The sequence below is a fragment of the Notamacropus eugenii genome, chromosome 1, assembly GCF_028372415.1.
Source record: "Notamacropus eugenii isolate mMacEug1 chromosome 1, mMacEug1.pri_v2, whole genome shotgun sequence".
Taxonomy (NCBI): domain Eukaryota; kingdom Metazoa; phylum Chordata; class Mammalia; order Diprotodontia; family Macropodidae; genus Notamacropus; species Notamacropus eugenii.
Window position 1 is genome coordinate 388,908,058 of NC_092872.1, and position 72,089 is coordinate 388,980,146.

Consider the following 72,089-nt stretch of genomic DNA (forward strand, 5'->3'; position numbering starts at 1 on the left):
ACTATTAAGGTATTTCTGTAGGTAGATAGATTCACAAATATACATGTATAGTCATTTGCTCTTTTTAAGTCCTGAGGTTCCTAGTTCTCCCACATTTTTTTTTACTTCATAATAATAGTAGAAAGCCCTAGGTTAAAGTCTATCTCTGACACATACTGATTGTGTCAGTCCGGACAAGTCATACGAACTCTCAGTGCTTTATTAAGCAACTCTCTAAGATGATAAGTTATAGAGAGGGTGCCAGTCTACATTGACGGAGGGAGTTTATTCACCTAGAATTTCCCTCTATTAATGAAATCACATGTCCAGTCTCTGACCCTGTATTAATAGCTAGCATTTACATAGTCCTTTAAGATTTGCAAATTTCTTTACATATATTATCTCATATGATCCTTACAATAATCACATGAGTTAGATAGCATAATTATATCCATTTTACAGGTGAGGAACCTAAGGCTGAGAAACTTTTACAGGATCACATAAGTAGAATCTGAGGCAGGATTTGAATTAAGGTCCCCACTGTATCCATTATACCATTTAGTTGCTGACTTTCTGTTGTTCTGAATTTTTTCCCACTATTACAGTGCAATCTGATTTTTTTTTTATATGACTTTATGTGGCTTCCTTATCATTTTTTGAATGGTTCCTTTAAGCAGAGATTATGTTTCATTGAGGTGTCTGAAACCACAAGTATGATAGGGAACCAAGAGCATTTCTGGTATGGAAATAATTCTAGAATCACAGAACCTCAGAGCTAGAAGAGGTCCCTGAAGTCATTTTGTCCAACCCTCACAAGCAAAAAGGCCCAGAAAAGTGAAATGGCTTGCACAAAGTCACTTGCAGCAGAGGATAAAATCAAATCCAGATTTCCTGACTTGTAGTCCTATGTTCTTTCCACCCCACTATGATGTTTTTCCATGATCATATTCATAATTATAGTCATTGAGATCATCCTCCTAATGTCACTATTTCAGAACTCATATAAGTAATTCTGTCACTTATAATCTTTTTTTGCTCCTGGCATCTGGATCAGAATACTGAGACTTTGATGGGTCATTTTAATTTTTTTCTTCTCTTCTCCCCCTTTCAAAAAATATGAATATTTGAAAGCAAAACTTCAAGAAAGAGAGAAGACTTGAAATTATCACTACCTTTAATGTCTAGGTGACTTTGGGAAGATGAAGTTCTTACAGGAACATATGTGCTCTGAATGGATGGTTTCCAACGTCCTATTAAATTCTCAGATGCCTCAAAGGCTCTAAAATCCAAACTGCCACAGCCAGGTAACTGGTCTGGATTGGCCCAAGATACATAACTGGCTTGAGTACAAAGGCCCAATCTGACTCCTCCAATTAGTGCGCTTTGTACATCCAGATTAAACAGAATCATGGGATCATAATTAGCAGTAATTAAAGAAATGTTTTCTTCTATTTTGTCATTTTTTAGAGGGCGCAATGTACTGGTGGCTTTGGAGGAACTGATTCGAGAGGCTGAAAAACCACTCAAGAAGTTTTTCACTTAACTCTCAGCTGTCCTCATTGCCAGGATGAAAGCTTTTACAGGTATTCACATTGAAAACATTTTCTTTTCTCTGCTCAAAAATCAAGGGGTTGGTTCCTGAGGGGGATTGTCAGGGAATAAAGCCAACTAGAGCAGAATAGAGTGACTCTTCTCAGAAACAAGATGGAGACCAACTTGGACTTTGGTAGATGGAGATCTTGCCCAAGATGAGAAGACACTGTGTAAGTAAGCACTGTGAAGAGGCTTACAGCCCTTTGTAGGACTCAAGGAAACTACTGATCATTCATTGGGCACTTTACTTGAGAGTTTCATTGAAGGGAATGTCAGGGAGACTAAATCTCTCCTGGAAAGTCTGGAATACATGCATTATGGGGTACTGTTTCCTTTCTCTAACTCCTCCCTCTAACTGACCAAGCCTGTCTCTTGCTTAATTCCCACACACTTCTCTCTCACACATTATCTCACCTGGTTATTCTTTTGTTAAAAGATCTACCTCGATCTCTTCTCCGTTCTAAATGATTAGCATATCTTTGCAGAAAACTGGAGAGGTAAAACACCTTAAGATATTTCTTGACTGATAGTTTTAAGAAACTAAGGTCCACACAAATTAAGAGATTTGGGGGAAATCATACAGGCAGTAGGTGGTATACCACTTTTTTTAAGTTAAAATTTTTTTTAAATCAATATCATTTTTGACCCTCCCCCTCCCCTACTCATCAAGTCATCCCTTATAACAAAGAATTAGCAAAAGAGAGAAAAAGCCATTTAGCAAAAACCTACCCATTCACAATGTCTAACAGTCTATACAATATCCCACACCCATACACCAAACTCACTTCTCTGGAGTCAAGCATAACTAGCAAAATCTGTTTCAGATTTTGTTCTTTCCATTTACACTGATGCAGCTAGATGGTGCAGCAAATAGATCACTAGACCTAGAGTCAGGAAGAGCAGAGTTCAAATCTGGCTCCAGACGTTTACTAGTGACCCTGGGTAAGTCACTTTCCCCTGTTTACCTCAAATTTCCTCATCTATCAAATGAGCAGGAGAAAGAAATGGCAAACCACTACAGTATGTTTGCCAAGAAACCCCCAAATAGGATCACAAAGAATCAAACACGACAGAAAGCACTCAACAATAAAATCATTGTGTATATTGTTCATATAAGTCTTCCTGAGTAGCATGTTCTTTCAAAAGAAGCTGGGAAATTGGACTCCCTCCTTCCAAAACAATGGGGCAAAAAGATCTCAAGAACTTTCCTGGTTGCGATTTCCAATGTCCCTCTCCTATCTCCCCCCCTTTCTCCCCCAACCCCTCCTGCAAATTCCATTAAATCTGAAAGTGCTCAAAACATGTCTGTCTGTATAGTTCTGGGAGACTCCTGCAAGAATGGCTTGTCTTAGAAGATTTCTACTCCCTGTAGATCTGGCCCAGATAGTCCTTCCTACATTACTTACTGCTCAGATTCTAGGAAAAGCTCTAGATTCAGTCAGGAAACCTGAATTCTAGATCTGGTTCTGCCACTAACTTGTGTGTGGCTGCAGCCAAATAATTCATCCTCTGTGGTGTCAGTTTCTTTTTCTGTAGCCTTAAAGATCACATTGTCCATTCTTCCATCTTCTATCTTATGCCCTCTGGACTCTGCCCTCTGCTCGATTACCTGACAAAACCATCCAAACTGATGTGATAATAGAAACTAATATGTTATTTTGTCACCTTCCTATTCCCATACATTTGCAGATTAACAGGAGTCTTCTGGAAACAGTGCCCACCAGGAAGTTCTGGGGAGAGCCACACTGTTTAGGGTGTCTCAAATCATGCTGTTTATAGAGAAGTGGCATTTATTGTGAATTTTTGGAGAAAATTATATCAAGAAAATTATTTTTATGGGAATAACTTTGTGAGATATCCTTGTATCAGAATAATTTAACCCACCTCAATAATGATCCACAAAGTCCACAGCAAACAACACTTTCTTACAGCATGTAAGTAATTCACCCTTTCCTCTACTCATTGGATCAACCCAGTTAGTTACTCAGCCAAGGCAGATCTGAACTGGTAGCATTTCTGAGATACTCTGGGCCCCGTGGAAATGGCTCTTTTCCCTGGAGTTCTGCCTCAGGATGAGATCAGAATGTGAAATAACAAAACCAACCAGCACCCCAAACTTGGTATGTGAGCCCTGAAAGGGACAGGATGTTCTTTGTTAAGGATCTTTGTCTTCTGGGCTTCAAGCAAAATCTCTTTCCTCTGCCCCTTGGGGCTCCGGAATCTCTCTGGCTAAGTTTAGGGTGGTAGGAGCAGAAGAGGAGGAACAAGGGAACAGGACATTTAATATATTCTTCCCATACCCAGTGCTAGTTAATGGAATTGCTGTTTAGGGTTGCTGACTACCCTAATGATATTCTAGTCTCTTTTATGATGGATAGAAATGTCCTTCAGAAGTGGTCACAGGGGGCATGTCTGTGTAAATCGGAAGATAAATAAAGAAATCCCAAGGGATCTGTTTCTTCCCTTCGACTAATTTGAAGGAAGGCAGATGGTACACAATAAGCTGATCTGAATTTACAATAAAGTCCAAGTTGTTTCACTAAGTGATTCCCATTAAATTTGTATCCCAAATATCAGATGGTCCAGCATGTGAGCAGAAAGGGACTGCTCTGGACCATGGGCGCACAAGAGGGAGTGGAGCACTCTAACCTTTTGGCATAATCTCCTAGAGAGGAAGAAAATTTAAAGAGGTGCATGAATCCCATAAGAGTTCAGATTATAGAGTAAGAGGAAATAGTATGGGGAGCAAGGAAGTTATAAAAATTTATACCCTCTGGGAACAGAATAGAATATGGACTTGACCTGTGGTTTCATTATAATGTGGAACTCCCAGGTGAGGAAACACACTCTACCAGTGCAAGTTGGCACTCCTTTGCTATTTATAGTCTTAGAGAATTACCTAAACAATGACAAGTGAGTTCCTTGGTCAGGGACACCTGGCTAATATGTGTCAGAGTCAGGTCATCCAAGTCTCCAGTCCAGCTTTCCAAAATGCTGAACCAGAAGTCAGAAGATTGGGGAAGTTGGAGACTCAAGGCAAATTCTTCCATTCTTTCACTCTTCCTTTCTTTTTTTTCTCCCTTCCTCCCTCCCTCCCTTCCTCTCTCCTTCCCTCCTTCTTTCCTTTTTTCCTTCCTTCCTTCTTTCCTTCCTTCCCTCCCTCTCTTTTAACAATTTCTTGAAAGTCTACCATGTTCAAGGCATGGCAGTGATATACAGTTGAATGGATCCTGCCCCACAGAACTGAGTCTAGTACAATACACATTCTTACAGTCCATATATATATATATATATGTATGTATGTATGTATATATGTATGTATACATATATATGTATATATATCTTATTTAAATCATTCAAAATCAAACAAAAAACTCTATCAAGAAATGAAAGAAAAAAACACTCAACACCAAACTCAGGTATAGGAAATTTGAGACTCTATAGGACTGAGACTAATTCCTCAACAAATATACCACTGCTGACTTTAGAATGGAAGAAGCTCTAAAGGCATTACATTTGAAAGCAAAGAGAGAGAAATACACTAGAAAATGGGTAAGAATAGACAACTGTTTATCTGAAGATTGCAGTGGAAATAGCCCTGGAGAAGAAGACCAATTCTAGACCAAGCTCTATGACTACCTACCTAGTATCCTATAAAACTTCATTTGACAGGTTGGGGAAACTGAGGCCCAGAGGAGAGGATAAAGGACTATCCTATAGTCATTCACTGAGCCATTAGCAGAGCTTGATCTAACCTTGAATCAGAAGAGAGTTGAGTTTTCTGACTCCTATGTTCAATGTTCTTTTCTCAGAGTCTAAAACCTTCACTACATGCTGGATATGTGTTGACTTGGGATTTTTTTGGCTCCATCAACTTAGGAAGATGAACAGATTCAGGGAATAAAACCATAAAGGATCAGAGTAGAGAATCTAAGACTGCTTCCAGCATTTACATTTTATTTTCTAAGTTTTCTTCCAGTTCTAATGTTCCATAATCAACTCTAAGACTTCTTCAAAGGCAATCTCGTGAACCCATTGGGACCATAAATCCAGCCTAAGCTCAGCTGTAGAGATGAAAAAATCTAGGGAGGCAAATTCAGGCCTGGACTAATTGCTTCTAGAGGAAGCTTCTTGCCACTGTCCTTGATTTTCATTTTAATTTTTCCCAAAGATGTAGTAGTAATGATAGAAGTGTATGTATATATATGTGTGTGTGTGTGTGTGTGTGTGTGTGTGTGTGTATTCGTATGTAAGGGTATGTGTTTGTATGTGTGTGTGTTGGGAGGCAGGAGGACTGCCTTTCCCACTCCACAGTGAGATTTTCCCAGGCCTCCTAGAGACAAGCACTAGTCAAGGGTAATGTGGAAGGCCCATTTCTCATGCTGTAGGCTAACATTCTGGGAGTGGGACCATATGTGCATAAGAGATGCCCTATGTCTTCAGGATGACTTTTGGGACATGTCAGAACCCTAACAGTTTCATTCCTAAGTCAGTGCCAGGACTTCTTAGGGCCCCCTAAGTACCAAGCAGATCTAAGAAAAGAATGCCCTCCTTAATTCGTAAGTCATCCTGCTGAGTCTAGTATTCAAGTTCCCACTGCTAAGGCTGTGTGGGTTCTGAACATCTGAGAGTCTGCCTTATACAACTATTCAGGAAGGAAAAAATAGCAGGCTCATAACAAGAAAATAACTGTAGGAGCAAGAGGGCTATATTGAGTAGCAATGCTGAGTATTTGGAGTTGCTGAGAGAAATCTTGCTTAAACTGAGAACAAATAACTGAGTTGGACAAATTACCCACATCCTCTCTCTAAGTCTCAGTTTCCCCATTTGTAAAATAAACATGCTCAGCTAGACAATTTCTGTGTATCTTCTAGCACTACTCTTCCAGGAGTTTAACATTCTATGATTCCAACCTTCTGTGATTCTAAAAATTTTGGAATGGAAGCCAGTGTCGATCTTCTCTTGGGGAGCCATTCCCCTCCTCCCCAATTTCCACTGCTGGGAAAAAGGAATCTCATAACGCCTGCATTTAAAACCAGGCCATGTCCTTCAGAGCAGGCTTGTGAATCCAACTCAATCCTTTCTCACTTGGTATGGGAGGGGGGTGATTTTGCATATTAATTTGCAATTACTGACACAGCAGACCGCAAAGTCTTCTCCTTTGTCAACACTTGGTCATACAAATGAGGTAATATTGAGTGGGCAATGAATATTTCATTTCCACAGTGCCTTGAAATGCCAGTCACCTTAGGCGGGACAAAATTAAAATCAGAAGTGACTCAAGCTACCATCATCTGGTCAAATTTACCAGACTTGCTACATTTGGGCTCTAATTTGTGAGTAGGTTATTATTTTCAAATATGCTTGTTAAAATGGCAAAATTCTCTTGCAGTTTATAGTAGATACATGCTTCAGTTTTACATCTAGCTATCTTGCAAGGGTCGGGAATGACTAGGTTTTTTATTTAAGAAATTCTTACCATTTGGACCACAGGGATAATCTTAGCCAAAAATGGCATAGGATCCTAGGTTCAGAGAGCGAAGGGACCTTAAATGTCATTTAGTACAACTTTTTCTTGTTTGAAGATTTTTTTTCTTTTGTTTTTACTTCCCTTTTGTTTTCAAATATAGAGAGCTGCCCCTTTTCATAAAGTATAAAAAAAAAATAGAAAAGTTCAACAAAACAGGCCAAGACTGAAAGACTGAAAGTATATGCAACATTTCACATTCATCGTCCCATACCTCTGTGATGAAGGGAGGGACATTCTTATATTCCTTATTTGAATCTTTCATTTTACAGGTGAAGGTCCTGTAGGTAGCAAGCAATAGAGCCAGGATTTCTTTTCTTTGAAGAGATGTAGAAAAATATAATGACTGATTTGAGGTGAGGAAAGAACCTTGGTTTGACCCTGATCACAACTTCTGCCAAGTCTGTGGTACTGAAAGCTAACTTTGTTCAATTACCTAGGATTTAAAGCAAGTCCCCTAAGGGGCTGACCAAGGTGTCTGAAGGCTATCCTCTACCACCACAATCATCCATGTTTCTTGAGGCTAGTTTACATCTTACCCCAGATCCCCAAATCAATAAGTTTATGAGGGGGTGCAGAGCAGGAGGAGAGAGTGTTTGGTCTGGAGATGAGACAATAGCTCAGATGAGCCCTGTGGTTCTACTCTTGTGATTATAGCAGCTCTGGGTCTTACTCAGTGTAATCACATCTTCATAATGCTCACCTATAGACCCAGTGTCATTGAAATCCTTCGGAAAATGATGGAAGATATGCTAGTCAGAAAATGAGAGTCACCATGTTGTTTCAGTATGGTGCACTGGCTCAGGAGGACCTGAGTTCAAATCTGGTTTCAGACATTTAACCCTTATTAGCTGTGTGACCCTGGGCAAGTCATTCAACCCACTTACCCAATTGTCTCACCACTGAGTAGTCAGTGGACTTCAAATGTACCTTGGCATTCTTTAGTATTGTGCCAAACTAGATCTCTGTTGATTGGTCTCCCATGGCTGAATATCCTCCTTCCTCATAGATTCTCTTGTTTCTTCCAGGTATAGCTTAGATACCACCTCCTACAGAAAGCCTATCCTGACACCCCCAACCTTTTATTAGCACTGTCCCTTTCTGAAATAACTTTGTATTATTTTGTATTTACTTGGCATTGTACAGGTGAAGCCTTCCCAATGGAATCTAAGTTCCTCAAGAGCAGAGATAGTTTCATTTTGGGTATTTGTGTTCCAAATGTCTAGCACAATATTAATTGCTTATAGTAAACATTTAATAAATGCTTATTAAACAGAACTAATTTGAAAATCGGTAAGCTCCTTTGAGAGTTATTATGGAACATGCATTAGCCAAATCACCGAGTTGAAGCTAAACTTACTTTTTCAGGCTTATTATACATTGTTACTATCTTCATGGACTCTTATGGTCCAGTCATTTTGACCTTCCTGCCATTCCTCACATCCACCATTCCATCTCCCACCTCTCTGCCTTTGTCCTTGCTATTATCCCAATGCCTGGAATGCACTTTCTCCCCATCTCTGCCTCTTAGCTACCCCAATCCTTCCAAGCTCAGCTCAAATGTCAACTCCTACATGAGGCCTTTCCTGATCCTCCCAAGTAATAGGGTCTCCTCCCTCCAAATTATCTTTTATTTATTTTTGTATATATTCTCTATATACCTGCTCATGTTGCTTCCCCTGATAGCATATAAGCTCCTTGAGGGCAGGGACTGTTTCCTTTATGTCTTGGGATCCTCCATACCTACTATATAGTATCAGGCACATAGAAGGTTGGTTAATCAGAAAGTACCATGTAGTAGAAAGAACCCTCGATTTGGAATTGGAAACAGGGATAATTGACACATTGTAAACTGCCTTGCCTCACTTTGGAAAAATCATTTTTTCTCTCTTAAGCTTTGTTTTCTCCTCGTAAAATGAGGGGGTTGGGCTAAATGACATCTAGGGCCCCTTCCAATTCTAAATTCCATCTTTCCTCTGAAATGACTGAGTCTATGTTAGTTGGAAGAAAACGAATATCTACCTCTTCCTACCCAGACTCACTAGGAAAATCCAGCTCAGCTATGCAGGTTATCAGATGCAGCTGATGAATGTATTGTCTGCATGGTCCTTTCCAGACCTTACAAAATTAATCAAGCAGGTTTGTGCATTCCTGAAAATCTGGTATAGCAGAGCATGTTCAGCATACTAAAATATGCTTTTTGAGAGTTTTTTCAGTCTCTGGAATGTGAAAGTTGGCAGGTGTCTATTTTTTCCATAGCTTCCTTTACATTGGAAACTTGAAGCATATGCAGTTTGGTGGAATATGCAGTTCTCTATTTGAATAACTCCAGGGGGCGGGGTGACTTTTTTAAGTGCCTAAAAAACCCCATTGGAAAAAACTCAAGCTGTTCCTTAGAAGATAGTTCTGAGGAAAAGCCCAGCCATGGAGAGAAATGTGAGGGTACACATGCAAATGCCAAGTGAGCATATTTTGGAAAAAGTTCACCAAGTTCATCAAGCCTGCTCATCTCCTTTACATGGTATATGTCCAGCTTTCAGGATGGAAAGTCATGTGGTCAGAACTGACTTTGCCTCAGAGCCCTGCAAGGGGGAGGGAGGGCCAGAGGGGGTTCAAGTCTAACGCCCTCTGGAGACCTTGCATTGCAATCAAAGTGATAAAGCCCCTGATTTGACATCTCTTGCCATTGGCATGGGCGTTGAGGAGATGCCTTGTCAGGCTCAATGCAAAGGTGAGCCTTAAAAACATCCTGTCTTTCCTAAGACCACTTAACCTCTTAAGAATTGCCAGCAGTGGGCTAGCAGGCCCCACAATCTGAAGGCAAGTTTTACTGAGAATTCAGTCACTTTCCCAGAGAGACAGAAAGAAAGCCGGGCTTCTTATAGAGCATTTGGTCAAGGGACTCCCAGCCTGGAGAAACTAGTTTGTGCCTTGGTTCAGAAAAAAGGACTTATGGGTAGCAGTTGTTGTTTTAACTCTTTCATCTTTCAGTGTGTATCTTAGGGGAGAATTTCAGTCTCCACTGGAGGATGTTTGGGGTAAAGGATTGCAGGTTAAGAGAGAAAAGCTTCTGCCTCGGTCTAGAATAAACAGGAATTGTGTGCTGAATATAGATGGCTAAAATGCATTAACCTTCCTCTGGGTCATTTGAACCCTCCTTAGTTATCATACTGCCCAAAAGGAAACACAAATATTGAGATTCTAATGTGAGCTGAGTGTCCCCAGTAAAGACAGTATTAGCCCTCAGCAAAATCCTTAAGTAGGCACAGTTTATCTTTCACTCTCCCATCTCACTTTGGGGAACTCTCCTTTTCTCCTACCAGATGCCTTTACACAGTCTTCTAGATGTCAGCAGCCCCCCTTATTGCACCTTTTTCATATTCTACACCACACTTAGGACTTTTCCCTTCCTTTCCCCTTTATCCCTACAAGTATTGATCTATAATCAGAAGACAGTGGCTCAGATCTAACCTCTGATACTTGCTACCTGTGTGATCTTAGGAAAATAACTGAATCTTCTTGGACGTCAGTTTCTTCATCTATAAAATGAAGATATTGGCTCAGATTGCTTGTGAGGTCCCTTCCAGCTCTAAATCACTGCCTATGTCAAATTGAGCCATCCCTACTTCTTATTAGATCCCAAAGCATATCTACATGCTAAAAGGAACCTTCTTGCTAAACCTGACTCAGGCACTGGACAGAGAGTCAGTAAAACCAGCACTCATCAAAGGATTCTTTTAGACAGACAGTCTACAGTCATTCTAAGACCACGAGTAGTTTCTCTTATTCTTCCAATGCCTTATTAAATGGAATGAGATTACTCAGATAAATCCACATCTCCAAGCAATTCATTTTACCCACTACTTCTCCAAGAGCCGCTGAAAAGTGGTAGGGCTCTCAGAAATCCCTTGGAGGCATGGGAACAAATTGGTAGAAGTTTAGCAGACAGATGACAACTGTCAACATCAGAGTCATTGAAGGGTGATAAAGAACATCTAGTCACACAGAGGTTCCCAAACATATTTGTCCTACTTCCCCCTTTAAAAAAAATACTCAGTCTCCACCCCACCCCCACCCCCTGCCGAAATCTAATTTCTTTAACCCTTTAGTAGCTTTTTAAATTGAGTCATTTCAAACTACTAATGCCCACCTGGACTGTTCCAGGTCTCTTCCCTCCCCCCCCCCCCCAAAGGGTGGTATCTTCCGTTTTGGGAATCTATGAGTGAATGTCCCTCTTTCATGGGCATCTGATGGTCAAGCCCAACACTGAGAACCACCAAATGCTTGGCAGACAGTCCAGGGAATCTTGAACTCATGGTGTGGCATATTGATCCACTTTTATCCTCTTAATTGAGATGCAGTGATGCAATTACATCCTAATCTCAATATTTTTTTGGTGCTTCTACTGTGAGTGCACCATGCTGATTATAGGATTCAGGGATAAAGCCATTGACTATTAGCTCTTTCAAATGGTTCCTTAGGTCTTGCTTCTTGGCAAAAACAAATTTGAGGGCTATTCTTAAAAAAGATCAGGAGTTGCAAAGTTACAGTATGTGTATAATTCCCTCAGCATGCCACATATTTTATTTACATAGTGAAAACTCACAGTCTGCACAGAGTTTCTTTCTCAGATGAAGCTTTCAAACTTTAGACACCACAAAATCTTAAAATTAAAAACTCTCTCAACTTATCTCTGTCATTAACAGTTGAGGGAATGTTCTCAGAGTTTTAGATAGCCATGAATTTTTGTGTTATCTACTGCCTTCGTTTTCTGTGTTATGCATGTCTTTGTAAGAGGTATTTGTGGTCAATGTTCTGAATAGATTAGAAATTGGTTCCAATCAGAGCAAGAACTCAGGAATGATAAGATTGATCTGCATACACTAAGAGCATGGTACTCGTCTTTCCATTGATGCCCACAACCTTCCTGGGATCCTGTGGTATAAACTTGATAGGGGTAGATGGTCTCATGAGGGGGTTTTAGTGGATTGTAAACTCAATGGGTGTAACATGGTCATCAAAAAAGGGACTGTGAACTTAGGCTTCAAGGAGAGTGTTTGGAACAAGGAACACTTTGCATAGGTGACACCTTGAGTATTGTGCCTAGTTCTGGGTTCTGTGATTTAGAAAGGATATTGACAAGGTAGAGTGAATCTAAAGGAGGGCTAAGGGAACTCAAAACAATGCTAGATGAGGATCAGTGGGGAAAATGGAGATATTTAGCATGGAGAAGAGAAAAATGTATGAGGGACACAATAAAGGCAGAGATAACTTTAGAGGTGTAAGATAGAAGAGGGGCTAGGTTTGTTTTATATGGTCCCTGAGGGCAGAGTGAAAGGCACTTGTGGAAGTAAGTTCACTGCCTCTCCCTCTTCCTCCATTTCTATTTCCTTCCTTCCTCCATCTCTCTGTCTCTGTCTCTCTCTGTCTCTCTCTGTCTCTGTCTCTCTCTCTCTGTCTCTCTCTCTGTGTCTTTGTCTTTCTATATCTCTCTCTGTCTCTGTCTCTCCCTTCATTTCTATCTTTCTTCTCTTCCTTTTTTTCTCTTCATTCTTCTCCTCTTCCTTCTCTTCCTCTTTTCCTCCTCTTCCTCTTCATTTAGCCCAAAACCTGGCACATCAGTATTTAATCAATGCTTGTTTAATTGAACCGAAGTTAAAGAGAGGAAGATTTAGGATTGATGTGAGAAAAGGTTCCTAACAATGCTGTCTCAAATCAAAATGAATGGGAGGGAGGGAGCTACCTATCATAATTGGTCTTCCAGTGGAGGAAAGATAACCACATTTCAGAGAAGGTGTAGACAAGATTTTTAATCAATTCCGTGGTTGGATTAGAAGAACTCTGAGGTCCTTTCCAATTGCAATATTCTATGAAACTTTAAGTTACCTAGTTGGTATTAAGAGGACTGCCTGTGTCACCAAATCCATCTTTTTCTGTGCAATGCTAACAGGACGCACTAATTGGACCCATAATTTTGGTCTCTAATTTACTAGGCTAACTCAGACCAAATTATTAAATAGTCAGTTTAGCTCCAACTATATATTTAGTACCTAAAGGGCCTCAGATCAAAATACAGACATAAAACTATTTACTGATTGTATAAATAGCCAAGTGTGTAAGTGTATTAGAAGGATTATAGCAGCGGTGTGCTAGTATATGTTTAACAGCTGGAGCTCCAAAAGAAAAAAAAGATGGCATGGCATGCATGACTCACTTTTGAGTTTAATCTGCATCATTAACATTTTGTCACTTTCTTGAGTCTAGTCGATCTAAAAAACAATAAATCAAGCCCTGATTTGTAACTTTTTCCCAATTTTCAAGGTATAACTGATCACACTGAAAATTTAACAATTGGCTCTCAGGAACCAGTTTCAGCTACCTCTAGTATATCCCCAGATCATACTAGGAGCAACCAGAGTTGAGTGGCATCAACCTGGGAAGATTTTACTGAGTTTTATTGTTTCTCTTCTTTCTCCTCTGTAAAATGAGGTGGTGGAAATAGATGATTTCTATGTTCCCCTCCAACTCTAAAAATCCAATGAAGTAATTCTCTCAGGCTATGGTTCAATGCCTTCTGAGTTTTAGTGGAAAAATTAATGTTCTATGTTAACCTTCATTGTACAGCTCATTTGCATGGCCAGGAATAAGCTGTTTGTATGGTTCTTTACCCCTTGAGTACTGTCTGGAGCTCAGCCTGGCTTGGCAGGGACCACTTGTTAGAAATAAGGCCATTGGTGGGCAGTATAAATGAGCTGACTGTCACTGTCGTCATATCATAGGACAGGTGTTTGTATTGCAAAAGCCAGTGGTGCTTGTCAACCAAGTTGGCAGGAACTGAATCATCAATTCCTTCCTCAGTTTGGTTGCACAATGGGGTTGGAAGACTTTGAAAGAGAAGTCAGGCTTTGTATGGGGGCATATATAGGTACCTCCTTGTACATCTGTTACAGGCAATCCCTGCTTTTAGAAGAAATATTTCTGTGGAGACTTCATTTTAAAGGAGACCTCTATACTGTGAGATGAACTTCCAACAAACTCATATTGTCTGGCCTTTAGGGCAACAGTGGTGGAAACAAAAGATTGAGTGTAGGGAAAACGATGAGATACATAAAGATGTTTATTGGGTAGCATTAAGTGAGGAGAGTGGCAAGACTCTTGTCTATCCAAAGAATCATAGAACCTTAGGGTGAAAAAGCAACCTCATAGGTCATTTACCCCTACCTGAAATATGAATCCTACCTGCACTAACTATGACAAGTGGTCCCTAAAAGCCTCCAGTGATGGAGACCTCATTATATTAGGAGATAGCCCATTCCATTGTTGGACAGACCTAACTCATAAGAAGTTCCTTCATAAAATCCACCTGAAATCTATTTCCTTGTAGCTTCCACCCATTGGTCCTACTTCTACTTTCTGAAACTAAAAAAGAGTAACAAGAACATCATCTTTGAGCTTGAAGATACCTCACACATTATCTAGTCCAGTTTCCACATTTTACAGATGAGGAAACAGACCCAGAAAGGCCAAGTGAGCTTCCCAATGCCATGAAGGCATTAAGTGGCACAGTTCGTGATTATAAAGGGTCAGTGTGACTTCATGAGCCATACCAGTATAACCTCATTGCCTTTTTCTATACAGATTTCTAAGCAAATACATCAGGGAATGTCATAAATGTGGCATACCTATATTTCAGTAAAATATTGGCTAAAATGTCTTACACAATTACTGTGGGAAAATGGAAAAATGTGGGACCAGATGATAACACAATTAGATATATTCAGAAAAGTTTGGGCTCAAAGAGCATTGTTAATGGTTCAAAGTCAACTTTGTAGGTACTCCAGTGGAGTGTACCAGACTGTGCTGTTTAATATTACATAAATGACTTAGATATAGGCATAGATAGTGTGCATATCAAATTTGCAGATGAGATAAAGCTGATAAAATAGCTAAAACTGGGATGAAAGAGTCAAAACCCAAAAAGATCTTGATAAGCTAGAGCATCAGATCAAATCTATTGTTATTATTGCTGAGTCCTTTCATTTGTGTCTGACTTTTTGTGACCCCATTTGGGTTTGTTTGGTTGGGGGTTTTTTTGGCAAAGATCCTGGAGTGATTTGCTATTTACTTCTCCAGCTCATTTTATAGATGAGGAAACTGAGGCAAACAGGGTGAAGTGACTTGTCCAGGATCATACAGCAAGTAAGTGTCTGAGGTCAGATTTTAACTCAGGAAGATAATGAGTCTTTCTGAATCCAAGTCTAGCCCTCTATCCACTACCCCATCTAGCTGCCTTATCAAAATAAAATATAATAAAATGAAATTCTGTGGGGATAAATGTAAAGTTTTACATTGGATTTTAAAAAGTCATTTTCTTAAATATGAGACAGATAAAGCAATTACAAGAATTACAAGCAAAGAGTAGAAGGTGAAAAGGGGGAAATTCAAGCTTGATGTCAGTAAAAATTCCCAAATGATTAAAACTGTTCAAAAGTAGAATGAGTTTCCTTTAAGAGTGATGGCTCCTTCTCTTTGGAGATCTTCAAGCAGAAGCTGGGCCATGAGTTGTTGGGTACCTTTCAATGGGGATTCCTTTCAGGGATGGGTTGAACTAGATGGCTACTGAGGTATTTCCCAATTCTAAATTATGTGACTCTGGAAAAATTCTTCTCATCACTCTGAAAAATGTTATGGAAGTACTACATTTTGTAGTCGAAAAGTTGACCTTTTTAAGGTGGAAAAAAATATTCCCCTGAATTGGGGTTGACATCTACTGAACATATCGAATATGCTGGCACTCTCCCTTTTTTTCTTTTTCAGAGAAACAGGGGTTGAAGTATGTGCTAGACCAGCATTTTCTCCAGGTCTCCTCTCTGCCTGCTAAACAAGTATTGTTGAAATACCTTTTAAGCTGCCCATCTATCTCCTGTCACACTCAGAGGCCCCTTTTATCCTCTCCATACATTATTGTCTGATGAATGAATTAATTTGGCTTCCAAGCCTGTAGCAAATTAGAAAGGGAAACAGAAAAGGTGGGTGGAGGTAAAAACAACAACAGCAAGTTCAAAGCAGTGTGCTGTGACACTGTTTGTGGACTTATAAGTAAGGGAGGAGACAGAAGAATTCCCAAAACCCAACAGTCTAGGGCCATTTTATAGAGAAACCAAATTACTCGTCATCCCTCAGTGGGCCCACTGGGTACCATCATATTATGGTACTGAGGTGTTCATAAGGATGGCTCTGAGTTACAGGGGGAAAAGGTCAAATTGCTTTCAGGATCCTTTGCTTATGTTGAGTTCTACGTTGGCAGCTTGACGGAGTGAACAAACAAGGCTTGTAGAGTAAACCCTCAGCTACCTGGAAAGCCTGGAGGTCCAGATTGCCTAACTGCCTGAGTCCTGCCCAGCCAAGGTACTCATAATAAAATTTTACTCTATAGCATCCGTGGTAGCCTTAGGTATGGAAGGATTGCAGAGGGACCTATTAAGTTAAATGTCAATGAGTAAATGATGGGAAGTGCCAGGATTTCAACATATAGGCTTGACATTTAAATTGCATTTACTCCTGCCTGCAAGTTTCAGGTAATTCAGGAGAATGTGACTAGGGGAGCTGAAAGAATATTTTCAAATAATACCCTATTTTAGCTGGTGCTTTGAGTAGTAACTAAGATGACATCAGCCCTAGATCTTGTTTCTTCTTCCTTTTCATCACAAGTGGCTTCTAAATCTGGCAGGAACTGAAATCCTATCATCTCCTTCCCCTTCCCCTCTCTCCCTCCAAGGAGGGACCCCCCCCCCTCATTTGAATGTGAAAACTCTCAGGGTCACTGATGGCAAAGCAAGACAGCCAGGGCACCTGTTTGTGGGATGCTCCTTCTGGGAACAAAATAGAATCCAAATCCAGACCAGGAAGCCATTGGGAAGCTTGTGCCTGGCTCCTAGCAGCAATGACTGTGTGTTTCAAGGAGAAGAAATATTTTAGCCACAATAGTGGCTGCCAGGGTTGGCATTCTATTTACAGACGACTGATCCCATTGTATATAATGGCCAAATCCTTTCTGGCCTCGTGCCTGGTGATGTGGGGAAAATACGGCAGCATCTGCTACCTAAGATACATTTTCATCTGCTAGTGTTGCACAAAATTCCTGGGGGAAATGAGTCAACAGTCTGTCAATACTATGGATTTACTGTCTTGATGTGGGTTCTGGTGTGAGGGTTTTTCCTAATGTCTCAGGAAGTTCTTTAAATTTTTTTTTCATTTGAGACCCAGAAGCCTTCTCACCTAATCCAATGCTCCCAGACCTTGAATCTGATGAATATGTAGACAATGAATTTTAAAGCTGAAAGGAAATTTAGAAATTATTAATACCATGATTTTATTTATTAATTTCTATTGATATCTTTTGTTTTTACATTACCTTCCTTTTTGAACGTGTCTATACCTCCTCCACTTTTCTTCCCAGCAAGCAACAAACAAAAAACCAGAAAAAGCAATTCACCAACACTAACCAACATAGCAACCCAGTTTGATAGTCATATATGGTGTTCCATGTCCATTGTCTCCCAATCTCTGCAAAGAAGGGGTGGAGGCACATTTTCCCATGTTTTCTGTGTCAAGTGCCTTACCTTTCAACTCAGTGCTCTCTCCATGGTTCATGAAATAGCACAAAACCCTAGCTTCAGAACTGGAAGAGATTTTCACATTTCTCTAGTCCAGCACTCTCATTGTACAGAACAAAAACCCAACATAGTGAAGTGATACATTTAATGTCACACAAGTATTAAGTGACAGAACTGGGCTTTGAACCAAGGTTTTCCACTGCTTTCCCCATTGCATCACACCTTCTAACAAAGACAAATCAGGAGGAGCCTAAAGGAAAATGGGCAGAGTACTGAAAAGGAATCTAGAATAGTTTCTGATTCCCTTGTGTGATAGAAGGGCCTTAAGAACTGAAACTACTAGTTTGACATCTGATGAAACTGCAAAGCCACTTGACTAGAAGTCAACTAACCAATCAGACAGATTTAGGGAGCATCCACCATTGGAAAGTCCTATGTGGGCCCTGTAGGGAACAGTTTTGGGGTTCCATCATTTGCTGTTCTCCTTGGAAACTGTTGGCATGAGATCTGAATGTAACTGTATTCATAAATCTTCTTAGTTGCAGTGGAAGCTGGGGTACAAGGAAGAAGGTAGGGAATAGCCAGGCAAGCCAGCTATTGGTAGCAATGGAAATGAGATGAAGTCTGTCTTCCAAATCTTTCCATCATTTCTCCCCATTTCATCCCTTTCAGCTTTCCCACAGTAGTGGCCCACCTAGGCCTGGCCTTCAAGAACCACATATCACTACCTGGATGTTTTATTTTTCCTTCCTAGCTATAGCTGACCTACCCCCTCCACCCTTCCCCTTTGTACCCTCATTCACAGCTCCATTTTCTCCAATCAAACCTTACCTATAGTATTTTTTCAAGGTGAATAACCACTAAGTGACTGGTCAGCTCATGTGAATGACATCTTAACTCCATTTAGTTTTTTCTGGTAGTCATTTAACATTATCCCTCCCAAAGAATATATTTGCATTATAAAAAGGAGCCTTCAATGCATTCCAGGTATCTTGGCAGGCAAATATTAGATATTTTTGAGGTCAAGGGGTTCGAGGAGGGGGTGAGATCACAGGATAATAGATTTAGAGTTGAAAGCCACCTCAGAGGACAGCAAGTCCAAAGCTCTCATTTTTCAGATGAAGAAACTGAGGCCCAGAGAGGGTAAGTCCAAGATCACACAGGTAGTAAGTAGCAAAGCCAGAAATGGAACTCTGATCCTCATCGCTTAATTTATATCACTTCAGTAGGGTTGCTATCCTAGTCCTTTTTAGAAGCAGAAAGCGTTGATGTTGTTCAGTTCAGGCAGGGACAGTGCAAGCTCTGGATCAAAGAGTTTTCATACCTTGACAATTATGGGAAACTATCAACAAGACCAATCCCTTGGATGTGGAAAAAACCCAAACAAACAAACAAACCAAGAAACTACCTTTGTTGAGCTTTAGCAGAGAGGAGTAAAATTTTTCAAGTTGAGTCCTTTGTGTGACCTGGGGCAAGGTAAAAGACTTGCCCATCCTTTTCTGAATCCTTTGTGACACCCATAGAACCACACCCTCCCCCTTTATGTCACCCAGCTCTATGTGAATAAGAGATTAGTGAGCCATTGCTGCTTTGCAGATGTAATGCATCATTCTGAGGATGAGACTGGCTCTCCAATTTACATCCTGCACATGAAATGAATATACACTACTTATTGTTAAGTTTTACCAACCTGGCTTTCTATCACTTCTTGAGTGAGAATGAAAATGACTGATGTCAAATGACTTTCAGGAGACCCTAGCCAGTCTGGAATGAGTATTTTTTAGACTCCCATAACTGGACCAGGCTACCCTGGGAAACAGAAATGGGAGAAAGAAAGCATGGTATTCACCTTCCAGGTTGTATACTATAGCTGAGAAAATAAAACTACAGGGGAGGGGGAGGAGAATAAAGAGGTAAATAAAGCTAGCTTGGGAGCATTTGGAGACTGAAGGTTTCTGTTGCTTGTCCTTTATCAGGATATGATCGAGGCCTGAGGACAGCATCCAGGAGCAATGAGAGGGTCAGTATTTATATTTCATCTCTAGGCAATCTTCTATCACACCTATCTCTGTCTCCCCACCTCATACCCCTCCACATACACACACAAACTTTAGGATCCAATTAAATTTCTCCAAAAAAAAATGTAAAGTTCTCAGTTTGATACTTAAAACTCTTCCTAATCTGCCTCCTTTCTGCATTTTTAGTCTTAGACTTGAGGCTCATCCACATACTATACATTCCATCCACATTGGCCTACCTTCCTCCCATCTTCCTGCCTTTGCACTGGTCGCCTCCATTCTTTATCAGTTAGTTAATCAGTCATTGAACATTTATTAAGTGCTTACTACGTGCCACTAGTACACTGTGCTATGTGCTGCTGATATGAAGAAAACCAAAATACAGCCCCTGCCCTCAAGGGGCTCACAATCTAGTAGAGAAGTCAACAAGCAAAAAATATGTACAAACAAATCCTGTTTCTTAGTTTCCCTGGCTTCCTTCAGGTCCCACCTTCCACAGGAGGTATTTCTCAGTCCTATCTTCTAAGCTGCCACTGACTTTCCCCTGTTATATTACCTTTCACCTATGCTGTATATATCTTGTAGGTACAGAGTTATTTACATACATTTTTTCCCTCATTAGGATACATGTCCCTTCAGTGCAGGGACCTTTATTTTCTTGCTTTCTTTTATATGCTCAATTCTTAGCATAGAACCTGACATATAGTAAGTGCTAATGAAAACTTATTGACTGACTGTACTGCAAACTTGTGTTTCGGGCTACTTACCAAACATAGGAGGAAGGGACATTTTTAGTCTCATTAAGGTGATTCCTTTCTATCACTGAAGAAAAGTGGGTGGCAGATCTCATATACTCTGCAGTGCTCCCATACCAATGGAGGACTTCCTTCTTGGTCTTTCAGTACCTTAAGGGTTCTACTGTGCTACTTGAGTATCTTTCCTGACACCTGATGTCTACTATGTATCTATATGACTTTGGACAAATCTATGTAGTAGTGGGAGTTTCATCAATGGAAGCTGCCTACACCAATGAAATCATAGATCTGGACCAAAATACACACACATACACACACACACACACACACACACATATCCTACTCATGTAAACATATCCTTTCAGGTGGCTTTTGGGTTTAGAAGCCTGTTTCTTATTTATAATATCAAAACATCAGAAACCTAAAAAAAGAGTAAAAAATGAAGAGATAAGGTTAGTGGGAAGATCAAATGAAATAAAGTACCTGTTAACCATAGATTTGCTGTGATAGATAGATGTCCATCTCTTTAAACACCAATATTCTCAATATCTGAATCATGGAACACCAAGATCTCAGAGGAATCAAAACTGCAGGTGAATCAAAATTGTTGGTGGATACAAACAAAGTACAGGAGGTTATTTCACAGTGAAACACGTGACCAGAAAAAAAATGAATGTAGAAAGAAGGAAAGATTAGAACCCTTAAGATAGTGAAAGAAGAAAGCCCTCCATTGTGATGAGAACACTACAGACCAAAGAGGTAAATAAGATCTGCTGCTCATAGGCAGCAGAAAGTAGAGGAGTCCAGTGAGCCACTCATGATATTAGTTTCCCTTAGATCCTTTGACAACGGATTTGACAGTTCCTGAAAATTCAGATCAGTGAAAATTCTGAGTCTGTTTCTATTGAAATGAGAGGCTCCAATCCATTGCCAGAGGCACTTGTCTGCCTAGCTGGGAGGTTTATTGGAACTAGGAGATTCCTTTCTCTTGGGCATTTAAAACATCTGAATTTTTCTTTCCTATCAGTTAAACAAACAGAGGTAAATGGAAAGTAAATGTCAAACCAGGGGGAAAACAACAGAAATAAATGTAGGTAGTTGACCTAATTTCAGAGGATTTTTTTTCTCCCTTTTTATTTATTTTCTTGAGTTTTCTGGTGGCTGTTCTCACTTTTCCTCTTAAAGGTTTTTGCTTATAAGATGAACTTTCAGCTGCTTTGTCTCTCCCCAGCACTGAACCCTAATGAGATGGAGCTGGGCATGGAGAGCAGAGAGAAAAATCTCTGAACTAAAAGCTTGTGTTAACAAACAGCACTCTGACAGTGACATCTGAGCTTTCTCGGGTCACCAGCCCAGGTTCCACTTTTGATAGCACAAAAGCCAATTCAGTTCAACTCAGAGAAAATGTCCAGGCACTGGAGGCACAAAGATTAAAACAAAATAGCCCTTGGCCTCAAAGACCAAATGGATTTATAGATTCATAGTCTAATGGGTGGAAGGAATCTTAGAAATTTGATAGACCAACCCCCTCATTTTACACGTGAAGAAACAGAACCCCAACAAGGTTAAGTGCCTTACCCAAAGCCACACAGATAAGTAATAGAGTCAGGAGTAAAAGCTAAGTCCTCTGATTCCAGATCTCAGCTTCTTTTTCTATATCATTCAGTTTGTGGTTCTTAATCTTTCCCAATTTCTTACTACCTTCTTGGATGCCTGTCTTGTCCAGTTCACTCGATTACTGAGTCAAGAAGTTTTAGGATAAAAAGTCTCTCTCTCTTTCTCCTTGTGTCTCTCCCTGCCTCTCTTTCCTCTGACATAAATATTTAATGCAGATTACATAATATAGTATAATTACTACATGTAAACAAAATGCATAGGATATATTATATACTATAACTAATCTATAATAAGTATATATTATAGTATCTCTGCCACATAATATTTATATACTGTAACAAACATAGTATGTATACAATATATAAATATATGCATTATATAGAATGTGTACTATATATACAAGCTATATTATATATCTATATCTGTAGCTAGCTAGCTATACATTTAAGATTATATTGCAAGTGATTCAGCTGATTGGTGGGAGATAGTGTAGCATAGCAGAAAGAACATTAGATTGGGAATCCAGAGATCTGGGTTCCATGACTTAGTTGATTTACCTTTGTAAAAATGATCAGTCTTCAGTATTCAAATAGACCTGTGATCTCATCAATTCTGGCATTTCTCAGATGACACAAATCACCACCCACTCCACTTGCCCATCTTGTATAACTTTTATCCAAATTCTCTCAAAAACTTGACCCCAGGGGATCTGCCCAATGTGCTGGAGGCTCTGCTCACTTCCCTGACATAGCAAAGGTACCATTCTGGTTTCTCATAAAGTCATTAGCCTCCATCTGTTCCATTCTAATTTTGAAAGAACTATTTTCTTCAGTGAGCTTTTGAACCTCCTTTTCCATTTGGCTAATTCTGCTTTTGAAAGCATTCTTCTCCTCATTGGCTTTTTGAACCTCTTTTGCCAGTTGAGTTAGCCTATTTTTCAAGGTGTTATTTTCTTCAGCATTTTTTTGGGTCTCCTTTAGCAGGGTCTTTATTTGTTTTTCATGCTTTGCTTGCATGTCACTCATTTCTCTTCCCAGTTTTTCCTCCACTTCTCTAACTTGATTTTCAAAATCCTTTTTGAGCTCTTCCATGGCCTGAATCCATTGAGTGGGCTGGGATACACAAGCCTTGACTTCTGTGCCTTTCCCTGATGGTAAGCTTTGTTCTTCCTCATCAGAAAGGAAGGGAGGAAATGCCTGTTCACCAAGAAAGTAACCTTCTATAGTCTTATTTTTTTTCCCTTTTCTAGGCATTTTCCCAGCCAGTGACTTGACTTCTGAGTGTCATCTCCACCCCCACCTCACCTCCAGATCCGCCCAGCCAGCACTTGGGGTCTGAGATTCAAATGCTGCTTCCCAGCCTCAGGGCTTTGGGCGGGGGCAGGGCTGCTATTCAGTGTGAGATTAAGTTCAGCTGCTCAGGGCAGGGCAGGGCTTCCTCTCAGGCTCAGTTCCCTCACAGGGTTTATGCAGAGACCTTCAACAATGGATCTGGGCTTCTGCTTGCTTGGGAAGCCCTGGTCTGCTGCTGCCTCTGCTGCTGCCTCCCAAGGGGGCCTGAGTTATGGGGGCACCCCACACCCCTCTCGACCCGCCAAAGAGACCCTCTCACTGACCCCTGTCACCTGTGGGTGGGGGGACCCTCACGGCCACTGGAGATGCCGTCCCTGAAGCCTGCTTGGATCCGCTCCTTTCTGCGCCGTGCCACCGAGGCAGGGTTGGGCTCTGCTCCAGGTCCGGGCGTGAGGGAACTTTTGCAAGAGGTTTTCAGGCTCTCTGGATCAGAAATCTCCTCCGCTCCGTTGTTCTGTGGCTTCTGCTGCTCCAGAATTCGCCAGTGATTCTTTTTTTACAGATATTTTATGGGCAGTGGGTTCAGAGGTAGAGTATATGTGTCTTTCTGCTCCGCCCCCCAAAGGTACCATTCTGGCAGTTCACCTGGTAGGCCTCACTCTTGCCACATGAGTAGCCCATCTTTTTTTTCTCTGTCATGTAATTCCCTGATGAAGTCCTTTCTTCCTGTTTTGTTTTGTTTTTTTCTTCAGAGTTCCTGTGTAGCATTCATGTTTTTAGTTTAGAGAAAGAGGCAGGAATTGTGCTGAGGGTTAGGGAGACAAGACAGGTCAGAAGAGAACTAACCACAATATGTGTCTTTAGCTAATGTTATAGTAGAGTGATTGTCCTTTTTGTAGCTCAGATTCCTCATCTATAAATTGAGGGATTTGGACTAAATAACCAAGAAGACCTTCTACAGATCTCACAATTCTATAAGTATAGAAACCTAGTTCTGGCTCTGGTGCTAACCAGCTATGAAAACATGGGTACAGTGGAGACTGTACACTAAGCCTGGAGTCAGGAAGACCTGAGTTCAAATCCAGCCTCAGACACTTCCTAGCTGCGTGAACCTGGGTAAGTGACTTAAACATCTGTTTGCCTCAGTTTCCTAAAATGTAAAAATAGGGATAATAATAGCAACTTCTTTCCAGGAGTGTTGTGAAGAACAAATGATATATTTGCATAGCACTAAACACAGTGCCTGATACATAGTAAATACTCCATAAACGTTAGGTATTATAATTAGTGTTAGTTACTATTATTGTTATTTTATTATTATCACTCACATCCTATAATTGTAGAAATCTAATCCTAACTCTGGCACTAACTAGCTATGAAAATATGGGGCAACAGATAGAGTAATGGGCCTGGAGTCAGGAAGACCTGTGTTCAAATCTTGCCTCACACTCTCATCTGCTACGCGACCCTTTGTATGTAAGTGCTTAATCACTACCTGCCTTGGTTTCCTAATCTGTAAAATGGGGATGGTAATAGCAGCTACTTCCAGGATTAATATGAAGAACAAATGATATTTGCATAGCACTTACCCCAGTGCCTGGTACAGGGTAGGTGCTTAACATGTGTTTATTTCTTTCTTCCTTCCCTGGTGCTCAATTTAACTCTTTTGTATAAGGAGATTGGATTAGTTAACTACTAAAAACTCAACATTCTAAAAAGCCATTGGATCTATCAGCCCAAACTTGGCATTTTTTAGCAATGTGGCAACATGGGCAGATGTGTGTAGGCAGAGGTGTTGTGGTAAGAGCATACGTATACGAGAATGTGCCTGTAAATTTTAGGCACTTGAAATGCCTTTGGTGAGAGGAGGTGGGAAGTTTCACTTACAAATAAAAATCACATTTGGCTAAACAAGAGGAAAAACCTGAAATATCTTATAGTCTATTAGGCCTGATTCTATGGTTAGGTTTTGCTAATATTGATACAGATTAAGGGAAAAAAGTAAAAGAATAAAGTTGCTAAAAATGGGGGCTTAGAAATGATTAGTTTAAAAAACAAGGTGATTATGCATTTTTTCACTGATATAATTTTTTTTTCAATCTTCAAAAGTTATTTTAAACAGATCCTTGAACTCGTATCCATCAACTCTTTCTGCTTTGGTGCTGGTTTCATTTGCTGAAAGTTTTCCAGAGCTACCACCTTTATCATGGAGTTCCATTAGCTTTCCTAGTTTGGGAAACTCACTTAGCTCACTTCATGAGCATTTGACATCTTGAAAAAATAAATCACAGAGAGGGCAAATGAACTGGCAAGCATTTTTCCATCTTGTTTGAAAGGCATTTATTGACAATTTCTTTCAAGTCCTTTGTCAGAACCACCTGGGTCATGATTTCCACCATTTTCTTGTGGATTTGACAGACCTGTTGGTCCTGGACCTAAAAGAGCTTACAGATCTGGTTGTTGCACTATTTGGTAAAAACAACCCAAAAGAGGTAGAACAAGTTGCCATCAGTAGTTTTGATAACAACATGAGCTTCAATCATGTCTGCCATTGTTTGACTACGGAGTATATCTTGTCCCAGGTAAAGCTGATTGCATGGAAATTAGTTATATAAATTTTACTTGAATATATTTAGTAATCAATTTGAACTGACAGAAAAGCAGATTAACAAAACTCATTTTAAAAATGCAACCCTTGAGACCATCACACACAAATTTTGTTGCTTGAGTCCATGTGATCAATGTCTTACCGATATTACATGTATTGGACAAAACTTGTGCCTTGACATCATATCAATCTTTCTTCATTTTATTCTTGGTTCCTTCTTTACTCTCTCTAGTGAGGCATCTATTCTTGCCCATTGCCAAGATCTCCCTCAGTTAACCAAAAGCAACTACATATTCTTTTTTATATATAAAACATTTATTTTTTAACATTCATTTTTAAAATGTTGAGTTCCCTCCCTCCTGTCTCTCCCTCACCTGTTGAGAAGGCAAGCAGTATGATATCCATAATACGTGAGAAGTCATACAAAACATTTCCATATTAGCCATGTTCCACTAAAAGGAAGAAAAATAAAGGGAGTGGGAAAATATGCTTCAGTCTGTGCTCAGAATTCATCAGTTCTCTCTGGAAGTGGAGATCATTTTTCATCATGAGTCCTTTGAAATTGTCATGGATCATTATATTGATCAGAGTAGCTAAGTCTTTCATAGTAATTATTGTTACAATATTGTTGTTACCTTGTAAAATGTTCTGTTCTGCTCACTTCATTTTGTATCAGTTCACATAAATCTTCCCAGGCTTTTCTGAACCCATCTCCCTCATCATTTCTTATAGAACAGTGGTATTCCATCACAATCATTTACCACAACTTGTTCAGCCATTCCCCAATTGATGAGTATTTCTTCAATTTCCAATTCTTTGCCACCACAAAAGAATATATTATAAATATTTTTGTACTTATGTTTCTCCCTTTTTTCTTTGATCTTTTTGGGATATAGACCTAATAGTGGCATTACTGGGTCATAGGGGTATGAGCAATTTTATTCCTCTGGAGATGGTGATATATATATATGCATATATATTATATATGTGTGTGTGAGTGTATATATATATACATATATACTCATACATATGCATACACATATATAGGGGGATATATACATATATGTGGATGGTATGTATATACACTATGTATACACACATATGTATACATATAATGTGCATATGTATGTATATGTGTAAGAATATGTATGTATGTATGTATGTATGTATATTTCTAACTATAACTTATGGCCTAGAAACCCAGAACAAGTACAATCCTTCTTACACATGACAGCCTTCAAATACTTGAACCAAGCAATTGTGTTTCCCTTGAGTCTTCTAAAAAACATTTGTTTTAAGATCCATTTTCCCTACTTTGCCTAGATTGGAATGGCAGAGACTATTCACGTCTATTTCCACTGTTGATCAGAAAGGGAATTTTGACCTGCTTCTTTTCTTCACCATCCTACTTATCCATCCTCCAGCTCCTTTTAAAAATGTGACCTGTTCTCAGAACTGAGGATAATATTTAAAATGTGGTCTGACCAGGGCAGAATACTGTGGGACTCCCACCCATCCTCATATGTGACATGATGCTCTTTCTAAAGCTTTTGACACTGTTGAACGTTCCCCTTCCAACCCCTTTTTATGAATACTCTCCTCTCATCTTTCATGAACTTTTCCTCTCTTTATTCTTCATCTTCTTACCCATCAGACTGTTTCTTCTTAGTCTCTTCTACTATATCATCACCCATTTCCCACCTAGGGAAGGGTGTCACCAAGGCTCCTTCCTTGACCCTCTTCTCTCTCTCAATGATCTCCTCATTTCCCATGGATTCAATGATAATCTCTATTCAGATAGTTTCTGAAACTACACAACTAGCCCTAATCTCTCTCCCAAATTTCAGCGCCATATCATCACCTGCCTCCATTTAGAGGACACAATGGCATCTATCTCAAGCTTAAAATATCCCAAAACAAACCCATCATCTCCACACCTTCCCTGCCTTTCCTCTAACCTTTTATTTGTTTGTCACTTAGTAGGCAATTAATAAATGTTTATTACCTGACTGACTGATAGAAAGGATATCACCATCCACCCAGTTGAGTCTCATAGGTTCAAAACCTCAGACATCTTTGACTTTTTCCTCTTCTTCATCCTCTCCCCATACATAATCAGTTCCCAGTCCTACTGATTATGCCACTACACTCTCTCTCACGTATGTCTTCTCTCTCCTCAACGTGGCCACTGCCCTAGTTCACATTCTAATCACTTCCTGCCTGAGCTATAACAATGGCCTCCTAATTGGTATCCTAGTTTCCAATCAGTCTCCTCTCCAGTCCATCCTCCCTACTGCTGCCAAATTAATATTCCTAAAACACTAGTTACTCTCCTACTGGAGACCTTCAATGTTTCCTATTTCCTTTGGACAAAATATAAATTCCTCAGTATAATGCATCTGGAAAGTACTTTTTCCTTAATTCTGATTCTTAGGATTTCTACCTTCCTTTAAGGCTCAGTTCAGGAGATACTTCTTACTTGAAGACTTTCTCTAATATTTTCAATTGTCAATGCCTCCTTCCAGAAATTATTTTATGTTTATTTGTGTATAAGTTGTGCCTTTAATATAATTGTGCCCACTTTAGTATAAGTTACTGAAGGGAAGGAATTATTTTATTTTTTCCTTTGTACCTCTAGCACCTAGTATAATGCCTATAATGTAGTAGACCCTTAATTGAATTTATAGAATTGATATTAATTGAATTGTTCTTTAATTGAATTGATAGTGTGTCTCCTAAGGATGCTTCTGCTTGTAGTGACTGAAAAGTTTTTCCCCACAATGTGTCAGCATAGGACCTAAGACTCAGGACCTATAAGTTTGTCTGCCATGTTTGTTTTTTGTGTGAAGGGCAGGAGATCCTCAAAAAATAGGAGAGGAATTTGTGTAGGGCTAGGTTAACACCAGCACTTAGAATTTCAGAGCTAAAAGAATCCATAAAGATCATTTAGGAGACCCCTCTATTTTCCAGATGAGGCTCAGAAAGTGAAATGAGTTTTCCAAAGTCCTCTAGAAAACTGTTGTCAGAGTCAGAACCAGACCACAGGTCTCTTGACTCCCAAGTGTTCTTTTCTTCCCCTCAGGGATTAAGCAACCACCTTCTTCTATTTGAGTAGAGAGAAAGAGTGACTATTAGACAAGTCAGTTATCAGTCATGCTCTATATGCCTTTTTTTCTGTTGAAAACATGTGTCTATTTAAACTTAGGTATCTTAGTGCTGACTGCTTAATGGACTTGAATTTCACAAGTAGTATATGTGAGAGTTACTTAACTTTACCTTTCTTAGCAGGAACTAACCCTTGATCAATACTTTTGCAGAGTCACAAACGTCAGTAAGACATAGCAACTTCTTATGCCAATAAATGTCAATAAAGCAAGTAAAAATATTTGACATATCTACTTGTGTGAATTAGGAGCTGTGGGGGATACAGCCAGGGTCTCTGACCTCCAGGGGCTTACAATGGGGAAACATAATTCAATGGAAAGGGCACTGGATCTGAAGTTAGAGAACCTGCATGTAAGTTCAAATCCAGCTGCAGACACTTACTAGCTATATGGCCTTGGGCAAGTCACTTAACTGCCTCAATTTCCCCATCTGTAAAATGGGGATAATAATAGCACCTGCTGCCAGGCATGTGGTTGTGAGAATAAATGAGACAATATTTGTAAAGTGTTTTGTAAATCTTAAGGTGCTATATAAAATGCTAGCTATTATTATTAAAATAATGGGGTTGACCTAGGTAAACTCTAAGTCCTATGATCTAGTTAGTTAAAACTAACCCACCTAAAATAAGAATAAACAATGTTATATGGGAAAAATTACACAATTAAGTGATAAATTAGGTGATGTGGGTTATGAATGGGGCTATAAATAAGGACAGCAGACCTGCTTTAAGAAGCTTTTCCCAACTCCCTCATTTGCGAGTATCATCCCCCTCCCCACCCCACCAACTGTTGCACTTTTATTTTGTATGAATCCTGTATTTCCTTATTTGAGGTGTAGTGGATAGAGTACATATCTGTAGTCAGGAAGATCTGAGTCCAAATCTATCCTCAGATGCTTACTAGTTGTGTGACTCTGGGCAAGTCACTTAACTCCATTTACCTCAGTTTCCTCATCTGCAAAAGGAGCTGGAGAAGAAAATGGCAAACCACTCTAGTATCTTTGTCAAGAAAACCCCAAATGGGATCACAAAGAGTTGGACAGGACTAAAAATAACTAAACAACAACAATGTTAAGTATCCTCCTAGTAGAATGTAAGTAAGCTGTTTAGGGGCGGGGATTGTCTCACTTTTGTATTTATATACCCAGCACCTAGCATAGGGTTTTGCATACAGTAAACACTTAATAAATGTTTGTTGATTGATTGCTGTCTGAAAAACACTGTGTTTGGAGAGAATTCTAGTACTAGCATTTCCTAGCTATGTGACTTTTGGCATGATACAACCTCTCTGAGATTTCATTTTCTCTTTAAATTAAAGGGCCTAGATGATCTCAAAGGTGTCTTCTTGTACTAAATCCCATTATCATATGATTCCTTTTGATTCTTGAATTCTGTGATTACATATTACACATTGCCTAAATACTAGTATACTATTGTGCTATAGGGGAGATCCAAGAGGGCTGAAGCGGAGAAGTAAGACTTGATGGGTTGTATTGGACTTAGCAAGAACCTTTTAAGTCAGCCATTTGTTCTCATTCTGTGTGTGCATGTGTGTGTGTGTATGTGTGTGCATATGTATGTATACACATATACATATATAAAGTCATTTACCTGACAACTGCAAGAAGTATATTCCCTGCATATATTTCTAGTAAAAATAAGACATCTGTAATAGTATTAAATCAGATTATATATATATACACACATATGTAGATATCTATCTCTCCACATATATTTATAATACATATATATTATATATGTGTGTATATATGTTTGTGGGGAGACAGAGATTGAAATTGAGATTGATAGATTTGTAGTGTGGTGCTTTTCTTTGCTAAATGGACAGTAGCTTTTCTGTTGGAGCAGTGTCATGGATGGGCTATCCTATATAGGCTTCTTACTCTGAAAGGATTGTGATGATAGAAAGATAGATAGATAGATAGATAGATAGATAGATAGATAGATAGATAGATAGACAGACAGACAGACAGACAGACAGACAGATAGACAAAGATAGATGTTGTTTAAAACCATCCAGGTATTAAGTCTGTCCCCTCTTTTCATCTCCTCAAGCAACTGTAATGTCCAAAGGCCTCAAGGAATAGACATGGTAACAGATCTCTAGCAATTAAAACACAGAAAGTCCAAAGTAGAGAAGAGGAAGGTTCAGAAGTGTGTATGAAATTTGAATAACTGACTATTAAAACTTCACTGTGTACCTAAAAACAGGGAATGGGGACAGCATCTTGTTCACTTTCCTGACCTCAGGAAAGCCCAAATAGAACCAGTGGAAGGCATTGCTAGTACCTTCTCTCTGCAGTAGTCTACCATGCACACTGTATATATCTTGTATGTACATAAATGACTGTGTGCTGCCTCTCTCATTAGAATGTGAGTGCCTAGAGAGCAGAGATCATATTTTTGCCTATCTTTGTATTTCCCAGCACTTGGCATAGAACCTGGCCTATAGTAAGCATTTAATAAATGGTTGTTGATTCTTGGACTGATACTAGGCAATGAGGCTTCTTCATTCTGGCTCTTCTCAGGATGAAGGACTCTAGTCCACAGAAAACTGGGGTTTGCCACAGAATCAGAGTTCCCCTAATTCATAATTTCAGAAGAGACAGGTTTGGTTTTTTTTTTTAATCTTGATCAAAGAAGTGAACTTGGCAAATCACTCAACCAGCCTTGTACTGTGCATGGATTCCTAAGAAACTGGAGAGAGCAAATGTGCTTTGGAACCAACCAAGGTGTCATGAGTCTCCACTGAGACTGCAGGGGAGATAGGAAGAAACTCTCAAAGGGTAATGTGTCGCTCTGATGGCACAGGTTACTGCTTTCTTATATTGGTCTCATTTCCTGACAGCAAATTCATAAGCCAGCATGCTCCTGAACAAATGGTACAAGTTCTTCATGAAGAGTATCTTCCAAATAAAAGTTCTCTTGTTGGGAAGTGGCAACGATAATGGCACTGATTTGAAGAAAATAATTGATGATGTGAGTGAAGTGGATGTTATTCTCCCCCCCCCTCCCCCCCCCCCCCCCCCCCCCCCCCCCCCCCCCCGAGCCCCTGGGTTGAGACATGTCTGTTGAGTTTCTAGGCAAGGTTGCCGCCCCGCCCCCCCTCCCCCTGCCCTTGCCTAGCAGCCACTTTCTGTTGGGCCACCCTTGCCTAGCAGCAACTTGGGCCCCTGTCAAAACTGTTCTGTGAGATATGTTTGCTGTTAAAACCTCAAAGCTGTACTGGGAAGTGCTGGGATGCTTAAAAGGCACACACACACCTTAGTTCGGGGCTGCCTCCTCTGGGTTTTTCCATGAGACAGCTGCTGGCCCAGCTAATAAAGACGCTCTCAAAATTCCCAATTGACTCTTGCCTGTGCTTTTTCTCGGTCCATCCATTTCAGTGATATACTTGGCTGTTTCCCTCAAAGTTTTTGGAGTCTAGGAACCCCAAGGCCTCTGTTTGTGTCTATGAGCCTTGATTTAGGATGAAGCTAATAGATTCATAGAGCTGGAAAGGAATTTAGCCCGCTTCTAGTCTTGAGGATTCTTAACCTTTTGTGGGTCATGCATAATTTGTGTAGTCTGCTAAAGCATAGAAGACCCCCTTCTCAGATTAATGTTCTTAAATTCATAAAAGAAAATACATAGGATTACAAAGAAGACCAATTTACAGTGTCCCAAAAACCCTAACGCAGTTTTGTTTTTGGTGGCAATCAGGGGTAAGTGACTTGCCCAGGGTCACACAGCTAGTAAATGTCTGAAGTTTGATTTGAACTCAGGTCCTCCTGACTCCAGGGCCAGTGCTCTATTGCCTGTACCACCTAACTTCCCCTCCTAATGCAGTTTTAAGTTACTGAAACTTAAAATCCCACAATTTTGGAACACCCTTTACAGTTGGCCTCATTTGTAAAGCTATATATTTTATTTAACCTAATAAGTAAATGTATTCTATAATATTTCATAAAAATAAATGTTATTTTATATATTCTATTTAAGCATTTGTTGTTAGTCATGTCTGACTCTTTGTGACCCTACAGACTGTATTACTCTAAAACTGTCCATGAGGTTTTCTTGGCAAAGACACTAGAGTGGTTTGCCATTTTCTCCTCTAGTGCATTAAGGTAAGCAGAGGTTAAGTGACTTGCCCAGAGTCACACAGCCAAATTTGAACTCAAGTCTTCTTGACTCCAGGCGCTGCACTCTATCCACTGAGCCACCTAACTGCCTCTTTACTTCAGCTAAAAAATTTAAAACTACTCTAGGACTTTTGGGATACACTGTACAATTGGTCTCCTTTGTAATACTATGTATTTTATTTAACCTACTAAATAAATGTATTATATATTTTATAAAATAAATATACTTTTCAATGCATTTTATCTATGTATTTTATTTAAGGTGTCAAGTAAGTGTACTAAATAATATTTCATAAATGTATTCATTTTGTTATATTGAATGTATTTTATCTATGTATTTTATTTAAGCTACTAAAACTCAAAACTGCACTGAGATTTTGAGGAAAGCTTGTATTAAAATGCCATTATCAAAATACTTAACAAAACACGTTAGTGGACCCCAGGTTAAGAACTCATAATTCTAGTCTTATTTTATAGCTATAGGAAACTGGAGCTCAGTGAGGCTAAATTAAATATCCAATTCCAATCCACAAAGGAACTGCTGCTTTCCCCTAAATGAACAGCCTTCACATATGACTGATTTGGCAGTCAATTCAATTATTGAACTATTTATTTCCTCCTTTCTCTGGCTCTGAGAGGCAGTACAGAAGGGTGGGCACAGAGCAGCACAGAGTGTGACTGAAACATGGGACAATCACATTTATTTAGGTCACTTGGTAACTCTGAGTAGTCTACAATATGAGTTATGTTTTCGTCATTTTCTCTTGTCTACAGTACTTCCTGAGAAAGGTTTCCTTGGTCATAGAAATAATGATGTCATGTTGTGATGACCTATTCAAGTCAAATTACAGTCTTCTTTGTCTTGAAGGCCACTTTGGTGAGGCTGTTGAAGTGCTAGTGGGGGTCACCTCTACACACACTGGGAAATTGCCCCAATTAGTCAGGGCCCTATATCGAGAAGGTGCTTTTTATAAATTTCTCTTCTTCCAAAACTCTGTAATACATGGAGGAAAAAAGGGGATGGGGAGTGTAATTCCCTCCTGTTCTTTTTCCTTGGCTTTAATTTCCTTCCCCAGTGTTGCACTTAATGCCATATTTCTGCTGACATATAAGGCCCTTGGATTTCAACATAGCCCATTTAGTCGTGAGCTGGCAGGGTAAGAATAATCATGCTAATTTTAATGCCTTACATTTGTATAATACTTTAAAAAAGAAAACACTTTTCCAAGTGCCTCCAGTTCAGAAGATTATCTCATTTGATCTCACTAGAAGCCCTGTGAAATAAGGAGAGTCGATTTCCATATCCCTATTTTAAAAGTGAGAAAACTGAGGTATAGGCATAAGCATTATCCAAGGTCCTTACATATGTGGGAGGTGGTGCATTTACATACCTACTTATGGGATCATAGATATGGAAGACATTTGGAGGCCAACAAGCTCAACGCCCTCATTTTACAGATGAGGAAACTGAGGTTGAGAGAGGTTGAGGGACTTGCCCCAAATCACACAACTGATTGTTTTGCTTCTGTCTTGAAGAGGATCAAAATGATATCACTATGTTGGAGTCAAGTACAGTTTGTCCAACAGCGGTTGATCAGACCAATAAGATCTGGGAAGGCTCAGCCACAGGTCAGGCACAAATAGTTCACATGAACATTTGGAGTGGAGATGTCTCTGAATTTGTACACCTCACATTTCTTTTGAGCAACTGCAATTCTGCTTTAATCATAGAGCACAGCACCTTCTTTGATATGGGCATATAGCTGGTAAATGCTGCAGACAGGATTTGATCTTAGTTCTTTGTGACTCAAAGTCTAACTCTCTACCCACTGTACCACCTAACTACCTCCCTCTTCAATAAAGAGTTGAAAATCTGTGTAGTAGGATTGATATTGATATTGTTATTGATGGTGGGGGATGTAAAGGAGAAATTACAGAAGGCAGTGTGATTCAATGGAAAGAGCCCTGGATTTGGAGTCAGAAGAATTGCATTCAAATCCCGGTGCTGAGCTTGGATCAGTCAGATGACCTCCAAGGCTCGTAGAAACTCTGCTTCCATAATCTATATTTTTCCAGTATACTCTGTTACAGAGAAGAACCACAACTCCCCAATCCTATTGAGTTTAGTTCTTCTGAAATCTAAACCTCTCAGGAAATGTCATATGCTAGAGGCAAAGAGAGAGAAGAAAGAGTCCTGGATTTTGCCCAAATCTTTGGTTGATTAATTATCTTCTTTGAAACATGTTCTCCTATTCCCTCCCAATTTACCTAAGGGCAAGTTGCAGATAAGTAGGCATCAGGGGAAACAATGGCACAAAAATAGTCAATGATCTACTCGGAGTCACTGAAAGATAGCAAATTCAGAGGATCTATTTCTTCAGATAATGGCCATGGGACTCCTTCCCTGAACCAACCAGCTCCATCCTACCATACCAGAACCAACCAACTCTATCCTATCATACCTGATCTTCTGTCAGATTATACTTCAGTTGGATAAACCACTTCATTTTTATGATCCTCAAGTTTTCTCTTCAACACAGTGGAGAGAGTTCTTATTTTGGGGTCAGTGAGTTTTTTTTTATTATCACTATTATTTAGATAACTGCATTTTCATAAACTTGGTTTTCTTGGTAATGCTATGTATTTTATTTTATGCATCAAAAATCATCATCCATAGGTTTTATCAGACCAGCAAAGGGGTCTATGACACAAAAAATGATTAAGAACTCCTGGTAATATTCACAATTCCTTCCAACTCTGACATTCTATGTTCTTGATTCTATAAATGTATAGCACTTGTATTCTGTTTCTAATTACTTGTCTCTTGAATCTATAGCTTGGGACTTGTTCTGTAATTTTTCATGAATTTGTCTTGATTCTATAACTAGATGATAAACTCTTTCAGGTGCCATGTCTCACAATTGGCTTGTATTCTCATCCCTCAAAAATTCCAGGTGAAGTCCTACCCATCCTTTAAGGCTCAAGTCAAATGTCACCTCTCTAATTCAGTCTTTCCAATCCTCACTCCCACTCCCAGCCAAAAGTATTCCTCTTCAACTTACTTGCTGTGTGATCCTGGAAAACCCACTTCTTCCTGTATCTTGGTTTCCTCCTCTATAAAATGAGATGGTTAGATTTGATTCTTTCTTAGGTCCCTTCTAGCTGTAATTCTATAATCCTATAAATTACTCAATTATCATAGAACTGTTCATATTTCTCATATTCCTTCACATTTTACCTTCCATTATAGTTACTTGACCATAAATTCAATCCAAATCAATACACATTTATTAAGTACCTGTTACATGTAGTTCCATCCCTCTTTTTGTGCCCCTGATACCATCCTTTCCTGTCTTCTCTGGGAGATTGCCTCTTTAATCATTCTCTCTTCATTTAATCATCAATATCTCCTTATGTATTGGTTCCTTTCCCCCTTGTCTACAAATGTGCCCAGGCCTCCCTCATCCTTAGAAAAACTTCACTTGACCCTTAAACTACTATCCTATATGCCTTCCCCCTTTTATAACCAAGCTCCCAGAGACAGTAGTTTCAAGCAACTACTAGGTACAAAAGATGAAGCAAGGGGTTGAAAATGGAATGAGTGTTGACAAAGCTGTAAGGGTAGATGATTCTTTCTAGGAGTGTGGTGGGATAGTTTGTCTTAGCAAGAAGAAAGGCTAACTTCTCCTGAAATGGAAGAATAAACGAGAAGGGAGTGATGAAAAAGTAGAGTGCTTTTGAGATATGCAGTAAGGAAAAAGAGTAAGTTTATGACAGAGGGTTAGATTTTCAAAGTAAAGTAAGATGCAAACATATGTTGAAAGAGAAAAATGTGGAAGAGACAATGAGTGTGTAAGGAGAAGAGAGTAGGTTTGGAACAGTAGCTAAGGGATTGCAGTGGAATCCTGGAAGAATAAAAGTTTTGTTTTGTTTTGTTTTGTTTGCCATGTAGCAGCAAGGACTTATTTGAGATGAACTCTTTGAGGATAGGAAACAGGTCAAATTCACCTTTTAATCTTATTTAGCACCATGCTCAGTGGGAGGAACAGGGTTTGGCCCCCTGGATGCATTTAATACATGCTTACTGGTTGATTGATTGATTGATTGATTGATTTTAGCTAGGAGGATCAAGGAATGCTTCCTGGAGAAGTTAGTGTGACCGAACTCTTGAAGGAAGATACAAATTTTGAGAGGCATAGTTGAGGGAGGAGTGTACCACTGAATGGGAGACAACCAACATAAATGTACATATATGAAGGAGCCAAGTTCTGGTAACAGGCCAGTTTAACCAGAAAATAGCCTTCTTGAAAAGGGATAATGGAAAATAAAACTGGAAAGCTAGAGTGGAAGAGTACCCTGAGAGGGGTTTAAATGCCTGGCTGCAGTTCCACTCATTCCAATTCAACATTTATTAAATACTTACTGTGAACAAAGTGCTATTTAGGGTGTTGTAGGTACAAAGCCCAAAATGAAACAGATTCTGGTCTCAAGGAACTTATATTCTATTGAAAGGAAATTATATACACATTATTAAGTAAATGCAAAAAAGTTTTAAAAGAAAGAAAATTCTAATTGGTTGGGCAGATAGTGGGTACCTGAACTGGGTTTTGGAGTTGGAAGTAAGGAGGGCATGTGTGGCAGATATGGCAGTGAAAAGTGCTGTTGCAAAGGCATAGAGGCAGGAGAATGGATGTCATTTACAGAGAACAGCTAGCAAGTCAATTTGACAGGGACACAGAGAGTTTATGAAGTATAATATAAAATAAACTGGAGAGATGGAAGGGAGTCATACTGTAAAATTCTTTAATACCAGGCTGAGGAGTTTATATATCATACTGAGGCAATAGGGGAGCTTCAATAGTAGGATCTTTTTATAAGAAGAGAATTTGACAACTTGTATACAAGAAGCGTTGGAAAGGAAACAAACTGGAAGCAGGAAGACCGTTGAGATCTATTGCAATAATCCACCAAGAGGTAACCAGGATCTGAATTAGCATAGCGTCTGTGTGAGTGGAGAGGGGACAGATGCAAGAGATATGGAAGTAGGATCAACAAAACTTGGTAACTATTTAGGGGTGAGGGTTGGGGAGAACAAGGAGTTCAGAATAACTCCAAGTTTGCAGAAATAAGCAACTGTAAAGACTATGGTGCTATAAATGGAAATAAGGAAATTTGATGGTAGAATAGTTTATGGAGTCATGTAGAAAAAAAACATAATGAGTTCCCTTTTGCATCCATTGAGTTTGAGGTGCCAGTGGACAGATGTGAGAAATACAAAATGGGAATTTTGTTCAATCAGTATAACAAGACTTGATTTTTAGCTAAAGCCTGCCATGAATTATTAAACTTAACTAAGCTAGCTTTTATTAGTAAGTTGTTAGAGTTTAACTTCCTCACTCTCATAAGCCTAAGCCCCTTATTTTGGAAATGTCTAGTGGGCAGCTTGTAAATGTATAATTTGAGTTTAAGGAAGAGATTCGTGTTGAATAGAAATTACCTGCATAGAAGTGATCATTGAATCCATGAGACACAATTAGATCAACGACTGAGAAAGCATAAAGAGAGAAGAGAAGAAAGCCCAGGACATAGCTTTGGGAGATACTCCCATATAGTGGGCTAGAGAAGGATGGTGGGTCACCATATGAGACCAAGAAGAAGTAAGGATATGTAGGAAGTGATCCAAGAGAAAACAGCAGCACAACAACTAAAGGAATAGATAGAGATAGTGTATATGTGTGGGGGAAAGGGGAAGGATGGTGGTTGACAATGTCAAAAGTCACAGAGTTCAAGTTGAATGAGAAATGGTCATTGGATAGTGTGGGCAAGTGACAATGAGGTTGATACAGACCTTGGCTCTGTCTATGAGAGCAAATACAATAAACTAAATACCCGAATCTATAATCATTCAATAAATCATACTGAATGCCAATCCTTCCTATCTCCTCCCCTCAAGCAATGAAGTTATGTATAAAAATGGCAGCTCTGTGCTGTCTAGGAGAACATAGAATATAGGGAGAATGGCCAAAGCACTGTCTCCACAGTGCTAGTGCCCAATTGTTTCAAGGCGGTTTCAGTCTATCTAATCTACCAAGATGATGGCAGAGTACTGACTTTGCTGTATGAAGCCTGGGGTTCAAATTCTCACTCAGCTACTTACCACTTGTGTGGTCCAAGGCAAGGGACCTCACTTCATTGGGCCTTAGTTTCTTTATCTGTAAAATGAGTGGATAGGTCCATATGGTCCCTTCAAGCTTTAAATCTCCAATCCTACAACATGTGAGGATCTGTGTGAAAACAATAGCACGCAGTTGGAGAAAAAAGAGATTTAAAAGGGTCAAGATCATTATCTTTAAGCATTTTAAGAACTGTTTATAGAAAAGGAATTACTCTTAGTTTCTTTGGGCCCATAGATAGAGCCAGGAGTATGGGCAAAATTGCAAAGGGGCAAATTTAGGCTTGATATCAGGGAAGACATCCTAACTAGAGCTGCCCCAAAGCAGGATGGGTTGCCCAAGGAGATAGTAGCTTCCTCCTCACAATGTTCAAGCAAAAGTGAGACCCCTTATTGAGCATGTGATGGGAAAGATTCTTTCTCAAGTACAGTTTGGACTAGACAGAAGGCCACTGAGGTCTCTTCCAACTTCAACAAGCTGTGATTCTTTAGCTGGCACAATTTTCCTTACCTGGGGCTATTTCTCACTAAGGAGGAAGTGTGCAGTACACTGACATCCTTGTACTACTAGGCTTAGTAACAAGAACGAAGTGCTCAAAGACTCCAAGCATCTGACCTTTTCATTTGTACTGGTCTGACCTGTGCTTCTCATTCCCATTTGTAGTCAGTCTGATTGTGCCAGCACTGCCATGAGCAATGAAAGACAGGCCTGCTGGGTACATTTACTCCTTCTTCATCAGAGGATGATTGGTATGCCTATGGTCTATTAGTTGAAGTCATAGCAGTTAACTGGGAATTCCAGACCCTGAGCCAACTTTGGGGGATTAGAGGGAGAAAGGAGTGAAAAATAAAGGAGTGATAGAGTCCTTGGGATAGCCCAAGAATGGTGAATTGTTCATTCTGCCTCTGATCAGGTGTGTCCCCATACATGGTTTTCCAGAACAGGGAGTCAACAATCTACGACAGTTGGCTGCAATCACATTGGTAGAAGATGGAAGGAGGAGGTGGGTTAGGGCAGAAGGGCATGATAGCAAAGGGATCTGCAAAAGGTTGTGGTCCCCAAGATGACTGAGGGAGGAGAAAGGCACACTCATGGTGGTTCCAGTCCTAGGGTGCTTGGTGCCACCCCCAACATGGATACTCTAGAGTATAACTTTTATCCATATTTGGTTACAGACCTGCATGACATTAAGAAAATTTCTTTTGTCCTAGGACAGGATATATGAATATTTTAAAATACCTAGTTCATTCAAGTTTATAGCAGAAGGGGACCCAGGCTGGGAGATCTCAGCCCCTTTTGAGGGAAAAGGGAGAATAAAAGTCAGAGAGCTTGTGAGAACCTCCCTCCTACCCTGATGGTTATGTGGGACAGGACAAGACTGCAAAGTTTATCTGACTTTTCTGCTAAGAAGGGAGAATGGGTTTGAGTTAGAATGTACTGCTTTTAACTTTTAAATTAACATTCCATCTGACTTGTCTTCCAAGCCATATGTTTTGCAGAGAGCCAGACTTGGAGGGGGTTCTGGCAGATGGAGGGAACAAGGCTGAAAATGACAGTGTCTCACAGCTGGGAAGATGAGGTGGCTGGCAGGAGAGGGATGATGGAGAAGAAAGGCTAGAGGCAAAGGAGAGTGGTGCTAAGTGAGGTCTGAGGGGGACAGAAAAAGAATCTAAATATCAGGAAAGGAAGCACAAAAAAATGTGATGGAACTAAGGGAAGGATCATCAGGCCCATCGATTAGACAAACCAAGACTGGTTTAATACATCTTCAAATATTTGAACACATGAATAGGTACACTGACCTCTCTAATGAAGAGAGATGAGGAAATGAACTCAAATTATAGCAGGAGGGATGTAGGCTAGGATAAAATGTCCCTATCAGTGAGGTTCGAATTCTACTCCTCAATTATTATTAAACATTTACTATATAAAGACACTTTCTGGGCCCTGGAGACAGAGGGTAAAATAAGACATAGACCCTGCCCTTTAAAGGATGAAATCCAATAGAAGAGATAAGAAATTAACCCAAATAACTGAACTAGAAGTAATTACATATTGCTCCCTTTCACACGTAGTTTTATGTCTCCATGGACTAGCACAGTTTTTGGCTCAGAGTAGATACTTAATAAATGCTTAATGATTTATTGTTGTTCCTCACATATTTCTTATCTCTGTGCCTTTGCACAGGCCATGCCTTATGCCTGAATTGCACTCCCCCCTTACCCCTACCATTTAGCTTCCTTCTAATGTCAGCTCAAGTGCCACCTGATATATTAGGTCTTGACTGTCCCCCTCACCCCCATCAGCTAGTACTTCTTCCCCTTCCACTGAAATTAATTTTATCTATCCTTTATACATTTTGCATATATGGATAACAAAGATCCCATGTGTAATATAAACACTATATAAGGTAGGAATAATATGTATAAGGTAAGAATCAGTGATAGAGTGACAGTAGGTCACTACTGTAAATGCAAGTTACCATGTAAATATCCTCACCTATCAGTAATCTGCTGTAAGAGAAACAGATGTAGTTAAAGGCTGCTGATTGAGTGACCCCAGAAGAGCACCACTAAAGGAAGCCAAGCCCCTCTCCACTTCCAGCCTTTGGCTCCTTAATGTCTCTAGTCTAGGCCAGTATGGCTCTCTTCAGGGTATTAATCAGTCTCTGTCTATAATTTATCCTATTTATCAACCTGAGCTGCCTAGGAAAAAATTTGAAGGCAACATTGCTAGGTTTGTGATCTCCTGGAGAAGTCATTATTTGGATGCCATTCATTCTTCCCACCATGGAGGATGGGGGGATGGAGGTACGTCCCACTTTTATACAGACTCATGATCTCTTCAATGTCTATTGCTGCAAATAACATTAAATGCAAAATGAGTGTTAGCAGCCACCACTTTTTGTTTAAAGCAATGGGATAAAAGCAACAGGCATGGGTTGTGAGAAAACATAGAAGAGACGGAGAGCATGAAATGCTGACCTCAATAGTACAGTGGTAACAGCAACCAATACAAAATACTTGTGACTGTTGCCACCGGAGGGAAGGTGCTTCCCTGCCTTAGTGTCTGTACCCTGGTGAGGAGGGGAGCCAATGATTTCAAAGGAATAGTTCAATTAAAGGAATAACGTACTTCCTGACTCTTAGGTAAGGAGAGATGGATAGAATTCAGGTCACCCATTCATCATGTGGTGACCTTTTATAATCTGCCAGCATGGTCATAGCCCTGCCCATCACCCCAGCAGTGATTCAACATGGCTCTGAATAGCAGCTGTTAGTGTCTATAGAGGCTGGCCCATGACCAGAAATGAATGACTTAACAGAATGCACATGATGACAAGATGGAGGATGAGCTCAACTCTCAACCTCCAGTGTATGAAGTCAGTGGCTGTTGGTCAGTCAATAAGCATTTATTAATAACCTTCTATGTCTCAGGCACTCTGCTAAGCTCTGGGAGTACAAAGAAAGGTAAAAGCTAGTTCCTGCTCTCAAAGAGGTCATGTGTCTACTGGGGGACTTCAACCAACTATGTACAAACAAGCTTTATATAGGATAAATGAGAAATAATCAGCCAAAGAAAGGCTCTTGAATTAAGGGAGAATAGGAGAAGCTTCCTGTAGAAGGTGGAAATTTAGCTGGGACTTGAAGGAAACCAGAAAAGCCTAAAAGGAGAAGGAGGTGTTAAGGGTTCCCCTTTGTTAATTCCAGGCTTGAGGGGGATGTGTATGGCAGCCACTGAAAATGCCCAGAGTTAGGAAAGAGTCTCTTGTTTGAGGAATATCAAGGAGGCCAGAGTCATTGAATTGTAGAGTTACATGGTTGGAGGCAGGGTGGAGCATAAGGAGTAAGAAAATTAGAAAGTCAATGGGTTAAGTTTTGGACATGTGTTTAAGATGTCTATGGGAAGTCCATTTTGAGATATCTAGCAGGCAATTGGAGATGTAAGATGGGAGGTTAGGGCTGGTTAAGTAGACAAGAATCTTCAGCATGGAGATGATAACTGAATTCATAGGAGTTTATGAGATCGCCAAGTGAAATAGTTTAGACTCTAAATTCTAAGTTAGACTCTATGTTCCTCTAAACTTTAGAGAAAAAAAAGAGAAGAGAAAAGGGTAGGAGGAGAACTAGGAGAAAAGACAGCCACTTTCTAGTTGATAGATTCCTGGGGAAATGACTCTATCTCCATGGTCATTCTTATGTAGGGCCAGATTCTGACACAGGTTAATAACTATCTTACATACCTGTTACCTCCATAACCAATATAAGTGTCTTGATGGCAGGGCGATTAACATTGCTCTTTTTGTAGCCTTACTACTTAGCCCAGTGTCTTTTACATGATAGGTGCTTAATGAATGCTTTTTGATGAATTACCAGTTGGTCCAGAAAAATGAGGTTTGTTAGATGTTTATACTTTTAGGTGTTTACCTAAGTGACTAAATAGAAGGAAATAGACCTTTTTTCCTGGCTTTGTTGCCAGTTTTAGGGGTCTGGGAACTTCTGGACCAGCATGGCTGGCAGAAGGATGATTTAGGACATTGTTTTGCATGATCCTGTCAGAACTCAGAGCACAGAGATAATCAGGAAGTATAGATGTGAGCTTTCTTCAGATGGGGTTGGAATATAGAGTCTTTGAGATGCCTTTCAGATCTGAGTTTGTGTTATTCTGTGACTCACAAGAGAATGACCAGTGGGTTCATTTTGGGGACTAGGAAGACTTGTCGGACTTGGAATGACGGAGCTTACAAAGTCACAGTCCCTTCCAGTCTGGTGGAGTTAAATCCAATTTGAGCCTGAAGATGACTCAAAATAACTACATTTTCCCTTTTCCCTCTGTTATTCCTTTCCCTTCCTTCTATAACTCATTTGTTATTTGCTCTTGGAGGCTTCTGTCTCTTCCCTTTACCTGACCCATCATTGCCATAGCAACTTAAAAGGGAGGCTTTCTTCATGGAATGTGGAGCTTTAATTTCCATTTCTGAGGAGCGATCTACTGGTCACTAAGCTTGAGTCATTTAGGAATTTGTATCAGAGCAAGTAAGAAATCTGGAGTCAGGAGCAGTTTCTACATCCAAGGCTCTGACCTCCAAACTTAGGGTTGCAGTTTTAGATTTATTTGGAAGGGACCTTAGAGATAATCTAACTGAGCAGTTCTCAGACTTGGTGGTCTCGGGAACTTCTTTACACTCTTAAAAACTGAGGAAAAACACTCCCCTAAGAGCTTTAGTTTGTGTGAGTTATATCTACTGATATTTACCCTATGAGAAATAAAAATGTCTTAGCATTATTATGAAAATAGTTTTGGGCTAATGGACCAGACCTCCTATAAGGTTTTAGGGTTCCCCAAACCACACTCTGAGAAGCACAGATCTAATCTAACTCCTTCATTTTACAAATAAGGAAAGTAAAACCCAGGGTTACACAGGTAGCAAGTACTAGAGCTGGAATTAAATCAATTAATCAGTAGATAATTTATTAATCAAATGAATAAAATAACTAATAAATTAAATCAATCTATTAACAAGCATTTTGAGGGCATACTATGCCTAGAAGCAACGATAGCTCCTACAGGCAATGGGTTAGGCGCTTAGCCAAGCACCTAACTTTGTCTCTGGTCTATACCTCTCTAGGGACTCAGTTTATTGGGAAATCTTTATCATAGGATCAGTGTTCACCAACACTGCTTACTAAGGCTTCTCTTAATGGATCTCTCACTTCCTGAATTCTGGACCCTGGCTGCCTCAACCTTGCATATCTGCCTGGTCCTTTCTTCTGAAACTCACCTCCCTGAACTTCAGCCTTTCCCTGCTGAGATCTTGTAGTATAGCTGCCTAGCTGGAATTCTGGTCTTGGCATTCAGCCTGAACACACACACACACACACACACACACACACACACACACACACACATTGTTGTTGTTGTTTGTCTTTAGTTCTTGAAAAGGACCATGACATCAGGGAGGTGATGAATTGGATTTATGTGATGGAGAGCTGTGCAAGGTCACCAGTCTCACTTTCTCCTCTGCAGCCATCTGGGTCCAGTGACAAGATATAGATCAGGATGACTGGTATGGCCCTGGATGCAGTAGGAGACCTTGGCCTTTTTAAGCTAAGGTCTTTCCATAGGGAGAAGAAGAAAGGGGAAGGAAGAAGATGTTATATTGCCTAACTAGAACTGGCCAGTTGGGTCCCCAGTTGGGGGGCAGCTCAGACTACTCACAGATTGTTTTTTGTTCTTCATTCTTGAAGAGGATCCTGACAGCAGGAGGGTGATGCCATGACTTGCAAGTGAATTGGATTTAAGTGAGGGAGCGCTGTGCAAAGTCACTTGCCTCACTTTCTCCTCCAGAATCATGTGGGTCCATTGGCTAGATATAGATCAAGATGACTGGAGATGGCCCCTCACAAACTCTGGACAACCTTGTTGTATTGCAAGTTGCGTTCTAGCGTAACAGGAAGCTTAATACTAGTTTTAACCCCCTTTTTACTTGCAGATAGAGAGGATATGTGTGTGTGGCTATGTGCTTATGTTTTCTTGTTGTTATTGAGGACCCTACAACTCTTGTCACAATTGGGGACATGTGTTCTGACTAGTAGTTCATAGGAAAGGTAAGATAACATATGAGGTCATCCCTTGAGAGGTTGTCAGAGATCTTCAGAAACTTGTCCCCTCTCTCCTCCTTCTTCATCTTAGCTACTTCTTTAGTGTCCATTACAGTGTCTTTGAAAAATGTCTCTTAGGATGGACATGTACAAAATCTCAGTATAAATGCCACACTTTTCAAATGTTAAGATGTCCTTTATCTTTTCCCAAGGCAATAGTGACTCAAGAGTGAGCTGCGTCCTAGAATGAGGATGTTATCTCTATGTGTTTTATTAAAAAAAAAATAGAATTCTAGCTGGCTGATTTCTGGGCAGGGGGACAGGCAGAACAATGCTGGGGTGGTTGGAGAGGTACTGAAGTTGGAGTCAGAAAACCTGGATTTGAATTTATACTATGATATGTCTTAGTTATGTGACTCTGGGCACACCTTTTCACTTCTTTGAGACTTAGTTTCCTCATTTATAGAACAAGGATAATAAAACTTGCACAATCTACCTTATAGTGTTGTAATTACTTACAACTTGCTGTGGCAACTCTAAGGTACTCCATATATGTGAATTATTATAATTTTTAGGTTAGCGCTAAAGAGTTTGGGGATGTTATCCTAAAAGTCAAGAGAAGAATTATTCTAGGTTACTTCACCTTTATATCACCCCAACTCTCCTTGCTCCAAGAAAATGGGGGAAAAAAGACTGCTACCTTTTTGGCATTATAGTCACAGAATCATATGTAGCACCTAGGGGCACCTCCTTAATCTCAAGGCAGGTCATCCAGGGCACAGCTACTTCAGGTTCAAGGATCAACACTTTGTGGATGAATATTCCTGAAACCATAGCTCACAAGCTCCAATCAATGTGTTTGCCTTTCTTAAGTGAGCCAGAGGACACAATTGGCTCAGAGCATTTAAGTTAATTAATTGCCTGAATTTAATAAAATAGCATAGTAAGAAAAAAGCAATAAAGCTTTCCCCCATAAACCTAGGAACACTATGGACGTATGTAAGGAATTCATATGAGGGGTCATACACAAGTTACACATGAAGGGCAAACATGGGTCGAGGCTGTGCATAAGTACTCATAAGGACTACATGTGACCAATGCATGCATATTATATGTAGGATGCACACATGGGGGATATTTGTGACCAAGGCACAGAGGGAGAGAAGTAACATGCCTCTGATCCAATAGGGCTATTAATGTCTTCTAGCATGGTTAAAATGCTCTTCTCATTGGTTTGTTCCACTAGACCAAGGGTAGGGAACTTGCAGCCTCAGGGACATATGTGGCCCTCTAGGTCCTTGAGTACAGCCTTTTGATTGAGTCTGAATTTTACAGAACAAATCCTTTTTATCAAGAGAATTTGTTCTGTGAGGTTTGGATTCAGACAAAAGTCACCCTTGAGGACTTAGAGGGTGGCCTTGAGGCCGCAAGTTCCCTATCCCTGCTAGATTCATAGTCTCTGCTGAATATGGCTTGTACACCCCATAACCACCTTCAGCTTCCTGCTCAACTGAAATCTTGAGTTAACACTTCCCCTGAGAAGAGGGGGTGTAGCTTTACTTTCTCTAGCTCTTTTAGAAAAGACAGTAAACTCTTGACAAAGGCCAGCAAAAGGGGGAGGGGAGGAAATATGTGCTGGCCACAGACACAGTACTAAGTTCTTTTTACAAATATTGTCTGGTTTGCAAAGGCTTCCCTGTCTTATTCGCTAGGATAACACTGACTGCTAGGACACATCTTTGCTTCAAGAAGTTCTAAATCCCAGCCAAGTTCTTTAGAACAAAGATCTAGGCCCTTCCGGCTAGCTAATATCCTCCAACTTCATCTTTTCTTTTTTTTTTTAAGCTTAATCTTTTCTTTTGATATCTCTTCCTGAAGGAGGGTCTTAGGGGCCATTATCAGAAATCTCAATCTAACATGGTGAGTGCTTCATTCATATCCCAGTTTTCAGCCTCTGAAAGCTAGGCTTCTAATCAAGTAATAATAACCTGATCCCTTCTCTATTTGCCAAGCAGCTCTGGTATTTAGGGTTCCCATTTTCAAACCCTAAGTCTCTTACAATTTTCATATAGAAGAATGGACAGAGGAACTTACAATACAATGTCAGATAGGGGGGCAGGGCAAGGTCACTATATCTTCTACCTGCGCAGCATATGTTGACACAGTAACCACAAGCTGCAGGGGTGGGGAACCTGCATCCTTGAGGCCACATGTGGCCCTCTAGGTTCTCAAGTGCAGCCCTTTGACTGAGTCCAAGATTTGTTCTGAGAAATTTGGATTTAGTCAAAGGGCTGCACTTGAGGACCTAGAAGGCCATATGTGACCTCAAGGCCACATGTTTCCCACCCCTGTTATAGGGGCTTTGAGTTAGTTTTATTCTTGAAACTAAAAAGGATAGATTAGTTTGACTACCTCATTTTGAAGATGAGAAAGGCCCAAGGTCACGTTTGCTGACTAGTAGAGGCAAAGACAACCCTCAAACCTAGGGCTTCTGATGTTTTAGTACATGAATCCTATAATATATAGTTCTGAATCTAAAAAGTACACTGAACTTGAAGTCAAGAAAACCTGCATTTCCTTCCTAATCTACTATTTGACCAACTGAGATCTTAGGATCTCTGAGATCCTAATGTCTCTGAGTGTCAATTTCTTTATCTGTAAAGTGGGTACAATTATCATTGCTAATACTCACCTCAGCAGGCTAAATAAGAAGGATAAGGAATGCTTTGTAACCATAAAACTCTACATAAAGTAGGTTGTGATTTTTTTGTTCTAAACTTCAAAGCCAAACTTAAGACAAACCTACAAAAGAGTAATAAATAGAGTATCTACTTATGTCCAGGACATTCATCTCTCTATGCAAGTTATACCCTTTGGTGGTAAGAAATGATGGTACATAATCCAAATCAGGATTTCTAGGTATAGTAGCCTGCTCTATTTCCCAGCCAGTCATCTGCCCAGGATCAGAGCAAGATTTCATTTCAAAGCTTCCAGAGGGGTTGTTAATCCTTGCTTCTCATCAACCTTGGCACAGTCTCACCAAGCTCTGTGTCCTAGTTCCCAGATCCAGCCATGACATCAGAATGGGTTGTGCTATTTTTTTTTTATTATTATTGTTGTAATTCCCAGACATACAAGCATGGTCCTTAAAGGGGAAGGGAGACAGTGTGGAAATAAAGTACAGATAAAAAGAGAATTTCTTCTGGGTTGATCAAATTGTTAGTAGTGCAAAAATACTATCTATTTCCTTTACAATTATGTGGGACATAAATAAAGAAGTTTGAAAGGGAAAAGTTAAATTGCTTGTTTTCCTCCTTTAAAAAAACTCAATATAGAAAACTCTGAAGCTATAAAAGATTTATATTTGCTTTATAGAAGCAATACAGGCTTCTTTTAAATAATGTAGTCCCCTAGAGCATTTTTTAATTAAGGTGTTTGACAAGTTGGAGAAAGGAAGCTTAAAATGCTAGGTAATCTTCCCAGTTAAAGAGATGGGGCCAGGCAGTGATTTCATAAGTATGGGGAATTCCCTCTACCAATGCAGCTCCTCACCTTCTTCATACTGAGTCCTTCCTGAGACACTGTGAATGTGTATAATCAGCTTACAGTCAGACAGTGCATGGCAGGCAGAGGCCCAGGACTTTGCGACTCCAAATCTGGCTTTCTCTCTACCATACTATGCTACCTCTCATGTTAGTGATCAAAAAGAAAAGGGAATAACACATCTTTATAGTGGAAAGTTCATACAAGTTTAAGCCCTGAACCCTTAAAAAACCCTTTGCAATATACTTTCATTCTGACATATCCCCTGACCAAAATCTCAAAGGGCCCCTCCATCTTGTGGGTTTAAGAACTGGACTGACCTCTTAAGTAACAGTATTGTAAAGATCTCAATAGCCAATCTGCCCCACTAAACATGGAAGCCCCAGGAAAGCTTAAATTCCCTGAGTCACATGGCTAAAGTAATTCCTGCAATAATGTTAAGTCAAATTATTAGCAAGCCCTTATTAAGCACCTGGACATTGTGCTAGGCCATGAATGACTGCAAAGCCCCTCTTCCAGAATCAGGAAGTTTGACTATTAGGTAGCCATCAGTTCCTTAAGTGTTTCTAGGCTCCCTGCTCCCTCCCCCTAATGCCTGGTCTTGCTTGACCCAGAAAAGAACCCTATTAGAACCCACCAGCCTTTACTGCCTTTGGTGTTCTCTTCCATTCAAAACCACAGTGGACCGGAACCGATTTCCATCCCCTCTGCCTGCCCCTTCTAAATCCCCTCAATAAAGCTGCACACTTTACATTTCCTCTACTAACTCCCAGCTTATGCTTTGTTATGTCTTGTGAGGCTCTGTCTTCTCTTGTCCTATACCTCGGCATCCTGAACTTCATGCAAACTATTTTAAAACAAGTACCAACCATGCAAATTGGTGGTATCAATGAAGAATAAGATTCAATTTACAAAGTTCTGTTTTCAGAAAGCAAGATCAATCTGTGATATTATTCATAAGAGTGGAGAAAATCCAAGTGAGGTCTAACTTAAAGCCATCATTACTGAGGTAGAGGTTATAATTTTCCAGATCAAGTCTAAAAAGTAAGGAAACCCAGATGATAAAGAAGCAAAGGGCTTAGTGAAATTGTACATGGAGTCTAGAGCTGATGTTTGGGAGTAGAGTGCCAATTTTTCAGTCTAAGAACCCTGTTTTCTACAGTATAAGCAAAACCTGACAGAACCCTGTGGCTTGGGGCAATGTGGGCCATGTAGAGAGACTGCTAGATTTGCCATCAGGAACTCCATTCAGATCCTGCCTCAGACACATACAAAGTGTGTCATCCTGGCCTTAATTGCTTAGTCACTATTTCCTCATCTATTAACCCAGAATAATATTAGCATCCAGATCACAAGGATGTTGTGAGGATTCAAATGAGATAAGATCTATTAAGTATTTTGCAAACCTTAAAGTCCTTTATAAATATCAGCTATCACTGTTGTACCTTTCTCACTATGCCCCACACAACCTTCTGGTTTCTGGGGCAGTCAGTTAGGATAATGGAATGGAGTCTTATCCTGAAAAATCAAATTAAATCTTTTTTGAATGATTGAGCACATTATGTATCCAAGATCTAAACTAATCTCTAGTTCATCAATAAAGCATACAGTCCTCCAAAGCACACTAAATGCAGGTAATCCCATCCTGCAGCCCAAATGAAAAACACAAACAACCATCACCACAAACAACCTGCAGCTCTTAATCAGTCTTGGTCTGTCTCTGATTCACACAGTCCCCTGGGGAGAGCTCCCACAGCCTGTGTACAAGCTGTGACCAGTTGGGCACTGAGCCCATGTAGCAGCTAATCAGCCCCACCAAAAACCAGTGCTGGAGGACAGAATTTTCCCCTCTAATGTGTAAGCAAGGGAAGGGGGTGGGGCACAGTCCTCCTATAGCCGATCCTCTTTGGCCAGAGAGTCAGAAAGCATTAAGAATATAGGAAAAGCGAGTCAATCAGAAACACTTTGTTATTGGAACACACGACTTTCCCAGAAGGTGGAATATTTATTTTTCCTTTAAATCCACATACGTATGGATTCCAGGAAACTACTCCATCAGTATTCATTAGGAAAGTGCCCACCACAAAGTGGCCTTTCAGTAATAAGTCAGCATGGTGTCACTGGAAGACATTCTCTCTGCCATCTACTGGTTGTAAAAACCTTGGACAAACTCTTGGAGACTCAGTTTCTTCATCATTAATTCAGAATAATAATGCCCATCCATACTAAAGGAGAAGTATTATGATGATTAAATGAGATGTCGGGGAAAGTTCTTTGAAAAACATAAAACTCTAATAATAACAGCTAAGATTATATATATATATATATGTATAGCATTTACAATGTGCTAGGCACAGTGCTAAGCTCTTTATGACTCCACAGCAACCCTGGGAGGTAGGTACTATTATTATCCCCATTTTACAGATAAGGAAACTGAGGCCAACAGAGATTAAGTGATTTGCCTAGGGTCACACAGCTAGTTCCTGTCTGGGGTCACATTTAAACCCAGGTCTTCCTGAATCCAAACCCAATGTGGTATCCACTGCACCACCTAGCTGCCTCTCTACATCTTACTCTTCTCAAATCATTTCCTATCCAAGCAAATGTATCTCCCCAGGAAAAGAAGGTAAGCTCCTTGAGCGGAGCTGTTTTTCAGTTTGTCTTTGTATCCTAACTATCTAGCACAATGCCTAGCAAACAGTGCTGCTATTCAGTCATTTCCGTTGTCTCTGGCTCTGCATGACCCCATTTGGGGTGTTCTTGGCAGAGCTACTGGAGTGACTTGCCATCTCCTTCTCTGGCTCATTTTACAGGAGAAGAAACTGAGGCAAACAGGTTTAAGTGTCTTATCCAGGCTCACAGCTGGTAAGTGTCTAAGGCAGATCTGCCTTCCTGCAATCCCTCACACAGTACATTCCATCTCTTGTATTCTGGCCTCTGCCTCTTATTATCCCTAGTTTCCTTTAAAGCTTAGCTCAGAAAATACATTCTATGTGTGACCTTTTCTGATTCCTCCCCAGCTGCTAATGCCTTCTCCTCTCCAAATGAACATGTGTGTATTTGTATATACACACATATACATATATGTGGGGGGATAAATATAGAATAATTAACTGTATGTATATATGTATACAAGCAGTCTCCCCTTAAGGACAGGGATTGCTTCTCTTTTTTTTCATACCTCCAGTGCCCTGGTGTTTTGGCACATAAGTTAGCAGTTAATAAGTGCTTGCTGATTGGTGGAATGAATGTATTATTCTGTTTTATATTATTTCACATAATTTTGAGCTGCTGGACTTCCTGAAATAAAAAAAAATAATTACCTATATTCATACAATACTTTTTCTGGAAGTATATACCATACCATAGAAGCATATATATTTTTTTTTTAGATAGCACAGCCTTGGCAAAAAAGAAGAATCCTCCCATATAAAAAGTGTCCCAAAAGCCTTACTACAATTTTTAAAGTTTCTTCTGTTTCTTACATCATCATCATTAACCCAGTGACTCTCCTCCTCCCCTTTCCAGAGAGCTACCTCATATAACAAATAGTATTAAAAAAAAAAAAAAAAAAAAGGAAAGGAAACAGGGTGGGGAAGGGGAACCAGCGTAATTGATCAATACTCTTAGAAGGTCCAAAAATATGTGCAATGTGTAACATTTGTGGACTTCACACCTCCAGGAAGGGGTGAGTTGGGAGTGTCCTCTCATATCTCTTCATTAGAGTCCTGTTTTAGCTTTATAATTTTGTAATTCACTTCGAATTTTTGTGTATGTGGTTGTTCTATACATCTACATTTTGGCTCTGCTTACTTCACTCTGCATCACTTTAAGTAGATCTTTCCATGCTTCTCAAAATTCATCACATTTATGGTTTCTTAGGGCACAATAATACTCCTTTACTTTCATATATTACAATTTGTTTAGCCATTCTGTAATTGATGAATGAGTATCTACTTTGTTCCCAATTCTTTGCTATCACAAAAGGAGCTGCTATAAATATTTTGGTGTCTATGGAGAATTTCTTCATATACTTCAAGGTATAGACTCAAGAATAAAGTCTCCCAAAAAGTATGGACACAGTGCAACTTTAACCTGTCAAAGCTTAAAACCTCACTAAGACTTTTGGCACATGCTGTATATCTCCACAGCAATTCTAAGAGTCAGTATGATATAGTGGATTGAGATCTGGTGTTTTGGAAGTCAGGAAGATCTAAATTTAAGTACTGCCTGGTACCTACTGACTAGAACCCTGGACAACTCAATCTCTCATTACTCCTAGGCAGTTCTCTAAGACTTTAAATTGTATAACAGTTGATAAAGTTGCACTGAGAAAGTTTCTTCGATTGGAGTTTCTTATATAATGAAACCCCACATCCATCCAAATAAAACCAAAATGACTAAAGGGTATAGTTGCAGCTGGGATTTTTTTTTCATAGTTTATGATGAGAAAAGTCTGAGAGATAGGAAGATTACATGAACTTCTAGTATAGTGGGAACAGCACAGGAGTCAGGAGACCCAGGTTCTAGCCCCATTTGTGGAATCTGTATGATTTTGTTCAAATTCTGAGGATTTCAGGGCTTCACTTTTCTTCTGCATAAGATGAGGGGGTTGGAATCACGATCTCTTATGTTCCTTCTGGCTTTAGCAGTCTTATGATTCCATGAATGGATTGTGATCACAATGTGACAAATCCTAGGACTCAGACTCAGCTTTTCTAACTTCTAGTCTCTTTGTCCTTTCCATCAAGCTATGAGTTAGTTGATCAAACAGCATGGAAAAATACATTTGGAAGGCAGAAGTTAGGATGAGTTTAGGAGATGGCTTTACCTTCCCACTGCAATCTAATCAGAGATCAAAATTTTATATTCCTTTGGGCAGAGCATCAGCAGGAAAGGAGGTGGACAGAGAGAGAGGAGGGAAGGGGGGTGGGGAGGGAGAGAAGGAAGAAAAGAAAGAAGGAAGAAAGATTTGTTTGAGTTCTAATAATTCAAAGTAAGCGTAAATAGCGATTGTTTCTGTTTTGGCCAGAAACCCTCAGGGTTTTTTCCCCTCTCAGATTGATTTTTCTTTTTTTTGACTAGGTGAAAGAGGCCATTCTTTGCCTCATTTCTTACCAAGCCTTAACCATTGAATAGACATTGCCTCAGTCAAACTGAGAGATTGGAAAGACTTTAACTTTAAAAGGCCAAGGTCTCCCTTTGCATCCTGGACCATCTCCAGTTGTCCTGATCTGTATCTTGCCACTAGACCTGGATGACTCTGAAGGAGAAAGTGAGGCTGATGACTTTGTACAGCCTTCCCTCACTTAAATCCTATTCACTTGTAAGTCATAACATCCCCTTTGTGATGTCATGGTCTTCTTCAAGAAGGAAGAACAAATAACAACAATTTAATCCACTACAATTAAAGCAGTATTTTTTTTAAGTACCTCCTATAAGCCATGCTAAGTGCTAGAGTCTACTACTAGTGGTTAGATCCTAGGGATGAAAAGAAAAACCAAAACCCGCTTCCTGCTCTGAAGAGACTTAAATTCCATTGGGACACAACTCAAAGTAAGTAAAAGTAGGTAAGAAAGGTGTCTCCACTGTCAGATAGTCCCCAGAAGACTAACTAATGCCTAGGACATTTGCTTAGAACATTTACTCTGAAAAGCAGTGGAATGTAGTGATTGCCCTTTCAGAAATAAAAGACTTTAACAACCCACTTCAGTTTCAATACATCAAAAGACTATTCTGGATACAATTATTTGCTGAAGGGGAATATAACCTGATGGGTCCTGACATTTATGTTATCCTCTTTTGAAAATGGCTAAAATTGCACAATTGATATTTTTTTTACGTCTAATATTTTGTTCCTTGATTATCATGACTGAGCAAATAAAAGAAAAGATTAAATCTGGCTTTTGGCTGTTCTTGGAATATTCTTTTTTTCTTAAAGAAAAACAAACAAACCATAAAATATAATGATGATGGATCACATTTATATGGTGCTTTGCACTTCCTTCACAACAACTCTGAAAGAGAGGATCACAGACTGTAAATTGGGAGGGATCTTAGAGGTCAGCTAATCAGGGGTCCAAGCATTACTAATCCCATTTTTACCAGACTAAGAAGAAAATGGAGACTCAGAGAGGCGAAGTTACTTGTTCACAGTTACAGTTCGTAAGTGGCAGAGCTGAAAATTGAAATCAAGTCTTCTAGCTTAAAATCCAATCCCTTTCTCCCTCCCTCTCTTCCTTTCCTTTCCTTTCCTTTCCTTTCCTTTCTTTCTTCCTTCCTTCCTTCTTTCCTTTCTCCCTCCCTTCTTTCTTTCTTTCATTTCCTCCTTCCTTCCTCCCTACCATTTAACCATACTGCTAAACAGAAAACTTCAGTGAGGATGACCTTAAAACAGGCAGAAAGAAACCACAAGTATACAAAAAAACAAAGCAAAACAAAGAAACCCCAGCAACACTGGATTTCAGGTCAGAAGACTTGAAATCAAATCCCTATTCTATGAATTACTTCTATGACCTTGGACAAATCACTTAGCTCTGTAGTCTTTAGTTTCCTCATTTATAAAATGAAAGAATCAGACTAAATGATCTCCAAGTTCCCTTCCAGCTCTAAATCTTTGAAACTCTGGTTCATGCATGCTGATCCTAATGACTGACTAACCCCTGCCAGCTAGAATGTTCTCCTTATCTAGGAATTACAAGAGCTAGTAGTACAGGGTGGATGGTGTAACACCAGCCAAGGATGAAAGTTTGGCATAGAACAACATCTTGTCAACGGTGTTGTTTTTTAATAGAGTTGGTTATTTCCCTGAGGAGACCCTTCCCTCTGATCTTTCCTTGTCCTCCTCCTATGAGCTTGAGATAGTTTTTCTAGGGAAGTAGATGAACAAGGAGATTTTTCTCCACTTTGACTTACCCATGAGGAATTCTCCATAATAACAGCATGACAGATCATGGAGTCTGTGACATCAGTGCCTGCCTCTACAAGCATCAAGCCACTCATGCAAAGATTTTGGACACACCCAAATGTCAACAACTTGTCAACTGGTCTTTTTCCCTTACCTATTGAAAACAGAGTTCTCTGGGGCCCTAAAACATTGTTTCCAGGTCTCAAAATAATTTCTCCCTATACTGTTGTCTTTGGCTGCTTCCAAGTCTAAACCATCAGCTCCATTTTTCTGCTTCCCCTAGTTGAGTTTCCATCCAAAAGAATTCTTCTTTCCCAAGGCTTTTATTTTAAGATATGGATGTTTATTGCTGCCTACCCTGCCCCCACACAGTATAAGAAGAAGAGAAATTGATTCAGAAAGTCCCTGTTGTTTTGATCTCAATTCATCTGGTTCTCATGTTCATGGAGGCACTGAGAGTATTAAAAATTTTATTAGTTTGGTAGTTGAGTGATAATCTCAGCTATAGACAATTTCCTACCAGTGTGAAAGGATTTTGTATACTGATTAAATTTAAAAAAAAAAAGATGAAGAGTCCTTGGATTTAAGGCCAGTAATCTGACTCAGGATTTCTTTGGCTCCCAGGAGAAAAAAAAACCTCATGCCAGCTCACTCTGTGTGCATGTGTGCGTTGGTGTGTCAGATGCTTATATTAGATTGATGAAAGACAGTGGGGGTTGGGGGTAAGGAAGCACGTAATTTTAATGGGACTATAGGGAACACTTTGAGACACTGAGTATCTCTATCAGGGTGAATGTAATAGCTTCCACATGCCAGTGTGGAGAATCCCATAGTCTCTAAGGATCCAAATTTTTATCAATAGTTTTCTTGATGCAATGACTAAGGATGCAAGATGATGCCATCATCAGGCACCAAGCCTGGTCTCTTATTCTATGACTGTTCTTGTTCATGGTCTTGGATTTCAGGTTTTTCAAAGGAGAATTTTCAAAAACACAACCTTGGCTGTTGTGGAGGACTAGAGCAGTCTCTTCTGACTGGTCATGCAAGTATAAAGTAGTCAGCAATGGCACCCAAAGGTATCCAGGCCCACTGCTGTTTTCTTTGTGTCTCTGGATTCCCATCTGAAAGCTGTTTGGGTTGTTTTCCTACAGAATGTTTCCACTGTAGGCAGAGCCTTGCTGATCTCAAGATCTGATCTATGCTCAGAGCTATAGAATTATGTCATTCACAACAATATTTCACTTTTGATTGCCTATGGCCGTAAGTGGTTAATTGAAGCGCTCAGGTCAGAACTGAGTCTAGGAGACCTAGCAGTTAGAACAAAGTCATTTGGGTCAGGGGAGAGGTACAGAGGCCCCAGTACAGGTTAAGGCTGATGATATAACTAGGAATTCAGACACCTGAGACAAATTCAGTGAGGTTTGGGGAAGATGGTCCTGAGACATGGCCCCCTCTAAGGCATGGGGATATGAGATAGAAGGCCTGGAGAAAGACATGTTCCCCTTCTTTCAAAGAAGAATCAAGTCCTTGGGACAATTGACATTTGGGGGGGGGGGGTGCTAATCAGTCACTCAATCATTCTGTGATAGTTCTGGCTCTGGGTCTACCACTTATCCCAGGCATCCTGAACAATGTGAATATCTAGGCCAGATAATATGGGAACAGGGCTGTGATGGCAAAGGAAGATAGCAGTTCTGAGCTCAGCAAGGCAGGGGGTAGGTTTACTCCCATCATGGTGCAAATCTCTTCAAAATACATGAATACAAAAGCAGTTACCTGTATCTCAAGATCCTCCACTGTCCTTGTATCCCTGTGGGAAAGAAGCATGCACTGTTCCACTTTGGCACCATTAGGAGAAAAAAGTATCCCCCATGTTGGTAGTTTGAGTCAAAGCACTGCTTGCCCTGACAAGCTAAGTGGCTCAATGGATAGAATGCTGGTCCTAGTCTCTGGAATATCTGAGTTCAAATTGGGCCTCAAACACTTAGGAGCTATGTGACCCTGGCTAAGCCACTTCACCTGTTTGCCTCAGTTTCATCAACTATAAAATAAGGATAATAAGAGCTCCTGTGTCACAGGTTGTTGTGAGGACCAAATGAGAGTGTATTGTAAAACATTTAGCGGAGTGCCTGGCACATGGGAGGTGCTATGTACATGCTTATTGCCTACCATTCCCCCCCAAACTAGTTATGACTCTGCCCCAAGATCATGCAAAAAGCTTATTTCAGGAAGCAGCGGCAGTTTCTTTTCTTTATTAGTTCTCAGGCGTGCTCAAAAATGGCACACTCAATTGAACTGAGTTTCCCCTCCTTCCCCTTCTCTCCTATGGAGGAATTAATAAAAAGTCAATCAGTCAACATGTATTTATTATGTGTACAAGGCACTGTGCTAAGCCCGGGAGATGCATCAGCATGTAAAAACAGTTCCTACCCTCAAGGAGCTTCCATTCTAATGAGGACATAAAAACATGGAAATAATTAGGTGCATAGACAATCTATGCAAAGTAGATGGAAGACAATCTTAGAGGGAAGGTATTAGCAGAGAAGGGGACCAGAATAAGCCTCTTTCAGAAGATGGGATTTAAGCTAAGTCTTGAAGGAAGCCAGAGATACTGAGTCAGAAGTGAGGAGAGCAAGCAGTCTAGGCACAGGGGACAGCTATCACAAAGACAGCTAGGAGAGGGACTGTCACAAGTGAGGAACAGCAAGGGGACCAGTGTAGTTATATCATAATGTGGATGGAAGGGAGTAAAGTATAAGAAGACTGGAAATGTAGAATGGGACCAAGAGATGAAGGGCTTTAGATAGTAAGCAGAATAGTCTATAATAGATTCTAGAGGCAACAGAGACCCACTGGAGTTCACTAAGCAGGGCAGTTCCACACAAAATCACCTGGACAGCTGAAGCGAGGTTGGATTGAAGTGGGGAGAGACTTGAGGTAGGGAGACCAATTAGAAGGCTATGGCCTGATCTAGGGTGGTAGCTGTGTGAGTAGAGAGAAGGGGACAAATGGAATAAAGTAGCAGGGAGGACAGGTCTCAATCAATGCCCTGCAACAATAGCCAATAAACAGATGGAAATTGGCTAGAATCTGGCTCTTGAGTTTGGAGCTGCTTAGCTCTGTATTTTAGGATAGAGGATAAATGAGTTGATGAGTCAAAAGTGGCTGGTTTAGTCCCTACATAGGGCAGTTAGCTTTACTGAAACTGGTTGGCAAATGTGTGCCCTTAGTCTCAGTGAGAATCAAATAAAAGTGTAGTTGAGTAGCCTTCAGTCATCCACACTAGATAGTTATTCCAATAATACTTGAGAGTTGACCTAGGCCATTTTTGTAACCCTACATCTACCACTGCTACTATGGACACAGTTAGCACCCCATGAGGTTGGTGGGGATGTTTGGACTGATTACCCTACAATCTTTCATTTCTTAATCACTTTCAGTGAAGACAACTTTCCCCTGAAGGAACTACTTACTATGCAGTTAATCCTCAGCATTCATGAATTTAACTTACATGACTTCAAGCATTTGTGATTTTATTGGGAACCTCATTTTTACTTACAGATTGGCAACCATGCACATTCATGACTATGTGAAGTAGAGAAAAAAATGAGAGACAAGATAAGCACAAGTTTGTTGAGTTGCTGGGAGCAATCTAGACTCTCCTGTGCTTCCATACCACAAGACCCTTAAGGATCTCAGTACATAAAGCAGAGGTTGCTCAGGGGATCTCCAATGCCACCCACCAGCCATGAAGGACAGAGAGTCAGAGGTGATGACCTAGCCAGTCTTGATGTCTTCCAAGTCCTAGCAACTTCTCCTTGATTTTCAGAGGGCTGCCAAAGTAGAGAGGTTTATAACAGTAGAGTATGTAGCATAATACCCTCATACTACCATCTGATGCAGTGGAAGGTAAGATTCAGGCTAAAAAATGTTTTTGTTTTAAGAATTTTATTTGTTGCACAATAATTATGATACTGCAGATTTCACTAAGTGGAAATTGCCTGAAATCAATGGGTTTTTCATTGAAATGTTAGAATAAAAGGTTACAGAATTCTAGATAATTACTAGTGAGAAAAAATTTTTTGAATGTTACCAATTTTATTTTGCATATTGCATTTTATGGGTTGTTTCATGGTTACTGTGTTAGGAAAAGTGCATATTATCAGAATTAGTGTTCTGTTATAAAGAATTATGTGCAGAAAGATGTATTTTCAGCAATCTCTAGGAAAAGATTATAAGTTTTGGTGGTCATGGAAACCTAACCCCCCCATTTCCCATAGATTTAATGGATCAACATTCACTTTTTAATTTTCATGCCAGTTTCTAAGAATATTACCCCCACAAAAGTTGAAGATTGTCTGTACTTGTAACCTTATGTTCATTAACTTAACTCTCTGTTCTCAAACTAATTGAGCTAATTAACTCCAAACTCAGCAACTAGATCCTGGTTAACTCTCAGTTCTTCACAAAGATTTTGGATCAGATGATCCCTAAGGTCCGTTCCAGTTATAGATGATAGTGGTTCTTTAGGATTCCTGATGCAGGTATTACCTTTCTTGTTAGGTCATCATCTTTGAAATAGTATTTTATTTTTCCAATTCCATGGAAAACAATTTTTAAAATTCATTTTTAATAAAATTTTGAGTTCCAAGTTTTCTTCTTCCCTTTTTCCTTTTCCTCCCTAAGATGGTAAGCAATTTGATAGAGATTATATATATATGTACAATATATACGATATGTACAATCACGTAAAACATTTCCATATTAATCATGTTGTGAAGGGGAAACAGAACCAAAGGAAAAAACTACAAAAAAAAGTGAAAATAGTATCTTTTGATCTGCATTCAGACTCCATCAGTTCATTCTCTGGATGTGGGTGGTATTTTCCATCATGAATCTTTGGGAACTGTCCTAGATCATTGTATTGCTGAGAAGAACTAAGTCTATGGTGACTGATCAGCAAACAATGTTGCTGTTACTGTGTACAATGTTCTCCTGGTTCTGCTCATTTCACTCAGCATCAGTTCAGGTAATTATCAGTGAAGGTCTACCTTCTATAGTATATCAAAGTGCATTTAAAAGTGATTTTTATTATCTTCTTGTGAATTCATGAGGATATGGTTTTTAAAAAAAACATATTTGGGGCCAGAACTCAATGCCCACTGAGTTCCAGTCTCATATACTTTTTCACTAACTCATACTACCAAATTTACAGAGTTTCAGGAAGCCTTGCGTTATGAGTTTCAGGGTGCTTATTTTCTATATTTCTGCCTCAGCAAAAGGAGTAGAGTTATCTCTAGACAACAGTATTTTAATTACAGTGTCAAGCCCAAAGTATGTACTTAATAAATGTTTATTGATTGATCATTGGTGTCTTCTCACTTTCCCTATTTCCCTTCTCTCTCTTAGGAGCACTGATTTACAGTCATGATTATGGTAGAGATAATCTAGTTCAATTCCTCATTTTACAGATAAGGAAATTGAGGCTGAGAGAGGTTAAGTGACTTGCTTCAAGATGATGGGATTCAAAAATGGGATTCAAACCCAGGTTCTTTGACTCTAAATCCAGAAATGTGCTCCCAGCTCTGCCCTCCACTCAGTTTCCTAGAGTATTTAATAAGTGAATTTAGACTCAGGTGTTCCTGAAGATAATGCCTTGATATGTTAAATCTTCTAAAAGACACTTCTAATTTCAAGAAGAGACTCACAAAAAGATAAAACAATCTAAAGGAATATAATTTCAAAAGTGGGATTCCAGGGGGACATCCTAAAGGAAGAAGATTGTGATTATCCAGAACCACTCAAAAGAGTTCTTCCAATGTGCCTACAGGTCCTGATACAGCATCCCTAGGCCAATTCTGTAGCCCACTGTTCTGTCCAATTCTCTTTTTGTCCCCTCCTTTTCTTTCTTGTTTCTTCAAAACAAGTTAATAACAGGGTGTTTCCTCTCTCTGAATATAGGTCTTCTTCCACAGGCTTCTCATCATTTTTATTACTCCACTCAGGATGAGTTTCCAATCTGACTGTGACCTGAAATGGCTACTATAGATTTCCTAATGCCTTCAATTCACTCTCCAATGAGCTGGCAGCCTCTCCTGAAGCCATGCTTGAGCCATTCAGCCTTGTTTTTCTGTTTCTTGGTTTACTCTGTGACAGTGTGCTCATTGTATCAGCATTCCCAAGGACGATTTTTCCCCAAAGTAACATTAATGAAAGGTCATTCCATGAGAACTATGTTTTGAAGAGGACCCCGTGTCTTCAGCCAATTTTTTTTTGTTTGCTATTACTTTCAAGAAAGGGGAAGAAAAAGTTCTTCTCAGAACATGAGAGAAGTTAAGTGGAGAGCAGGTTAAGAGAGAAAATGGAAGGTTTCTGTATCTATCAGCTATTGATGAGAGGCTCAATCCTTTCCCTTTGCTGTGAAAGGGAAGAAAACCTGACTATTTCTTAGGGTTTGAGAGATTTCATCATGAAGCAGCTGTTGGGATAAAATAGGTCTTGCTAGCAGAGCTATAACTGGGAACTTTTGTGTCTGGGGCTAATTCTCCAAACTGTATTTGGAGTAAGAGGCATAGAATGTGCTTTTAGTTTATAAGGGAGCAAAGGAATTACCACCTCATGGAGGAGAAATGGTGAAATTCAGTACACTGGTGGGAAGTTATTGCTGGGAAGGCCACCACTTGTCAAGGAGAATGGTAAAAGATGGTAGAGTTGAGAGGAAGACCTCGTTCCACCTTGCTGTCATGATATTCTTGATAACCAAGTGCAGATCTCTATTGCTTCTACACTGCTGAAGGACTGCAAATGGTATAAACTCTCTAAATTCATCATTCTAGGGAAAAGTCCTTCCTACCCTACTTCCTGGAATCAAGATATGAAGAATTATAACACAATTGTTGTACAGAAACACCCTTACATGATCACAGAACTAAAAAGATATGGTTATCATTTGTCCAGCTAAAGAATCATAGCCAAAAGGTTTTTTGAATCACTATCCATGTTCTGAAGAATTCATTATGGACCTAGATTTTGGAGACAAGTCAACACTTTTTTTTTTAATTAATTGTGGGCTTCAGTTATCCTTGCTGTTACTTGTCTTAGATAATGGACATTATAATGGACAGTATAACTGATGGAATTAGTTTCGAAGTTAGAAAATTTCTGAGGTCAGCAAACCAATACGGATGTTTCTAATGCTCCCATGAAGCCATAACTAATTCACTGATCATTTGGGTCAAAATGACTTGGAGATAAGACCTCCTAACAACTTTTCTCTTTTCTTCAGCTCTTTCCTTCATACTAAGGGACTCCAACATGCATATCAACATTCCCTGAAACACACGGTTCATTGTGGAACATTCAGTTCTTCAACTTACTTTCTATGATCTATTCCTCTACCCTACCTCAGCCACATACAAAGATGGTCATACCTATGATCTTGCCATCACCACGAATGCACCACCTCTGTGTTCAAAAATTCTGAAATCCCCTCATCTGACCACAAGCTATTGATTTTCTACCTATTCCTCTCCCTTCCCTTACTAAACCTTACTATTCATTTGTATTGTGACTTGCAATCCTTTGACCCCTCAGGTGTCTCCCAGACCATCTCCCCTGCACTAGCCCCTATCTCCTCCTTCCCCATCTTGACCCCTTGGTGAACTAATTCAACTCTATGCTGTCCTCTTTTGAGTCCTCGACTCCCTTATCATATTACTGATTACACCCTGCCAAGCCTCAACCTTGGAGTATTCCCATCACCTACCCCTTGCCTCCCATACACATGCTGCTGAAGGAAGATGGAGAAAATCACTTGACAATTCTGACTGAGTCCACTACAAATTGAAGGTATACAGCCTTAGCTGGGCCCTCGCTGCTGATAGAAAACCCTCCTTTATTAATACACTATCTTCCTCCCTTTACCCTCTCAGCTGAAAGGCTTGCTTCATATTTCAGAGAAAAGAGTGAGGCCGTTCTCCATGAACTCCCTCTTCTCTCTTTCTCATCTTACAGTACTCAGAGGTCTTCTGTCACTAACTCCTCCTCCAGCCCTATTTTCTGGATTCTGCTTATTTCATTCTTCATCAGTTCATGTAGCTCTTTCCCTGATTCTCTGTATTCATCACATTTTTCATTTCTTACAGCAGAATAATATTCCATTATATTCACGTATGACAATTTGTTTAGCAAATTCACAATGAGCATCTAAATTGTTTCTAATTCTTTCCTATCACAAAAATACTGCTATAAATATTTTGGTATACATAGGGACTTTCTTCTTATTAAAGTCATCCTTGGAGTATAAGTATAGCGATGGAATCTGTGAGTGAGAAGTTATTGACATTTTTGTCACTTTGTTTGCATTATTCCAAATTGCTTTCCAAAATGGTTGTGCTGATTCACATTTCCACCAACAAAGTACTAGTGTGCCTATCTTCCCACAACCCCTTCCACATTGACCATTCCCATCTTTTGCCATCTTTGCCATTTGTAGGGTGGCAGGTTATCTTAAGCATAACACTAAAGCCAATGTTCTCTTAGTTCACATTCAATTTCAGGACAAAACAAGGCACTTACTGACAAAATTCAGCACTTAACAATGAACATTTGCACATACATAGCAAGAATGTACAGCAAGGACACAGCAGCTCTTAGCTTCTCTGGACATGCACTTCCCTCATCTCTATCTGGAAACATGGCTGATCAGTCAGTCATCAAGGTATAATGAATTCTGTAGTCTCAGATATTCAACAAGTTTGAGAGAATGGGAGTCCACATGGCTTGGGCTTTTTATTGTCTATAGACCAGGGAGTTATTGTCAGAAAAACTGGGGCCAGTCAGGTTTTGTGAGGTGAGGAAGTTTCACCAGGGAAGCCTGTAGGGAAGCCAGGCCAAAGGAAAGTATGTGGGGATTGTGGAGAAGTGGGGGAGAAAGCTGTGCCAGTGTAGGGGAAACTCCATCAGAAAGTGCTGCCTACCACAGAGGTGAAACCTCAGGGTTGTTTTGATTTGTATTTCTCTTATTATTAGTGATTTGGTATATGGTTTCATACAATTGTTAACAGTTTTCAGTTCTTATGAGGACCATTTGTTCATATCCTTTGACCATTTATCTAATGGAGAATGGCATACATATGTATAATATATATTTGTATATACAGTATGTAAATATGTAGGGACACATTATGTACATACGCACACATATGGTTTATATATCTTGGATACCAAACCCTCATTAGAGAAATTTATTACAAAGATTTTTTTTCCCCATTCAACTCATGCTCTTCTTATCCTAATGGTTCATTAATTTTGTTTGTATGGAAGTTTTTCAGTTTCATATAATAAAAATTATGTAGCTTATATTTTGTAATCCCCTCCATCCCTTATTTGGTTAAAAAATATACCTCCCCTCCATAGCTATGAGAGCTATGATTTTCTTCTCTTCTAATATCTTTATAATATAGTCTTTAATATTAAGGTCACATATCTATTTAGAATGTATTATGGGATATGGTGTAAAGTGCTGGTCTGAGCCTAATTTTTATCAGTCTGCTTTCCATTTTCCCAGAAATTTTTTATTAGATGGGGAGTTCTCTCTTAAGTAATTTACATTTTCTGGTTTATTGGACACTGGGTTATTATTAATAGTAATAATAGCTAAACAGAGTGCTTACTATGTGCTAGGCACTATGCTAAGTAAACATTTTACAATTATTTTCTCAGTGGATCCTTACAACAACTCTGGAAGTTAGGTACTATTATTACCCCCATCATACAGTTGAGAAAACTGAGGCAGACAGTTTAAGCGACTTGTCTAGGGTCACACAACTCATAAATGTTTAAGGTCACATTTGAACTCAGATCTGCTTGACTCCAGGCCCCAGTGTTTTGCATTCTCCCTTGCCTTGTCTGCTCCATTGAGCTATCTCGCTATTAACTAACCACTACCAGAGGGTTTTGATGACTAATATTTTATAATATGGTTTGAGGTTGAAGCTGACTTTCTTAATGGCACATCATAATCTTTGTTCCATTCCAGTTCTCCCCTTGCTCTAACAGAAATAAATGATGCTCAAGAACAACCTCCTGCTCTTTTCACAGTTTGAAGAAAGATCCCCCAAAAGGTTAGGGTGCTAATGGGGGTAGCATAGTGGGTATCAGCTTTACCCCAAAGGGCAAGATCAGTGGCACAAGGAACTCCAGCTAGTAGCAGTCGAATTCAGAAACTCTGTCCTACCATTAGTCGATACACCTGTGGATCAATACTTGTCTTTATGTAATGAAAATAAACTTTGAAAAATGTCAGGGAAAACCCTTGGCATAGAGCAACAGAGTATAAAGAGAAAAACTATAAAAATCTGGTATGATAATACAGAAATCATGGAAATTTATTATTAATATAATTATTGATATAATATAATCATTAATACAAATTTTAAAAGCCATTAATCCCCAATTATATATAATGAAGCATAAAATGATTATCTCTTTCATACATATATGACCTTTTTCATTTGATTATAACAGTAAACTTGACTCATGTATGCTAAACCTTCATTTGTTGCCCATGTAGAGTGTGCTCATCTGTTCACAGCCTCAAAAAAATTAGAGGGAACATTGCTCACCACTCTCTTATCATAAAAGTCTTAATGACTCGGTTTAATTTGAGAACCTTTCATTGGTTTCTTCATTTTATGACACTTAATAACTTCATTTTAGATTTTTACCATGTGTACTGAATTGGAAAGGTGCTGAGCTAGAGAGAAATGGTGCTGAGCTAAAGATTAGGGGCTTTAAAAATAAAATGCTAGCTGGCAGCTAGATAGGTCCTTTGGTCCTTGCCTGCGTCTGAATAGTTCGTATCATTCTCATGGTCAATTACCCTGGCTTGAAAGTTTGCCAGTCAAATTCTGCTTGCCCTGTATGCCTTCTTTAGTGCCCCAGCAGAGTTTTGCTCACATATTTTGTTAATTCTATATTCATACTCAAATGGCACTGAGACATGAGCTCAACAAAGTTACTGACATGAGCCCAGGATGGGGAATTCAAAACCTCAATCTGACGTCTACCATTTGGTGCGGTCTACGGACTCAGTCTCTCTACATCTGCTTCTGTTGTCAATCACCAAATATTTCAATCAATTAACAAGTAATTATTTAGCACCTGTTATGTGCTAGGCACTGTGAGGGGTGCAAAAATGCACTAGACAAGATCTTGACTTGCACAAGATGTTACAAGGCAATGCAGGATTAATTGCTAATTGGAAGGGACAGATAACATAAGAGTTCAAGGAAGGGAGAGATCATTATGGGTTGGAGTGTCCAGGGAAGATTTTATAAAACAGATGGGATTTGAAATGCTTCTTGAAGGGGACATATGATTTAGGAAGACAGAAGAAGGTGATGGTGGCTTTCCAGGTTCAATGAGCAGCCCAGTTTGACTAAACCAGAAGATTTGTGTTTGGAGATGTTAGGAGATTAGGCTGGAGAGATGGGCAAGGAGCAGAGTGGGAAGGATCTTGAATAATTAACTGAAGCATTTGTGGAGGGTAAGATAATGAGGAGAAAAGGGATAGTTTTGAACGGAAAAGTAACTTATGAAACTGATACCTTAGGAAGATTCACCTGGTAAGAGAGAATACAATTATAATAAGAGCTAGAATTTATATGGAGCTTTAAAGTTCTCAAAAAAGTTTTAGAAATATTATCTCAACTGATTCTCACAACAATGCTGAGTTAGGTGCTATTATTGTCCATTTTTTACAGAAGAAGAAACTGAGGCAGAGAGAGGTTGAGTGACTTGCCCAAAGTATCCAGTAAGTACGTGGTAAGTACTAGCCTAGCTATAATAATAACATTGATGACAATGACAACAATAGCTGACATTTGTATAGCACATAGTGTGGCCTATTTACCAGGCACTGTGCTAAGCAAATATTATTCCATTTGGGGGAATAAATACAACACAACAACCTATGACCATTTTATAGAGGGAACTGAGGCAAACAGAGGTTAAATGACATGTTCTGGATCACACAGTTAGTCTCTGAGGCTAGATTTGAATTCAGGTCTTCCTGAGTGCAACTCCCATACTCCACTCCATTTCAGGTCCACCCACACTTCAGATCCCCTGTGACACTTAGCTGCTTAATACTCAGTAAACTCCAAGGGCTCAATAATTAATTAATATTGATATCTGAGAGGACTGAAAGGAGAGAAACTGGAGGTAGAGTAGTCAGTAGTACAGTGTGACATGATAAAAGCCCTGAATGAAGGTGTTAATACTATGCATAGAAAAAGAATAAATGAAAGACATCACCAACAAGTTGGTGACTGACTGGATGCAGTAGATGTTAAGGGAAGGACAGGGGTAAAACATGATGCTAAATTTCAAAGTTTGGAGACTGGAGATGGGGATGGTTCCATAAAAAGAAATGAATGGGGGTTAATAAGAAGCAGCTGGGTTTGGGGGAAAAGATGATGGGGTTGTAGAATTATAGATTTAGAGTAGAAAAGGACCTTAGAGGCCCTCAAATCTAGTCCCCTCATTTTACAGGAAGATGTGGTACAGGGAGGATAAATAAAATTCTATACTTGGGTTACAAAAACTTAACTTTACTAATAAGAATGGGAGTGGGAGATGGGACTGGACAAAAGTACTTGTGAAGCAGGATTGTAGATTTTAATGGATTTCAAGTTGTTGTTGTGCTTGTCCTTCATTTCCAAAGATCATGACCTGACTTGCACTGGACTTTGCTTTGAGTGAGGGAGGGCTGTTCAAGATCATCAGCCATCTGGATCCAGTGAGCAGATATTCATCAGGATGACTGGAGACGGCCCAGGATGCAATGGGAGACCTTGGCCTTTTTCTCCTAAGGCCTATTCAGGTATGCACTTAGAGTGAGGTGTTTCCCTTTCAGTGAATAGGCCTCTTTAAGAAGTAACAAGGGAATGGCCCCTTTAATGAGCAAAAGAAAAAAATGTCAGTAAATCAAGGTGGGAGGGAAAGAGCAACAGTTACTATTAACAATCACTCAATCTAGGAGGGTCCAGAAAACAGCCATCAAGTGGAGTTTGGACAGGGACCTATTGTTATCCAGTCTATGGGCTTCAGAGTACACTGGGTTTAATGTTTTGGGAAAGGTGAGGAAGGAAGAGGAAGGAAGGAAGGAAGGAAGGAAGGAAGGAAGGAAGGAAGGAAGGAAGGAAGGAAGGAAGGAAGGAAGGAAGGGAGGGAGGGAGGGAGGGAGGGAGGAAGGGAGGGACTTGAGTCAATGCTGTGAAATGGCAATGCTCCCAAAAGGTAAAGCGAGAAATAGCTTTCAGGAATTAGAAGGTGAGAATCTCATTGTACTCTGCTCTGGATAAACCATATCTGGAATATTGTGCTCAGTTTTGGGTATCACATTTTAGAAAAAACATTAAACTGGAATGTGTCAAGAGCAGGACAACCAGAAAAATGAAGCACTTTGAAATCACACCTCCTTCCCTCTTGTGTACAAACATGGCCAACTCTCCCTTTCCTTAAAAAAATCCTCATCTGACCATCCCTTCAACCTCTATCTCTCCTCCCTTTTATAGACTCATTCCTAGAAAAAAAATCTTTTTCACTCCTCTTCATTTCCTTTCCTCTCATTCACTTATCAGTCTTCCCCCAACATGTCTTCCAATTTTTTCACTTAACTAAAATTACTCTTTTCAGTCACCAATGATTTCCCAGTTGTGAGATCTGATGGTCTTTTCTCAATCCTTTTCCTTTTGGATCTCTGTTGAACTTTTGACACCAACAACTTTGTGGGAAGATTTATATTTGATCCTAAAGGAAGGAGGGAGTTGTTTGGATTTATTAACTGAGGACTTGATGGAGGGTGGAGGTGACATAGTCAGATCTGCACTTTAGGAAAAGCACTTTGGTAGCTAGGTGGAGTGTGAAACTTGAGGCAGGCAGATCAATTAGGAAGCTATTGCCACAGTCTGGGGAGAGAGGTGATGAAGCCTGAATTAGGATGATGAGTGTGTGACAGGTGTGAAGGAGATGTATTGGAGAGATGTGGTAGAGATAGAAGCTGACTGGATATGTGAGGTGAATGAGAGTGAGGAGATGAGGATGACAGCAAGGTTGTGAATGTGGGTGACTGGAAGGATGACTTTCATAGAATTAGAGAAGTTTGGAAGACAGGTGGCTTGGGAGGAGGCAGGGAAAAGATTGAGTTTTGATCTGAACATAGTGAGTTTGAATTGCCTACAGGACATCTGGTTCAAAAATGTCTAAAAGGCACTCATGATGCTTGATTAGAGGTCACAATATCTGGACATGAATTTCTCAGAGCCAAAAGAAGAGAGATGCTAGTTAAACTCACAGGAGATGTTGATAGTATTAAGTGAGAGATCACGGACAGAAAAGAGGGTCCAGAACAGAGCTCTGGGGGCACCTACACTTAGGGAGCGTGGTATGAATCATGATTCAGTAAAATAAATTGAGAAGGAGCATCCAGACAGGTAGGAGAGGCATGAAACAAAGGGAGGATCACCAATCGTGTCAAATGTTTACATAAAAAGCAAGAGAGACTGAAAGAGAGCTTATAATTCCCATAGTTAAATAGAGACATGAGTAGGAGCTCAATGGCAAGTCTCTTGACTCCTGGGTCACTAAAGTGTAATGTCTTAATTTTTATTTTATTTTATTGTTACCGAGTTTGCTAACAGCTAAGGATTAAGCAAAGGGTAGAGGAAGGGGAGGTTTCCATCCTGATGATTTTACAGTTTTGTCTCCATCTGGTCCTACACATGGAGAGTTGGGAAGAAAGCAGAATAAAGCATAAGGGGCAGGAAAAGGAAACTGAGAACCTGGAATACTATAAGAGTGGTATGCTGTGTCATCAATCGATATGAGATAGAAGATTGGTTAGTTTGAAGTAGGGAGGGAAAATAATGAATTCTATCTTTGACATGTTGAGTTTGATATACCTATAGTAACACTTGTTGGAAAGGTCCAATAGACAGTGCTGCAGGATTAGAGCTTTGTAGAAAGACTCAGGTTAGATATATTCATCGGAGTTGTTGACATAGGGATGATAACGTAGGCTGGACCTGACTTCATTCTGATTTGTTATCAGAATGAGTCACCTGTATATCATCTATCAGTTAACAAATCAAAGATATTCAGCATGGATAAACATCAGTTTAGTTTGATGCTGCTTCCAGGAAGGAACTGATGGCCACCAGGAACCACTAGTGATTCAAGCCTGGGCCAATGAAGCCTCAAAGACTGTTGCAATGTATTTTTTAATAATTTTCCCAATTACATGTAAAAATAATCTTTAACATACATTTTTTTACAATTTTGAGTTCTGAATTTTCTCTCTCTCTCCCTCCCCTCTCTCCTTCCTGAAATGGTAATTTGACATAGTTTATGCATGTGCAGTCATGCAAAACATATTTCCATATTAGTCATGTTGTGAAAGAAAACAGACAAAAAAACCACCATGAAAAAAATTAAGAAAAGGAAAAATAGTATGCTTCCATCTGCATTCAGATGCCAACAGTTCTTTCTCTGGA

At 39.7% G+C, this 72,089-nt stretch overlaps 2 long non-coding RNA genes and 1 pseudogene across 2 annotated transcripts; 1 reads left to right on the forward strand and 2 right to left on the reverse strand.

Moving 5' to 3' along the window:
* The first annotated feature begins 18,312 nt into the window (after window positions 1-18,312).
* LOC140526037 (uncharacterized) lies at window positions 18,313-32,123 on the forward strand. Its single transcript, XR_011974212.1, has 3 exons — window positions 18,313-19,571; window positions 19,692-19,735; window positions 32,035-32,123. It is a non-coding gene; the product is annotated as an uncharacterized lncRNA (long non-coding RNA).
* LOC140529590 (small ribosomal subunit protein eS1-like) lies at window positions 25,625-26,259 on the reverse strand (annotated as a pseudogene).
* On the reverse strand, window positions 32,052-39,622 carry LOC140526044 (uncharacterized). The gene is made up of 3 exons (XR_011974220.1): window positions 39,465-39,622; window positions 36,370-36,421; window positions 32,052-32,139 (listed from the first exon to the last, which is right to left on the reverse strand). It is a non-coding gene; the product is annotated as an uncharacterized lncRNA (long non-coding RNA).
* Between the last annotated feature and the right edge of the window lie 32,467 nt (window positions 39,623-72,089).